The 72,089-nt window shown below is 36.9% G+C and overlaps 1 protein-coding gene across 2 annotated transcripts; it reads left to right on the top strand.

Moving 5' to 3' along the window:
* Positions 1-11,638: 11,638 nt before the first annotated feature.
* On the top strand, positions 11,639-67,127 carry cyth1a (cytohesin 1a). Of its 2 annotated transcripts, none has more exons than XM_073843381.1 (13): positions 11,639-11,941; positions 46,372-46,454; positions 47,746-47,810; positions 48,177-48,243; positions 48,342-48,460; positions 52,141-52,221; positions 52,641-52,753; positions 53,713-53,861; positions 54,868-54,979; positions 63,352-63,428; positions 63,806-63,874; positions 64,005-64,159; positions 65,495-67,127. In XM_073843381.1, the coding sequence occupies exons 1-13, from the start codon at positions 11,845-11,847 to the stop codon at positions 65,571-65,573; spliced, it is 1,266 nt and encodes a 421-aa protein (XP_073699482.1). In that variant the 5' UTR covers positions 11,639-11,844; the 3' UTR covers positions 65,574-67,127. The 2 variants fall into 2 exon arrangements, with proteins under 2 accessions (XP_073699482.1, XP_073699483.1); XM_073843382.1 differs by lacking the exon at positions 11,639-11,941 and adding an exon at positions 30,290-30,503 and having other exon boundaries at positions 54,868-54,980; positions 63,350-63,428.
* Positions 67,128-72,089: the final 4,962 nt, after the last annotated feature.

The following is a 72,089-nucleotide window of genomic DNA, read 5'->3' as shown; positions in this document are numbered from 1 at the left end:
CCAGAAGACAATCATTGACACCCTTCACAAGGAGGGTAAGCCACAAACATTCATTGCCAAAGAAGCTGGCTGTTCACAGAGTGCTGTATCCAAGCATGTTAACAGAAAGTTGAGTGGAAGGAAAAAGTGTGGAAGAAAATGATGCACAACCAACTGAGAGAACCACAGTCTTGAGAGGCTTGTCAAGCAAAATCGTTTCAAGAATTTCACTTCACAAGGAATGGACTGAGGCTGGGGTCAAGGCATCAAGAGCCACCACACACAGACGTGTCAAGGAATTTGGCTACAGTTGTCATATTCCTCTTGGTAAGCCACTCCTGGACCACAGACAACATCAGAGGCGTCTTACCTGGGCTAAGGAGAAGAAGAAATGGACTGTTGCCCAGTGGTCCAAAGTCTACTTTTCAGATGAGAGCAAGTTTTGTATTTCATTTGGAAACCAAGGTCCTAGAGTCTGGAGGAAGGGTGGAGAAGCTCATATCACAAAGTTGCTTGAAGTCCAGTGTTAAGTTTCCACATTCTGTGATGATTTGGGGTGCAATGTCGTCTGCTGGTGTTGGTCCACTGTGTTTTTTAAAAAACAAAGTCACTGCACCCCTTCACCAAGAAATTTTAGAGCACTTCATGCTTCCTTCTGCTGACCAGCTTTTCAAAGATGCTCATTTCATTTTCCAGCAGGATTTGGGACCTGCCCACACTGCCAAAAGCACCAAAAGTTGGTTAAATCACCATGGTGTTGGTGTGCTTGACTGGCCAGCAAACCCACCAGACCTGAACCCCATAAAGAATCTATGGGGTATTGTCAAGATGAAAATGAGAAACAAGAGACCAAAAAAATGCAGATGAGATGAAGGCCACTGTCAAAGAAACCTGGGCTTCCATACCACCTCAGCAGTGCCACAGACTGATCACCTCCATGCCACGTCGAATTGAGGCAGTAATTAAAGCAAAAGCAGCCCCTACCAAGTATTGAGTACATATACAGTAAATGAATATACTTTCCAGAAGGTCAACAATTCACTAAAAATGTTTTTTTTATTTATTGGTCTTATGAAGTATTCTAATTTGTTGATATGAATTGGTGGGTTTTTGTTAAATGTGGGCCAAAATCATCACAATTAAAAGAACCAAAGACTAAACTTTTCCTAATTTTCCTAAAGACTAAATAATTTTCTAAAGGTAACGGAATATCCCAGGTAAAAAAAAAGTGCACTAAAATGCACTTTATTTAAGTATACTTAGTACACTTTTCAGTAATGTACTAAAAGTACTCTATTTTCGCACACTAATTTTGTACTTAATGTACTAAAAGATAGTATTAAGTATATGTTAAGATAAACTTAATACCATCTAAGTGTACTCAACTGTGCTATTTTGAGACACCCTGAAATTGAACTAAAATGTGCTTTTAACATACTATATCTGTATTTTAAAAAATATATTTAGTTAAAACTAGAAATACACTTGAACCCTATTTTTAAACATTTATAAATATATTTAAGACTAATTTAAAGTATAATAGTAATATATTAAAAGAATATTCAAAATGTGAAAAAAGTGTGCTAAAATACACTTTAAGTATACTTAGTACACTTTTCAGTAATGTACTAAAAGTGCTCTATTTTCGCACACTAATTTTGTACTTATTGTACTAAAAAATAGTATTAAGTATATGTTAAGATAAACTTAATACCATCTAAGTGTACTCAACTGTGCTATTTTGAGACACCCTGAAATTGAACTAAAATGTGCTTTTAACATACTATATCTGTATTTAAAATATATATATTTAGTTACAACTAGAAATACACTTGAACCCTACTTTTGAACATTTATAAATATATTTATGACTAATTTAAAGTATAACAATAATATATTAAAAGAATATACAAAGTGTGAAAAAAGTGTGCTAAAATACAATTTAAGTACACTTGGTGCACTTCCCTAATGTACTTAAAGTGCTCTATTTTCGGGCACTGATTTTGTACTTAATATACTAAAAGTTATTCTTAAGTACTCCTTAAGATAAACTTAAGATCATCTAAGTGTACTCAACTGTGCTATTTTGAGACACCATGAAGATGAACTAAAACGTGCTTTTAACATACTATCTCAGCATTTCCAAAAATGTATTTTGTTACCACTTATAATACATTTGAAACATATTTCATAAACCTTTAAATATACTAATTATACATAAAAAATAAACTTACTGATTATTTAAAATACAATAATAATATATAACAAATGTATACAAGGCGTATTTATAATGTATTGCCCACATGTTTTTTATTAATAAAAAATACACTTATTAATTATTTAAAATACATGAATAATATATAAAAAATTTATACAAAGCGTATTTATAATGTATTGGCCACATATATTCATTAATAAAAAATACATTTGTTGATTATTTAAAATACATGAATAATATATGACAAATGTATACAAAGCGTATTTATAATGTATTGCCCAAATATTTTTATTAATAAAAAATACACTTGATGATTATTTAAAATACATGAATAATATATGACAAATGTATACAAAGCGTATTTATAATGTATTGCCCAAATATTTTTATTAATAAAAAATACACTTGATGATTATTTAAAATACATGAATAATATATAATAAATGTATACATAGCGTATTTATAATGTATTTTTTATTAATAAAAATATGTGGGCAAGACATTATAATTACGCTTTGAATAAATTTATTATATATAATTGATATATTTTAATTAATTAATAAGTGTATTATAATGAATAAAAATGTATGGGCAATACATTATAAATACGTTGTCACGAAACGTGTAGGAAAGCAAAAAATAACGTCTTCAATAAAAAGTCTTCAATAAATCCTCAGGCAGAGTAACAATAGACAGGAATGGCGGGAGAAGACGCGCACACAACGAAGGAACATAGGTGTAACGCTTGTAGCCGGACAAAGAAACAAGGAAATCAAACAAACTTATAAAGGGGAGATAATTACAACAACAGGTGGAGGGGATCACACTAATGAGCAGGAAGACCAAAAAAGGGCATGGGAGAAACCAAACAGACAGTCCAATGGGGGAAACACTGGGAAAAACCAAGACAAACAGTCCAAGGGCGTGACATACACTTTGTATACATTTATCATATATTATTCATGTATTTTAAATAATTAAGAAGTGTATTTTTTATTATTAAACATATGTGGGCAATACATTATAAATATGCTTTGTATACATTTATTATATATTATTCATGTATTTTAAATAATCAACAAGTGTATTTTTTTTGTAATAAAAATATGTGGGAAATACATTATAAATACGCCTTGCATACATTTGTTATATATTTATGTATTTTAAATAATCAACAAGTGTATTTTTTATTGATAAAAATATCTGGGCAATACATTATAAATACGCTTTGTATACATTTGTTATATATTATTCATGTATTTTAAATAATCAGTAAGTTTATTTTTTATGTATAATTAGTATATTTAAAGGTTTATGAAATATGTTTCAATCCTATTAGAAGTGGTAACAAAATACATTTTTTGGAAATGCTGAGATAGTATGTTAAAAGCACATTTTAGTTCATCTTCATGGTGTCTCAAAATAGCACAGTTGAGTACACTTAGATGATCTTAAGTTTATCTTAACATATACTTAAGAATAACTTTTAGTATATAGAGTACAAAATTAGTGGCCGAAAATAGAGCACTTTAAGTACATTAGGGAAGTGCACTAAGTGTACTTAAATTGTATTTTAGCACACTTTTTTCACACTTTGTATATTCTTTTAATATATTATTGCTATACTTTAAATTAGTCATAAATATATTTATAAATGTTCAAAAGTAGGGTTCAAGTGTATTTCTAGTTGTAACTAAATATATTTTTTTAAATACAGATATAGTATGTTAAAAGCACATTTTAGTTCAATTTCAGGGTGTCTCAAAATAGCACAGTTGAGTACACTTAGATGGTATTAAGTTTATCTTAACATATACTTAATACTATTTTTTAGTACAATAAGTACAATAAGTACAAAATTAGTGTGCGAAAATAGAGCACTTTTAGTACATTACTGAAAAGTGTACTAAGTATACTTAAATAAAGTGTATTTTAGTGCACTTTTTTTAACCTGGGAGAATTACCACACTCAAAATCAGTTTAAGTGTTAGTGCTAATAATGCATTCATATTAAGTGTACTTAAGTACAACTTTTGGGAAAATGTACTTCTACTACAGTACATTACTAATAGATTTTTAATAAAATAAATTTAATCTAAACTTAAATTACCACACTCAAAATCAATTTAAGTGTTAGTGATAATAATGCATTCATATTAAGTGTACTTAAGTACAACTTTTGGGAAAATGTACTTCTACTACAATACATTACTAATAGATTTTTAATAAAATCAATTTAATGTAAACTTAAAATTACCACACTCAAAATCAATTTAAGTGTTAGTGATAATAATGCATTCATATTAAGTGTACTTAAGTACAACTTTTGAGAAAATGTACTTCTACTACAATACATTACTAATAGATTTTTAATCAAATAAATTTAATGTAAACTTAAAATTACCACCCTCAAAATCAATTTAAGTGTTAGTGATAATAATGCATTCACATTAAGTGTACTTAAGTACAACTTTTGGGAAAATGTACTTCTACTACAGTACATTACTAATAGATTTTTAATAAAATCAATTTAATGTAAACTTAAAATTACCACACTCAAAATCAATTTAAGTGTTAGTGATAATAATGCATTCATATTAAGTGCACTTAAGTACAACTTTTGAGAAAATCTACTTCTACTACAATACATTACTAATAGATTTTTAATCAAATCAATTTAATGTAAACTTAAAATTACCACACTCAAAATCAATTTAAGTGTTAGTGATAATAATGCATTCATATTAAGTGTACTTAAGTACAACTTTTGGGAAAATGTACTTCTACTACAATACATTACTAATAGATTTTTTATATATTAACTTATTTTAAACTCAAGATTAGTATGTAAACAGTGTACTAAAAATCAACTAATGTTTAAAGCATTTAAAGCACACTTTTGAAAAACACACTAATAAAACTCTTTTGGATGTTTTTTCTGTAGTGTACTTTATTGTAGTACACTAAAAAATTATTTAAGTATTACTGGTATTTAGTATACTTTTGTCAAGTGTACTAAAGTCCTACTGAAGTATAAACATACTTTTAATTAGTAAATTTATAGTGTATAACCATCAAACTTTTATTTAACACAAAAAAAAACAATGTACTAAAAATGTATTTGCGGGTATTTAAGTGTATTTTAATTGCATTTAAGTATATTTTTTTTTCACCTGGGATGCTTCATTGTATTCTTCTGTAATTGTTCTTAAAATATCAAGAGAGTTTTTTTGCTGTTGCAGAAGTTAGAGATCCATCCATGCTGGATATAGCCTATAGGTCGTGGTTGCTATAGACCCAAATATGTAATAAAGACAGGCAAAACAGTCATGCATTTAAGAGTTTAAGGTCCCCATAAATGCAACAAAAACACTGTAATGTTGACTGAGAAAGTAGATTTGAATAGATTGTGTTTTCTAATTTATATGTATGATTAAAGGAAAAAAAAACGTCCTTTTCTGTTGAATCCAAAAAATGCGACTGATACCTCTTGGCTAACTGCCAGTCAGACTATTTCTAATAGTAAAAAGTAATTAATTTTTTAAAGTAATAGATTTAAAATGCATTTATTTTATGCTAAGTATAGTTCAAGTCCATTAACATATTTACTGACATATTGCTTGAGACTTACTTATATAAATATAATAATAAAAAAAGTTGTAATTAAACTTGTAATTGTAATTATTTGGAGTACTCCTTGTGCACAATATGCATTTTTTTATGTTAAGCCTAAAATATGTTTTAATGTCACTATTGATGAAAATTGTGTGAACCAGGTTCAAATGCAAAATATTTAAAGTGTACCTTACTTGCAATAGTTCTACTTTATCACAATCAAATAAACTTAAGTATATATTCAGTTGCACTTCAGCACTACTTCCACATATTAAGTACAAAATTAGTTGTTCTAATTTAGCAGACTTTAAGTATACCAGTTTAGTATACTAAAAGTACAATTGCAGGGTATTTTTATTAAGTGTATAATATGTAAATGCATTTGTAGTATACTTAGCATGAAATAAATGTATTTTAAATACATTTTAGTATTTATTTTTCAGGGTTAATATAGAGGCTAAGTTTATGCTACTGGCCCCTGATTTAAATAATGTTACTAAAAGAAAAGTTCTGCTGTATCAGAATTGCATCTCTAAGAAGAGGCTTCAACATGAAGGAGAAATGTTTTTGAAGAAAAAGAAAAAAGAAACATTCTTTAACAAGTTAATGATTCTTAGAAGCAGTTTTGATGTTATTTCCCTTGATGGCCTTTGAGGGGCGACATTGTAGCATAATTCATAATTCAAGTCTCCTGTTTTGCATTTCATCAGCATCAAATACTAAAAGGAAAGGGGAAAAACATTACTGCATAGATATTAATGTTGTGATTATTAATGTCATGACTTGATAGGATAGGATATGAATGTGCATTGTTTTTTTGTATTTTTCAGTGTGAATTATAAATGAAATAGTGATATTCACAGCTCTGCTATCTAACTCTATGCATACTCAAATATTGTACTGCATATAATATTCTAGTCTAAGAAGTAGTACCTTCTTTAAGAACCTAAAGGCATATTTGCACAGATTCACACAAAGGTTTCAATCATTCATGCTTATGGAAAATGTATATAAATAAAAAAGAATTGTAAAAATTCTTGGCTAATCATAATTGAATAGAAGCCTAAAAATTATGGAAAAGCTAGGCATTTCTAACTTATTTGTAGTTATGTAAAAGGAATTGTAAAAGGATTTTGCAAGTCTAAGTGCAAACAGCAGAAGTTCAGTATAGATATAATTGAATGATAGTCTGACCTTTGCTCATGTAAGTGACATAATTGTTTCAAATAAAAAACACCGGCTAAAAAAGAGAGAGGAGAGTGACAAAATAGCCTGCAATGTACTGTATGTCATTAAAATTCAAGGTAAAACAGCTAAATACTATTGTCATAGTGATAAAATAATAATCAGTGTTGGGGAAAGTTTTGTTTAAAAGTAAGGCATCACAATATTGCGTTACTCCCTAAAAAGAAACTAATTATGTTACTTAGTTACTTTTTATGTAAAGTACAGTGTTACGTTATACTTTTGCATTACTTTTTAAATCTGGGCAGGGCTTTCTTGTTTGTTTGTTTTTTATATACAAAAATAAAAATTTTTAGCAAATATAAAAGCCCTTTCACACCAAAAAGTGAAAAGAATAAGTATGGAAGCCTGTCTCCGCCAATGAATAATAATACAAAAAGGTTTATTGCGATTTATCTCACAATTCTGACTTTCACAGTTGTGAGTTATAAAGTCAAAAATCCAAGATATGAACTCACAATTCTGTGAACTTATCAGTCTTTTTTTTCCTCCTCAGAAGTGCACTTTATATCTCACAACTCTGAGGAAAATAAAGTCAGACTTGCGAGATACAAACTTGCAATTGCAAGAAAAAAAAAGAGAATTGTGAGTTTATATCTTACAATTCTGACTTTATCCCTTGCAGTTGTGAGTTTATATGATGCAATTCTGAGGAAAAAAAAGTCAGAATTGAAAGATGTAAACTCGCAATTTGCGAAAAAAAAAGTCAGAATAGTGAGATGGAAACAGGCTTCTATAAATAAGGAAATTCACCTCAGAGAAAAAGGTTCAACACTCTTCAGCATTAAATAAAAACAATTAAGCACACATGTTAGTTCATCTAAAGCTATTTTTGCTTATTATTAAGGATGAACTGGATCATCAAAGGTCAGCAGCAAAGACATTGGTTAATAAAATGGGATTAAATACATATGTGTTATTTAACACTTAATTATCGTGGGTATGCATCAAGTTCTGAGTTTGCATTTCACTGAATGTGTTTTTTGCAAGTTAGATGAATTAATGCATGTTCACATTTAGTCTAGAACTACAGTAACATCATGTAACAGTGCCTCTCTACTTCCTATTCCTCTTAACATGTGGACAGGAGACTTGTCAGTCAATAAATGGGAAAACAAAGTAACTGGCGTTACTTATTTGAAAAAGTAACTTAAAATTAAAATGTAATGTGTTACTTAGTTACTTGAAAAAAGTAATCATATTACGTAACTTGTGTTGTCATCAACACTGTTAATAATAATAAATGATGTGGAAATTCATTAATTCATTGATCAGATGTGGAAACCTTGTTTGACCTCTAAAGAGCTGCTTTAGACTTTCAGAAGGTGCTATTTATGAGCGTTCTTTTGCCTGAATGTTTGCATGTCTTCATAGCTGCAGAATAAATGGCAGCTCGAAGGGAAGTGAACGGTCAGATGTGAGGAGAGATGCTGAGTTGACAGAAAAAGCTGTGCTGTCCTATGATGAGTTTGACGTGCAGCTGCAGCATTTTCATTCCCTGACTTTGCAGCTCATGCATGAGACGTTTGTCCCCCAGCGTCTCTCTCATGTTCTCTGTACTCGTGATTTTCACTCTCTTGTTGACTTTGACGGACAGAAAGACAGTCGGCATGCTGAAGGGTAATTGGCAGAGACAAATAATGCATTAGATATGTGACGGATGATGTGCTTTGCAGCTAATGACAAGCACGGTTTGTCATTGGGTTTGTCAAGACTGACATTCAAGGATTGTCACATTTTGATGTATGTTTATACAGTATCTCATAAAAGTGATTACACCCCTTTCAGCAACCATTTTAGTATATCTTCTCAAGGGGCAATAATATAGAAATGAAACTCTTGGACAGGTTGTCTTCAGCAAACTGTTTGCGGGCTTTCTTGTGAGCCAGCTTCAGAAGAGACTTTCTTTTGGGAGGATGCCTATGCAAACCGACTTGTTGCAGTGTGCGGTGTATGGTCTGTTGCAGTTTCAGGGTGTTACTGAACTTCTAATAGCCTTGGCCATCTTTGTGGAGAGCAACAATTCTAATTCTCAAATCCTCAGAGAGTTCTTTGTCATGAGGTGCCATGTTGAACATCCAGTGGTCAGTATGAGATAATTGCACTTAAATCACCAAATTTTAACTGCTCGAATACAAGGTAAACAACTTTGTATGGTCCTGTCAAGCAGACAAAAACATAAACATGATGAATGGGACATGTGGCTTTGCACGGTTAAACAACATACTGCTGTTATCACTTAGGGTGTACTCACTTTTGTTGCCAGCTGTTTTGACAATAATGGCTGTATGTTGAGTTATTTTCAGGGACAGTAAATCTATACTGCTATACAAGCTGCACATTGACTACTCTAAAATATATCCAAATTTCATTTTTATAGTATTGTCCCTTGAGAAGACTAAAATGTTTGCTGAAATGTGAGGGGTGTACTTACTTTTGTGAGATACTGTATGTATTGCTTTAAAAAATGAAAAGGGGAAATAGTTCTGGCAGACAAATGTGCAAAAGCTGTTTCTGTATGTGTTTCCCAAAGTGATGTCTGATTATAAATATTAGATAAAACAAGAAACTAGCATCTTACTGATTAACACCCAGTACCACGGGATTTCTGCCACATGTTGCCAAGCAACAGTATGGCTGATAGTCTTCAGAGATTTAACCAGGCATAAAGTTGTTAAAATGTCTTTGGATGAATAAATTGGGGCTTTGGGTTAGTGAGTTGTTCTGGTCTTTTAATATAAGATCACAATGCCAACCTCAGACATGATACTGTATAGTTGGAACAGACAACAGAATGTACATAATGTTACACATTTAACAGAAAGCAATTGAACATATGTACTTGTTACATTAAGAAGATATTCTATCAGACCTGACCTTTCAAATTTGACTTTTATTGGTTTAGTCTGTTGTAGTTAGATTAATAATTAAAGTAACATTAAATAATATTTTCATAAAAAAAAAATAATAATAATTTTACTTTCATAATATGATGCTTTTCTAGGATATTTAATTTAATTTTATATTGATAAATGTTTGGATGGAAAAGAAATAGTCATTGCCAATCAGAATAGAGTCAGACCTGAATCAAGTTTGCTGAAGTAAATTATTATTTTTCTATTGGTTATGATTATCCAGTATTTCGTAATTTGGACAATAAAGTCATAATTATGAGAATAAAGTCAAAATGTTTCAAGAACATGTTTCAAGTTGAAATGTTTTGAGAATAAAGTCGAAATGTTTTGAGAATAAAGCTAACTGTTCTGAGAATAAAGTCAAAATATTTAGAGAATAAAGTAAACATTATGAGAATAAATTCAAAATGTTTTGAGAATAAAATCTAAATTACTTTAATTTGTAGCGATTAATTCGACTTTATTCTCGAAATTTTTCAACTTTATTCTCGGAATTTTGACTTTATTCTCAAAATATTTCGACTTGATTTTCATAATTTTGACTCTATTCGCTAAATATTTCGACTTCATTATCAAAATATAATGACTTTAAATTTATTAATTTTTTATATATGGCACTAAAATGCTGTTGTAACCTTTACAGACGTAACTGTTTTTTGTAATTAGTAATCTTGAATCTTGTAACATTTTGACTTTATTCTTGTAATTTTGATTTTACTCTCAAAACATTTAGACTTTATTCTTGTAATTTCGACTTCATTTTTGTAACTGCAAATTTATTCTCAAAATATTTTTACTTTATTCTCAATTTCACCTTTATTCTTGAAATATTTCAACTTTATTCTCAAAATATTTCGCCTTTAATCTTGTAATATTCATTTTTTTTAACATGGCACTAAAATGCTGTTGTAACCTTCACAAACATAACTGACCGTTTTTGTAATTTCCGATTTTTTACCGTAGCACTAAAACACTGTCATGCACTAAAACTCATGTGTTTTTAACATAATCTTGTGTGTATTTGACTGTTTAAATGCAAAACGACATGAAAGAGAACTTTAGTTTATTACTCACATTCTGTACACATGCTTTGTATGCATGTGCTCAGAAAACATATTTTCATAAGTTTAAACTAATATAGTTGAAAAAAAAATGATTTCAGCATGACAAACATGATAATAAAAACAAACAGAATTTTTTTGGCAGAGTATCTGAGGAACGAGCTGTAAAGGCACAGCTCTATTCTGAAAAGGGGGCAGGGAGCAGCAGCTCATTTGCATTTAAAGAGCCGTGCACCAAAACAACCTGTTTCTGCTTCCACTCAAAACAGGCATTTTCAAAATGATATAATATGTGGGGTATTTTGAGCTGAAACTTCAAAGACACATTCTGTGGAAACCTCAGACTTATTACATTTTGTAAAAAAGGGACATAATAGGTCTAATTTAAAAATGTACATATGTTAGAATAGCCAACACATTTTTACCGTGGTGTTTATCCTTTTACTTGTTTGTTTTCTTTTGTGTTTGTGTGTGCAGATTTTAGAGTATCTAAGAGTCAGTGTATGTGAGAGAAAGAGGCAAGATTAAGAGAGCAGAGAAGTGGAGCGAGACATTATTAGCAACGAGAGAGGAAGAGAGCGTTGCAGTTCTTACGGCAAGTTGAGAAAGAGGAAACAAACACGCAAATTGCATTGTGAAGTACTGAAAGTGTCACAGAGAAGTTGAGATCATCAAGCAAGGCACGAACGCACACACACAAACATGACGACCTAAAGAGGAAGAGGACGAGACCCGTGGACTACAGAGCAAACACTGTGAGATACTGAGACATGACAGGCAGGCTGGTTTGGGTGTGCGTAGCTTTACCTGCATGCTGAAATCGGAGCAGAAAATGGGGAGTGTTAGTGAATTGTGTGTGTCCAGTTTTCAAACTTTCCTATGTCCAACTATACCAAGGAGTCTTTCAGGTAAGAGCTGTCTAATCTTTTATAGCACTGTAATCAGAATCAATATGTTTTCTATCGATTCTCTGGTTAACAGAACCATTGCTATAATAATTATTACTGCTCAGAAATCAGATTTGACATTTTTTTGACTAGCGGATTATAAAACGAGCAAAAAATCCAGCTGTGTTGCACTGAAGGAGGGACATATGAGACAAGAATATCATACAGACTTGGAGGTGGGCTCTTTTTACCTGGGCCAATAAGCAGCCTTGTCAAGTCACAACTAATTTACATAACTTTGAGAATATACGATTTAGTATTCCTATGCATTAGAATCAACACGTGAAAGCAAACGGAAAGACTTCAGAGTTTGTTTTTTGCCTAATGAACCAGTATGGTCGGCTTAAAGGATCTTTAGTCTCGCAGGCAGGAGCTGAGGGAAGAGATCAGTTAATGTCATTAAGGACTATACGCTATAGATGTAATCCCTCAGACTCAATGGTGAAGAGATTTAATGAGCATCTTCACCAAAGTTAATCTTCTCTCCTGTCTGATTTGTTTGTTGGACAAAATGGCAGATTTGGCGTTATGATTGGTCAGATCGCCTGTCAATAAAACTCCCAGCGAATAGTCCATTAGTAGAAACCAATAGGTACTATTACAGTTTCCATTAAAACCAATACAATTCCCATCATAAACAATAAGCTATTACACATTCTGTGATGGTTTATATTGTTCTGCAGCAGAGTACACCATAAAAAAAAGCATAATTGCTTCATTTATGACCTCCGTGTTTACTTCTGTATGACGGCACACTGAGCAAGTGCTGCCAAGTCCACAGTTCTCCCAAGGAATTGGGCTACTTTTTCACTGTTTTCAACTACATGGGTTGAAGCAACCTCACTAAGGCTATATTTACCCCACAGAATGCCATTTTTGATAGTTTTGAGCTAGTTTTGAGAAGCAATTGGGCGGATTTTGTTGTGAAAACATCCTTTTTAAAAGCATGATTTGTTCAAACTGGAAATCTGATATTTGCTATACCAAAAAAAATCAGATCTTGTATGCTGTGCTCACACCAAACAAATTTATTTATTTGCGCAAGTAGATTACACACAAAGCCAATGCAAAGATGTGAATAGAGGTGAATTCACGCCGGGCGACACAAAATGCACAACGCATTTTCCGCGATTGCCCGATGTTCGCTTCAATTGCATCTTCCATGCAAGTTCAAAAATTGACAGGCCCGTTTGAATCTGAAAATGGAAAAGAGCATTGTTATCATAGACATATATAAATACTATGATATCCCTGATAGCACATGTACATCTCAGAGACATCCATTTGACGTCTGCAAGACATCTGCAAGACGTAGTTTGCTCACCTGCAATATGTCTATCAGACGTTTCCTATCAGATGTCAAATAGACGTCTATTAGATGTCTTTAAGATGTTTATAAATTAGAATGTATGCTTACAGATGTCTGCCAGACGTTTGTACAAAGCAGATGCTTTCCAGATCAAAAGATCTTTAACAGACATCTTTCAGATGTACGTGTGCTATCTGGTATGAAGATGCAAGTGTGTACTTATGAAGAATAGAAGATTGCTATTCAATCCACATGTAATGATGCAAACAAATCAGACTGGACTTTTGTGTCTCTCTAATCAGCAAATACTGGCTCTTCCGCTTTTCTGTAACATTAGTGATGCTACTTTGTGGTTCCCCTTTCTATGTCTCAAATTAGTTCAGGTGGAACTCACTTCAGGATTGTGGGTTGTTCTAGTACCTAAACAGTAATGTGGTAAGTACACAGGGACCCACACTGGTAAATGCAATTTTTTTTTGCATGCAATAGGTATTTGGTGGGCTGGCATTGCCCTAGGGGTTACTTTCAGTTAATGTCCATTAGGCTGCCAGATTAAGGAAGTGATTGTAGGATTTTGTCACTATGTTGAGTCAGCAGATAGATTGTCAAGGCAGAGGGTGATTATGGGACAGGAATTTCTGAACCTGAATATTCCAGTTTGGTTTGATGAAAATGTACAAAGGACCACAGGGGATTTGTTTCTGTTGGGAAATGGAGCTTTGTTCGGAAATGTCGTCATCTGGTGGTGTTACAGTTCATGTGAGTTCATGTTGCTAAACTCTGCAACTCCATCAGCTTTCATTACCCTCCCAACTTAAACAAATGATGGCAGTGAGTTTGAACCAATGTGTGAATGTCGTTGGAGAGTCTTGTGTGACTCATCTAATGGCTGGATCACAATTTCATACTCTTAGTCATAGCTAAATTGTTGATGTAACTGTTTAAAATAAAGTGCTTCCTGCTTATCACGGCTAAGCCTGAACATACTAGTCACCTAGACTATACTTCGTCTCTCATCCAGGCTAATGGTATTCAGTGAATGTTTCCTCCAAAAACATGGCAACCAGCTAATTAGCAGTGAGTGCAATAAAAATGTGAAATGAATCCCATGAGGGTGTTTTAATCTCTGTTGATGATAACTAGGTGATTGATATCACTCTAATTAAATCTCTGTGTATTTCAGTTCAGAGCAGGTGCTTTTAAATTATAGCTGCTGTCCACTGTGCGACATGGAAATTGTTCCCTACGTTTTGATTTTTGGTTGGAGACAGCTGGGGGCGGCTCTGAACATTGGGAACAGATCAGGACAAGGGCTTATTACTCTGACTGCTGGAAAACATGCACAGAGGGTTGTGGAAGACATGGGCATTCTAGATTCAAGATGCAAGTTTCAATACTTATTGTTGTATTTGTCATAGCTGCTTTAGATTTTGTCACACAGTGCTCACTAGGGTTCAGTATCACCGGTTAACACATGATAGACTGAGTCTCGTGCCAAGTCGAATGCACCTACTTTTTTGAATTCATCCTAGTTGGTTTGTCTTGTTTTCAGCAACATAGGCAGATAATTGTCAGACCATACTAGCAAAAAAAACATTTTCAAAAGGTTTTTAATAAACCCTACCATTCTCAAATACCATGTGAACGAATGCGACAAAGAGCACACTGTGAGAATGTGAGGCCATATCTCCTCAATGCTTTTACGTATTCGGGCCAAACTTGGTACATGTCATGATAAGCATCAGCTGAGGCTACATACAGGGTTTTGGCATAGTGCCACCTACTGAAAAACGTTTTTTTTTTTTTTTTTGCGTATTACTTCTGAACAGTTTACAAGCATGCCGGGTCGAATGGTACCCAGTTGTCTAATATTGGCCAATTTGGGCATTGGCCATTTTGAATTTTGACATAAAATGCTGTATTTCACAAACTTTTACTGTATCATTACGAAGTCATCAGGACTATACTCTTAAGGTACTCAAAAAGAATGGGAACAGTGCCATCTTCTGGTCAAAATTTACAATGAAATAAAAAAATGCTAATAGCTTTTGATTAATTTGGTCTATTTCAAAGAAACTGGTCTTGATAGATTTCCCGAATCATCCCAAGAACATAAACTATAATCGGTTGAACTTGCAATCCACCATTTTTTTTTTTTTTTTTTTTTTTGAAACCTACTTTTTTTTAACTCTTCCTATATGGTTGGTCTGATTTTCATCAAAATTGGCTCAGATCATCTTCAGACAATGCCGGCAAAATGTTATCAAAAGATTTTCAATAGACCAAACCACTCTTGGAAAATGCATCAATGAATTTGTTGGCAAGATGCCTAGCAGTTTTCTAATATTGGCCATTTTGAATTTTGACATAAAATGCTGTATGTGTCATCAGGACCATACTGTTAAGGTACTCAAAAAGAATAGGAACAGTGCCACCTTCTTGTCAAAATTTTGAATTAAATAAAAAAATGTGAATAGCTTTTGATTAATTTTGTCTATTTTAAAGAAACTGGTCTTGACAGATTTCTTGAATCATCCCAAGAACTTCAGCTATATTTGATTGAACTTGCAACCCACCATTTTTCATTTCTTTTGAAACCTACTTTTTTGAACTCCTCCTAAACCGTTGGTCTGATTTTCACCAAAATTGGCTCAGATCATCTTCAGACAATGCCGGCAAAATGTTATCAAAAGCTTTTCGATAGACCAATTCATTCTTGAATAGCACATCAATGAATTTGTTGGCATGATGCCTAGCTGATTTTAAGGCAGCAACTCTGAAACTCTTTGGCCTATTGACACCAAACTTTATGTTGTTCTCATCTCACACTTACCACACCATAATAGTTCATTAACAGTGCCACCTGTTGGTCAAAATTGATAAGGGAAGAGTATTAAATTGTATTACTAGTGCTTGCATTTGTGATTTTCTGCCATTTTGACTATAAAAACCTAAAAATATCTTTAACCACTCGTTGCAGTTGATCTGATACTTTCAGCCATGCTTAGCTATTCATTCTGCCTCTGTTTTGCTTGGGCTCATAATTGCTGTTGTATATTTAAAATATACAGCTTTTTATAATATACTTTCAAATGCTGAAGCACACTACAAGTACACATGCAATATAGTTTAGCTCACTTGTGTGATAAATATGCACTCTTCTAGTAATTTTTTAAAGTCATGAGCCTGGTCCCTTTAGAGTCCAGTGATAAACAGTGCTTGAAGATCAGCCATGTTGGCCGTCTGCCCTACTGAACACCTTTGGGATGAACTGGAACAGTGGGCCAAACCCCATCATCATTAATTAACATCAGAACCTGACCTCTTGTGTCTTGATGAACATTTAATTTAAAAAGTATGAGGGGTAAAAAGCAGCAATGCCTCCCTGCTGCTGTAAAACAGAACCAAACTCTCCTTGGAAAGTTTTCCACCGGATGCCAGAACATTCACCTCCATGTGTATGAAGACCAACAATTAAAAACAGAATCAAACCTTATCTCCTCAGGTCAGAAATGCAGGAAACTCTTTTGACAGTAGACGTGCAATATGTGTGGGGGTCTATGTCCGAAAGTGGGACATTGTGGTTCTTTGCTGTGGGGCCCTTGCCAGGAAATGCCCACTGCTTTAATCTCTCTAGCAAGGTCAGAAACTGAGAGGAACCAGCTGGAGAGCCAAATCCAGGACTTAGTGGATTACTAAGGCACTTATAGTCACAAAATAACCTTGATTCCAATTGATTTCCTATCAGCGTTAAACATGAGTTATGAAATTTACTGTATGCTAATGAAAAGTGGAATAAATATACCTGATCTCAAGACAAAAGCATACTTGTGGGAACTTTTTCACAAGACATGAAATACCAATAAGTACATATCACTGCATTTTCCAACAGAAATGAGCATTAGAGATGGTAAAACAGTGAGCTTCTTTTCATCTAATATCGTTGCAGATGTAACAAGCTTGCTTCCCTGCTGAAAAAACCAGCATATGCTGGTTTTTTCAGCAGGGTTGGTAGCTCAGTCGGCACAGAATTGCACTTGGGTATGAATCCCGTGAAAAACATGACTCACGAGAAATAGCTGGAAGATGGCATGCTTGCGATTGTGTTTTTACGTCACATTCACTTTTGTTCATACTATCAGGTAGGTTTACACCATGTCCTAACTACACGAAATGCCACAAGATTCCAGCCACAAGCAATTTGCCTGTCCACACCAGGTGCGATGGGACAACGCGATGAAACAGAATCACAGTCGTTCAGAGACACAGAAGTGCAATGCACTCCCAACGAAATAGAGAAGTTTATAATCTAATTCATAAATATTAAACCTTTTTTAGATTATTAAAACTACATGATATTAAAACTACTACTGAATGACTGATACCATCTTTGTCATAAAAACACTGGTTCGTATTGAGTTCGCAGTTTTTACGTATATTTGCTTATGTATTTTCAAGATCTGAGGTAAACTATCTATCGTTGCTTTCAGTATAGCTGTAAATGTCACACAATATGATATTCAAACTCACATTAGACACTTTTAACATTGAATAAAGCACATAATCAGTACCTGAGATACCTCAGTACACGTCGCGGATATAGAAACAATTTCTAAATTTATAAAATTTCGCGTGTCGCCGTCGCGTATAGGACAAAAACTTGCCATATGTACGTTCATATAGCCTACTTTAGCGCCACTCAGTGTTCATTTCTATTGGAAACTGCAGTGATATGTACTTATTGGTACGTATTTTCCGTCAAAAACCATCCCACAGGTAGGCTACGTTTTCGTCAAGGGACCAGGGTGAAATATAGTCCGATACATGTTCTCCTTGAATTTGTCTTTCTCTGTATACTTTTAAGTATTCCTTTGGATTATTTGCACAGATACTTCAATTATGTCCTAAAAATGTACAACATAAAATAAACTACAAAACAGTAGCAAAACAGTGCTAACAAATGTGAAATATTGCTAACAGTATTTCATGCCTTGACATGCAATACCTGTGTTTCGCTCTCTGTTGTTTAATGGCAAACGCCTCCTGAAAGCCTCTTTGAGGCTGGATCTGTCATTATGTGGTGTGTTGTACATTCCCATAAGATCCAGCAGAGGTCACTCAATGCATTTCTCTTCAAACTGATTTTGGCCTGTGATCATACTGCATTTAATGTCAAGAAAGATTCACTAAAGTGCTTGTCCTTTAAGTTTGACACATGGCTTCATTGTGGTATGTTCGTTATTTTTTGTAGTGTATTTCTTCTGACAGGCTTTTGCTCTTTTCTAGTGTAAGTCTATGGACAGTTTTTAAATGAAATTTTAAATCAAACATAAGTTCATTCATATCCAGCTAGTATCTAGCAAAAGCATTGAGTTACTCGCTTATGATATAATATAAAATCTAATATCATATGAGACTTGAATGGTTTTGTAGACAACATTACATTATAGTAGTACAGCAGAAAACAGATCACTTTATTGCAACACAAACTTTAAACACCTTAACTGAGGCCTTTCTTATCATTTACTTGCCCTCAAGTTGTTCCAAAACTATGTGAATTTCTTTCTTTTGTTGAGAACAAAAGAAGATATTTTGAAAAATGTTGGTAACCAAACAGGTGACTGAAAAAATACAATGGAAGTTAATGGCTACCATCAACTGTTCGGTAGTACGGCCTGTTTAATTGTGTGGCTTCTAATGGTTGTCTGTTGTATATTGGCAAATGCAGTAGTAGATGCTGGATTTGATTTGTGTGAGAGCGTTCATGACATAGCTGGTCTTCATTCCCACAGCCACATTCCAGTGTTCCCAACACTGCCTTGAGAAACAATACAAGGAAAAACAACATTCCGCGAATAGCTAAGCTTATGCCGCTATGATAACATGCCAAAAATCACATTTACAAAGCCGTTTGAAAGCATGGATTTGGTTGAGCAGAGGAATCCTGCAGCTTTCATAACATACAGACCTATTTATTTTTTAAAATAGTTTGCTAGCATTTGCACAAACCTTCATCCTAAGAATTAACTTGAGCCATAACTCATCCTACACGGCTTGAATGATCATCTGGCTTGTTCAGGAGAGGTGTGCTATTACTTTGCTAATAGTTTAGATATGCAGTATTCACTTTGTGAAAAGATAAAACAATCTCACAGATTTTAAAGGAGGAACCCGACTTGGGTTTCTTTTTTATTATTATTTATTAAACATTTTATATTTATTATAACGTTTTATATCTATATTAGAGCATCTGGCCATATACAGTTTAAGTCAAAAGTTTACATACACATTGTAGAATCTGCAAAATGTTAATTATTTTAAGAGTGATCATACAAAATGCGTGTTAATTTTTATTTAGTACTGAACTGAATAAGATACATATAGTCCACAAGAGGAAATCATTTTTGAATTTATAAAAATGTCCCTGTACAAAAGTTTACATCCTCTTGATTCTTAAAACTGTGTTGTTACCTGAATGATCCACAGCTGTTTTTTTTGTTTTGTTTTGTGTGTGTGTGTGTGTATGTGATATTGGTTGATCATATGTCCCTTGTTTGTCCTGAATAGTTAAACTGCTTGATGTTCTTCAGAAAAATCCTTGAAGTCCCACAAATTCTTTTTGAGATTTTGAGATCGATCTTTTCACACTGAGGACAACTGAGGGACTAATATGCAACGATTACAGAAGGTTCAAACGCTCACTGATGCTTCAGAAGGAAAAACAATGCATTAAGAGCCGGGGGTGAAAACTTTTGTACTTATGTGTACATTTTTAATTTTTAATTTAATTTTTTAAATTTTCTTATTTTGCCTAAATATCATGTTTTTGTCTTTCAGTACTGCCCTTCAGAGGCAACAAAATAAGTTAAATTTACCTCAATCTTCAAATTCAAAAGGTTTTCACCCCCCAGATCTTAATGCATGTTTTTCCTTCTGAAGCATCAGTGAGCGTTTGAACCTTCTGTTAATAGTTGCATATGAGTTCCTCAGTTGTCCTCAGTGTGAAAAGATGGATCTCAAAATCAATCATTGTTGGAAAGGGTTCAAATACACAAAAAGGCTGAAAAACCAAAGAATGTGTGGGACCTGAAGGACTTTTCTGAAGAACATTGAGCAGTTTACCTGTTCAGGACAAACAAGGGACTCATGAATCATTACTCATGAATGTATTTTATTCAGGTCAGTAGGCTACTAAATAAAAAATAACATGCATTTTGTATGATCCCTTTTAAAATAATTAACATTATGCAGATTCTACAATGTGTATGTTTTGACTTCAACTGTACATAAAATACAAAAAAGGAAAATATGTAACAATAGAGGGTTCCATTTCTTCAGAAAATGTAGGAATTTTACACCAGTATTTACAGCATATGCATTTTACACAATATCAACAGGCATGCAAACCTTAGCAACAAGTCATATGTCAACTGGACATTTACATAATATTTAAATAAATCAGATTACCAGTCCACACATCTAGACAGCTAATTTGCACATTGAATGGGCGGCATAATTCTTTATTGCATAATAATCTGGAAGTTGACTTATTGTAAAACTGACCTGACATCCGAAAACAAGGATTGCTTGTCTTGTGTAATTGATGTATGTAGGTCAGTTGACGCACTCGGACATTCTTCATATGCAGTACAGCACTGCTTAACAGAGGACGTATTGTTAGACTGGGACACAGCCTTGATATTTTGTTAAACTAGACAGGAATGCTCTGTAGCCCTTGTGTAAAAGAAGTGTGTTTGATTGTGTCACTTGTACTGTACTTATATTTCTGTCCACCTTATTCTTCAATGCAGAAGTAGGCCTATGGACAAGACTTCTGGTTTATTAGCCGCTATACTGTAGGGAAATAAAGAGAAGAATAACAACATGCAGTAAAATAACAACATGCAGTTAACGGTAAAACTGTTTGCACTACAAACAAGTGTGTTCATGAACATGGTAAGACACAATAATTTGCAATATCAAGCGGCACAACTAGCTGATTTGTACTGGATAAAGTACTAAAGTACTTCTTTATATATATATATATAGGTGTGTACTCACTAAAACAGAGGCTTTCCTCTTCCTTTAACTTTTTTTTTCTCTCAGTTTCTGTTCCTGAAAGCACTTAGGTTAAAGTGCTGCCCTCCATCATTGCCATGTCTTTATTTATCGTGAAACATAATACTTCTCTCATCTGAACATGCATGAATGCCTGTATACAAATCTACAAAGGCTTTAGATTTGATCTCAAATGGGTTGTGGCAACATGATTATATAGTGTACACTAATCTATGTACTCATCACAGTGGCTAGAATATGTAACTATTACAATAAACAAGAAAAAAATCACATGTTGCTAATTATATCTTATATAACATGGCAACCATACTTAAATGAATAACACAACAGGTGTGGTGTGTTTCTCCACATCATTAATTGTCTTAAATTTTACCTAATTAAAGAAACTGTTTTCACTAGTTGTATAGTGCAGACCCATGTTGAATCAAATTCATTTTATGCTAATAAAATGTCTGTTATGCTAATAAAACAGATACAAAAAGGGATCGTTCTGCACAGTGGACCCTTGTACGCTTGTTTTAATAGCCGATCAGGTGTTATCTCTCTGATGTTGCTCTCGGCTCAGGGCCACACACACACACACAAGCACATGTTCAGGGCTGTTCTCTGTCTGCGTTCGTCATTGACTCTCCCTGCCCCCACCTAGAAACACTCGCTCACAGCCAGCCTAGGGTGTGGAGGCGAAACTCAATACTGTGGCTTTGTCTCAAACCCTACTAAGCTGCCTATCTAGGCAGCATTTTAGGGCTTTGAATGCAGGCTCCCAGTTTAAACATCTTGAAGTATTGGTGTGCTTTTTGAAGTAAGAACTTGGTAATTACATACGCCGAAATCAGCCACAAGTGTAATTTAGTCTGTCATGAAGAGTTAATGAGGACTGCTGTTGGATATACAGTATACACTGCGAAACTTTGGGAGTGATAGAAACTAATCTCCTTAATTTTAGTTTTGGGTGTACTAATACAGGAGTCACTCCTGAATGCGATGATTTGGTTTTTGTAACAACAGCTGTAGTCCAACCAGCAAACAAATCTAATATACAAACAAATGAATCCAACCAGAAAACAAACAAACCTAACCAAATAAATAAATGTAACCTTTAAACAAACAAATAAATCTTAATGGCAAACAAACAAATCCAACCAACAAAAAAAAAAAAATCCAACCAGCAAACAAATAAATCTAACCTTCAAACTAACAAATAAATCCAAACCAGCAAACAAACAAATCCAATCAACAAAAAAACAAATCAAACCAGCAAACAAATAAATAAATAAATATAACCTTCAAATTAACAAATAAATCCAAACAAACAAATTAAGCAAACAAACAAGCAAATCTAAACATCAAACAGACAAATCTAATCATCAAACAAGCAAATCAAACCAACAAAAAAAAAAATCCAACCAGCAAACAAATAAATTGTCTAGGTTACGTATGTAACCCCTGTTCCCTGAGGACAGGGAACGAGACGCTGCGTCCTGGCGGACACTATGGGAACTGCCTTCAGCGTGATCGGTTCTGAAACAAGCTATAGAACAACGACAGTGAACTTGACACTGGCCGGCGCCAGCCCGTGACGTCATCAACAGGCGCCTGCGAGCACAACACCATCTTTTTGTCGGACGGAGGTCTGTGCAGGGCCCGAGGCATGGCCCCGAGACGCAGCGTCTCGTTCCCTGTCCTCAGGGAACAGGGGTTACATACGTAACCTAGACGTTCCCTTCCGGAGGGAACTCTACGCTGCGTCCTGGCGGACACTATGGGAACGTTTATACCAACGCTGCCATGCCGAGGGATAAGTGATCAAACTGACTGAACGAGGAGTCAAGAAGGAAAATCACCCCTGCTTCAGCGAGAGTCGCTGGGGCCCAGTGACCTGCCACGGCTAGCTCGGCTACCTGTGCACGTAACTCTCAAGCGTGGAGGCCTAGAGGAAGCCTACTACACTTAGCTCTCTAAGTGATGGAGCTCATAAACGCCCTGACATAATGGGCGGAGTTTTAGGGAATGGAGGTCTCAGCAGAGCGAATGTCTGCTCTAGGGACCTGACAACATTCAGTGCTAACAGGTACAGGTGCTATACTCGACACTGGGGGTATTCAGTGAGGCTGAATAGCCTGTGCAACAAAAACTACCCGAGTGGAGCTTCTGCTCAGAGGGAATCTACAGAGTGGAGGTCTCATGACCTAACTACACTTGACACTGACGATGGTCTGTGAGGCTGAATAGCCTGTGCAGCAGGCCTGTCTAAGTGGAGATTTTCTGAGGAGTGGAGGCTTCAACGAAAGGAAGCCTGGCAACACTCTGCGCCTTCCAGAGAACAACTCTAAGAATGGAGGTGCCGTGACACCTCTACACTCAAAACCTGGAGGTAGTCAGTGAGGCTGAGTAGCCTGTGCAGCAGAACTACCTACAAGGAGTTTCTGAGGAGTGACTGCTTCAAAGGAAGCCAAAAAAGCACTCTGTTTCTTGCAAAGGAAAACTCTAAGAGTGGGGGTCTCGTGACCCATCTACACTTCAACACTGAGGGTAGTCAGTGAGGCTGAATAGCCTGTACAGCAGAACTACCTGAGTGGAGTTTCTGCAAAGTGGCGGCTTTGGTAAGAAGAAGCCTGGTACCACTCTGCACCCAGCAGAGGACGACTCTAAGGATGGAGGTCTGTGACCTATCTACACCCAATACTAGAGGTAGTCTGCGAGGCTGAATAGCTTGTGCAGTCGGACTGCCTACTTCTAGTGAATCTCTGGAGGCAACGAAGGACTCTGAGTGAGTCTAGAGAGTGGAGGCTTCTGAGAAGAAGCCTAACAACACTTCATAGAAGGAAGACTCTAAGAGTGGAGGTCTGATGACCTAACTACACTTCAACACTGATGGCAATCAGCGAGGCTGAGTAGCCTATGCGACAGTACCTAAGTGGAGTCTGGTGGCAATGTTCTGCGAGCAGAAAAAGGACTCTAAGAGTGGAGGTCCCATGACCTACTACACTTCAACACTACAGGTGTTCATCGAGGCTGAATAGCCTATGCGACAGTACTACCTGAGTGGAGTCTGGAGAGTGGAGGCTTTCAAGAGAGGAAGCCTGACACACTTCCGTGCTTAGCAAAGAAGAACTCTGAGAGTGGAGGTCTCATGACCTATCTACACTCTAACCCTGAAGTTAATCCGCGAGGCTGAATAGCCTGTACGACAGAATTACCTTCGTGGAGCTCTTCTGGAGAGTGGAGGCCGGAAGAGGCGTCAACACTCAATCCTGCTAGCAGTGCTATCTGGATTGGAGTTGGAAAAACTAAAAGGTTTTGTACGAAACCGACTCAAGAAATGGGAACGGAGGTTTACCTGCGTGGCCCACACCGTAAAGGATTTAGAAAAGGACCCGCCAGTCGGGGGAGACCTTTACCACCAATGTGGATTTGAGAAAAATGCGTAAACGCATTTACCACTCATGTGGATTTTAAGGAGTGCTCAAGGACTTGCGTGAGTAAACACCACAAATGTGGTTTTAAGTAGGTGCCCAGAGCATAGCGAGAGGATCACCAGACTGCAGTCTCTAGGCGATAGCAAAGCCTGAAAGCGGAGCTTCTGGAGAGGGGAGGCTTCAGCAGAAAGACTCTCTAAAGCGAGAGGAGGCCTACGACGCTCTCCTTAGGGAAACTCTTCAGAGTGGAGGCCTCAAAGTGAAACGCTCTAAGCGAGGGGAGGCCTGACTACACTCGACGCTCAAAGAAATGGCAAATACTCACAGTAGAGCAAATAATGAAAAATAGCATTTATCACCTAGCTCTGTGTAGTGGAGGCTCCGAGACTGCATCTCTAGAGAGAGAAGCCTGCAACACTAGTTTTTTGGTGAGTGGAAGACAGCACTCCCCCAAAAAAATAGTCAGCGAGGCACCCATGGGCCTGCTAGCTGCTATAACTGTGAGAGTGAAGGTCTCAGTACTGTGGCTGTGACAGAGAGGAGACCTATTACACTGTGCTTATCAAAGGAGTTGAAAAAACTTAAGGGTTTTGGAACCAACTCGAAAATGGGCACGGAGGATTTCCCTGCGTGGTCCAACCGTAAAGGATTTCAGAAAGGACCCTGCCTTTATGGGAGGGAACCTTACCATAAGTATGGATTTTAGTGAAGTGCCTAAGTAGTGCACTTACCACTCACGTGGATTTTAGGGAATGCTCAAAACAACTTACGTGAGTAATCACCACTAACGTGGATTTGAGGAGGTGCTCTAAGCGTAGCGAGGAAGACACCTATATTATTCCCGGGCGATAGCAGAACCCGGAAGCGGAGCTTTCACGAGGGAGGCTTTAATGGTTACAGGCTCTCTCGAGCGCAACAAAGCCTGACGACGCTCAGCTGAGGAAGCTCTATCGAGTGGAGGCCTTGGTATGCACACCCTCTCGAGGAAGGGAGGCCTAACTACACTCAACGCTTGTAGTGACAGGTCCATGAAAAGGGCTCATATACAGAAAAGTAGAGCTGCAATATTGTGTTTCGGCCTGTATTTCTGGAGAGTGGAGGCTTAACAGAAATACCTCACACAGAGGGAGCCTGGCGACACTCAAACCAATAAAAGCTCTCATGAATGGAGGTCTAAGAATGACCTGGCTACATTCAACGCTAAGAAGTATTATCTTTATATGTCTCTCTTTACAGATGACTTCACAGAGAGGAGGCTTTTTAGGAAAAGGCCTGCTACACTCAATTCTGGCAGATTGGGTTTTAGTCACAATACCAGAAAATAATTTAGCGAGGCCCAGAATGGGGCCTAACAGCCAAATATATAAGATTTCTACTTAAAAGCGGGGCTTTTTAAAGAGAGCGGAGGCTTCAGTAAAACATCTCTCTCTCAGAGAGGGAGCCTTGACGACGCTCTGTTCACCCTAACACAAACTCCTAGGAGTGGAGGTCTCACATGTGTGTATATGAATATACACAGGGAAGGTACCTGACTACACTCATGCAAAAAGAGTATTACTCTTAGCAGGGTTTGAGCGAGCGGAGGCTTCAGCAGAGCGATTTTTTTTTTCCGCTTGAAGCAGCTTAACAACGCTCAAGAGGGTTTTTATTACATATTCTCATATGTATATGTATGTTGGATCATGTCTATACCAAGCTTACTCTAGCGGAGGTTTCAAACCTGACAACGCTTAACCCAAGAGGGGATTTTCTACGAGTGGAGGTCTCTACACACTGTTTTCTTTTATAAAACGAGGGGAGACCTGGCTACACTCGGCACTTGGTGGCAGTAGAACTCAAGAGGAGCTCGAAAACTGCAATAACAATCACCCAAGCGGAGCTGGTAGACAAAAGAAAACATACACATACATATTTGAATATTTTATTAAAGTGTCTTTACTGTTCACATACCGGGCCATCAGATTGAGTATCAATCTCATCATCGGCCCAGCCCCAGAGTCTTTGGCGAGGGGGAAAAAGAAGGGGCAGGTAGCCAAACGGACGTGAGGGGAACCGGAGAGGAGACTCTAGGTACCCGATCCAGTCCTGCCGCCACGCCGGCGCTGGATCGTCTCCCTTAGATCCCCTCTCCTATGCCGCGCATCACGCCTAGGGCCCCGAGTGGCCACACTGGCGACCTGGCCTCGTCTCTGGCCCTTGGACCAGGACGGGCCTGGTTTTCCCCGGTGTTCAGGTGGGGGCGTGGACCGGCGAGGAATACATGACTTGAAAGCCGCCGAGCGCGCCTTCGCCTCTCTGAATCTCTCGACCACCGCCTCGACGGATGTGCCGAACAACTCAGATGGCGAAACCGGCGCATCGAGGAGCGTTTCTCTTTCTCCCCGATGTCCGCCAGGTTCACCCACAGATGTCTCTCCGTGGCCACCATAGCCGACATGGACCTGCCCACCGCGGTCGCTGTCTGCTTGGTGGCCCTCAGAGAGAGGTCTGTGGTGCGGCACAGCTCAGCCACCTCCTCCGGGGAAAGCCCCAGACCACGGTCCAGATCTTTTAGCAGATCAGCCTGGTACACCTGCAACACTGCCACCATGTGCAGAGCAGCACCAGCCTGACCCGCTGCCGCATATGCCCTGCCGTTCAGCCGAGATGTTTCTTTCAACGGCTTGGAAGGCAGGGTCGGAGCCTTCAGGGTCGAAGGCTCGCAAACGTCTGCTCAATGGGGGGCATCGAAGCATATCCACGCTCCAGCATTCCCTCGACATCAGCATAGTTCACATGCTGATGCCTGTGAATGCGGGCTGAATATGGCCTGTCCCATGCCCTCTCGATCTCTTTATGCAGATCAGGAAGGAATGGGAGGCTCACGGGAGTTGGTTTGTCATAGCCGGGAAGAAACCCGCTCGTCCAGTCTACCCAGGGCGGCCTCTTCCCTAGCGGGCTTCCACTGAAGGTCTAAACGGGTAGCCGCGCGGTCCATGACAGACATCAACTCCTCATATGCGGGGCAGGGAGGCTGTATGGACTCAGAGAGCTCATCTTGTTCCATCTCAGCCTCCTGCTCGCCCTGGCTTGAAGCCAAAAGAGCACTCGCTGCAGGATCGGAAGATGTGAGAGACAACACATCTTCCGCTAGCAGCGCGTCCTCGTCTCTGGGTGACGGGCGCGAGAGACTAACCCCTCTCTCAAACTCGTCAGCCAGCTCCTCCTGTGATCCCCACGATCTCAGCCGCCGGGCAGCCTCAGCTGCCGCGGGACCGGAGCCGCGTGGGGCGGATGGATGTCCCAATTCCCTCGAGAAAAGGGACAAACAAGAACGGAGTTTCTTCATGGTGAAACTCTCACAGTGGACGCACTCCGTTCCTTCTAGAACGGAGCGCGCGTGCTCTTCACCTAAACACATCACACAGAGGTCGTGTGCGTCATCAGGTGTCAGATTTCTCTGACACGGATCCGCACACTTCCTAAACAGTTTTCCTCTAGGCATCGCTATACTCACTCAATAGAACGGAGGACTCTGAAGACAAAAAGATGGTGTTGTGCTCGCAGGCGCCTGTTGATGACGTCACGGGCTGGCGCCGGCCAGTGTCAAGTTCACTGTCGTTGTTCTATAGCTTGTTTCAGAACCGGTCATGCTGAAAGCAGTTCCCATAGTGTCCGCCAGGATGCAGCGTAGAGTTCCCTCCGGAAGGGAACTAACCTTCAAACTAACAAATAAATCCAAACCAGCAAACAAATATATAAATCTAACCTTCAAACTAACAAATTAATCCAACCAGCAAACAAACAAATCTAACCAGCAAAGAAACAAATAAAATAAAATAAATAAATAAATAAAAATCAAACCAGCAAACAAATAAATATATCTAACCTTCAAACTAACACATAAATCCAAACAAACAAATTAAGCAAAAAAACAAGCAAATCTAACCAGCAAACAGACAAATCTAATCAGCAAACAAGCAAATAAAAAAAAAAAAAAAAAAAAATCCAACCAGCAAACAAATAAATAAATCTAACCTTCAAACAAACAAATTCAACCAACAAAAAACAAATCCAGCCAGCAAACAAATAAATAAATCTAACCTTCAAACAAACAAGTAAATCTAAACAGCAAACAGACAAATCTAACTAGTAAACAAAGAAATCAAACCAACAAAAAACAAATTCAGCCAGCAAACAAATAAATAAATCTAACCTTCAAACTAACAAATAAATCCAAACAAACAAACAAATTCAACCAACAACAACAACAAAATCCAACCAGCAAATAAATAAATCTAACCTTCAAACTAACAAATAAATCCAAACAAACAAATTAATCCAACCAGCAAACAAACAAGCAAATCTAACCAGTAAACAGACAAATCTAATCAGCAAACAAACAAATCAAACCAACAAAAACAAACAAAAAACATATCCAACCAGCAAACAAATAAATAAATCTAACCTTCAAACAAACAAGTAAATCTAAACAGCAAAAAAATAAAATAAAATAATAATAATAATAATAATAATAATCCAACTAGCAAACAAACAAATCTAACCAGCAAACAAACAAATCAAACCAACAAAAGCAAAAAAAAAAAAAACATATCCAACCAGCACAAAAAAAATCTACCTTCAAACAAACAAATAAATCTAAACAGCAAACAAATTAATCCAACCAGCAAACAAACAAATCCAACCAACAAACAGACAAATCTAACAGCAAACAAACAAATCAAACCAAAAAACAAAATAAAATTAACCAGTAAACAAAAAATAAATCTAACCTACAAACAAATAAATCTTAACAGCAAACAAACAAATCCAACCCCCCCCCCCCCCAAAAAAAAAACAGAAACACTTTTAGTCATTTTAACTATTGTTAATGAAAAAGTGATGAAAGTAAAGGTGTATTAACTTTCAGCAATTGTTAATAAACCAACAGAGGCATTGTTTGGTGTTTGCTCTGGAGACTGATGATTTTAAGAAGCCATACAAGAGAGTTTTAATAGAAATTATAGAAGTTAAAAATTATCGGACATCGATTCTTCTTTTGCATGTTAACATGAGAACTAACATGAGAAATAGTTCACAGTTTGTGATTTAACATTTTATTATGAGTTTATTTCTTATATAGCCTAACTTAATTCGTTTTAAATTATTTAAGTTCTCTTGATGCCCTCTTGAAAGTTTCACATGCTCACACATGAGGAAAGGTGGCTAATTTGTGAATTATTCAATTCATACAGTTTTGTTTCTAGGATTTTCTCAAGGACCACACAAGCTGTTGGTGTACAAGTGAGCGGAATTACTGTCACATTTAATTGTTTAAAATTACCCAAATGCTCCATGCTCAGACTTTTTACGCGCTTTATTTTACACTCGACAGCCAATAGTAGGCAATGAGCGAGTGAGAGTGTTGGGCTTTGAGACACGGCCCGTGTCGGAAGCGGTGTAGACAGAAGCGTTTGTCCTCTCGGTCTCGGGTACGCGCTCGGGATTGGCCGGTTACGGTAAAAGACACTCCCCTGTTCACGGATGAACACCCTTCCTCAACCGCAATCCTTCCGGTCTCGACTATTATGTAAAATACCCGATTCTCTTCTCGAAAGTTGACGTTAAAGTTGAGCTGTAGTTGTAAATCGAGATATTTTTAACTTTCTGTTGATTTATTTACGGTGCCAAGTGATTAAAGACCGCGCGATGGTGCTGAAATCTGAAGACGGTGTCGGTGAGTGACGATCGGCAGCTGTTACTTTTGCCAAACTTATTCTTCATAAAAACAAGCGCTTTAAATATTGTGCCTGATAGGCTAAATATTGTGTTTAGCCAACTACATTTAGCGCTTTGACTCCTTTAGAAGTTGATATTATTTATCTTTTTTTTCCTATAACAACTCTTGTAATCCGTCATGTTTTATTTTGATCTAGTTAGAAACAAACTAGCTTCAAACAAATACATGACTAAACATTATTGTCTTGTTTCACGGTTCTCACGCACCCTTTTTTGACAAAGTTTAGCAAACAGATTTAACTTAACATCCTCCTAACTAAACACCAAAAAAGTACATTTTTTTACAATGAGGATGGTCAAAAGCCTATTTGAGTGTAGTAATGCTGTCAGATTGTTACACAGGGTCTGTATTGACAACAATACTCCCTCATGTGAACTGTCCATCATCTTTTCTATGCAGTTATGTTATGAATTATTCATTGTGAATGAAAGGCCTCACTGGTTTTAAGCCGAATGAATGTGTTTTATTGTTCCATGATCCTCTTATTTAAAGTATGCGCAAACGTCTTGGTTAATAAGCTTTTTGTTTTTGTAGAAATCCCTCATGAGTGTTTTTGACATGTTTTGTCTTCACTTTTTTTGAGCAAATTCTGACACTTCTTCCTTTTCTCCACATTTACACTCTTGAAAATAAAGGTTCCAAAATGGTGTTTTTCACAGTGATGCCATAGAACAACCAATTTGGTTCAGCAAAGAATCTTTGAGTGAACAAAGAAAAATCTAAAGAACCTTTTCTGCATTTGTGAAGTTCCATGTATGTTCAAGGTTCTTCATGGAACCATCGATGCTAGTAAAGAACCTTTATTTTTGGGTAGTCTACCTGTAATGTTTAATTTGTCTGTCTTCCTGGTGTGACTCAAACAAGCTGCAACTTGTTCAGACTCCTCAACTGCCGCTGAATACATGAACAGCATTTTTCTTTGAATTCCAATTCCCTGCTTTGCAAGCAGTATGTCTCCTGAACAGTGTATTGTACCATGCTGTTGTCATGTGTGTTTGTAACACTTGTTGTCTGCTGGTGAGGAATGTGGCTCAGCTGTCTGGGTTTGTGAGGGGGATGGGATGTTTTCTAGGAGAATGCTGATATTTCAATCTCGCATAGCCAGACTTCTGAGTATCGAGTATCGACGTAAAATATTCTTCACTTTGCACGTCTTATGGCGTAGAACCATCCACAAAGGAAGAAACCAGTTAAACAGAATGCCTCAGCACAAAACACAACATACAGTTCTGCTTGAGCTTTGCTTGGGGTCTTGTTTATGTGCTACAGAGTATCTTTTATAAAAACTGTAAAAGCTTTATATACTGAATATACACTCTTAAAAATAAATGTGCTTTAGAAAGTTCTTCAGAGCGATGCCATAGAAGGCTCCACAAAGAACCATTCAGTCAAAGGTTCTTTAAAGAACCATCTCTTTCTTACCTTTTTATAATCTGAAGAACCTTCTTTCACCACAAAGAACCTTTTGTGAAACAGAAAGGTTCTTCAGATGTTAAAAGTTTTTTTTTTAATAGAACCATTTAAACAAAAGGTTCTTCTCTGGCATCGTGAAGCACCTTTATTTTTAAGAGTGTATTTCAAAATTTTCAACTTTTTCATATTCATTTGCAAGAACTTCTTCAGAATCATTCATATTGGTGTAAAAATGTAAACATGGAAGTTTTCAGTTTTCTAAACTTTTTTTAGTAACTCTTTTAGTAATACGTAATTAGAGTTATTATATTACTAATATGCATTTATAGTTACTGCTAAATTAATGTAAATGTCAGGACTGATTGTATTTTATGCCATTTATTACAAAACATAAAATATAAATTGGTGTTGATGTTAGTTTGTTTGAAATATAATGGTTAACAGAACATGAGTACATATCTGTTCAGATTTTTTCAGATTCTAAATTTGAATAACATTTACGTCAATTTTTGTATTTGAATACTAACATATTGTAACTTCAAACATGCGTCTGGTTAGAGCTCTTTCTCATAGTAAGGGTGTGGGCTGTCTAAACTGCCGCTTGAGAAAGAGACTTGACAGGAAGTGTCACCTTAAACTAAACCCTGGCAGGGAAGAAGCATTCATCTCACTGCTTTTTAAAACTTAGTGCAGCTAAGGATAGTGGGAAATGCAGTGCTGATTAATATTATTAGAGTTTGACTTGAGTTAGTTAAGCTGTAGTGTAAAATGGGGTGGTATTGATTTTATTTTTTTTTCTCAGCTCAGCTCTGCTCAGTTTCCTGTCTGTGCGCTGTTGATTATCAATGTGACCGCTGTGGTCATGTGACTTCCTGTCATGTGTGCTTCAGTCGCTGTGTTTACCAGGTGAAGGGCATGCGGGATGTTGACTGTGTGTCTGTGTTATTACCATCAATTGATATACAGGACATAGCCTAGATGTTTCTAGTGGTACATTTAGGCTGCGTTAAACAAATTCAACCATTCACGTGTTAACACGCCTCGCATTTACATGCCTGTTTTTTTGTGATTCACATCAAATGGCACTTACTTTATTATGACTGTGGTCACTACGCTTATGAGCTTAATCGCATTGATCTTGTTGTAATGTGAAGTATTTTAAGTATTGTGTTCACATGGGGTAAAGTTTAATCGCAGTGGTAGCACTTTATTTTACAGTGTTGTTGAGTTGTACATACTATGTACTTATTATAGTAATAACTAGCTACAAACCTTGAACCTACCTTTAAACCTAACCCTGTTGGTCTGTTATTACCAGAACTCGGTAGGTACATTGTAAGTACACGCACTGTAAAATAAAGTGCAATCATTTCTGGAATCTCATTATAATTGCATTATGAAGGTGACTTTAATATCTAGATTGCTTTAACAAAACTGCAAGCTTTACATTTCTCCTTGTAAAGCCTTCTGAATTTCTGAATTGTTTGCTTGTTTTTATAAGCTTGACAGCATTGACGGGTAGCTTTACACAGAGCTTAACTGTGAAACTCAGAATGTCAGTTTAAGCATTACCTTTTATATTCTCACATGCCAATACCCTTGTTCCAAAGACTGTTAGGTTGAATAGCAAGGCTATTTTTTAAATGTCAAGTAATGTTCATTTGGCCTCATTCATGAAACACAAGCAGAATAAATTCTTGTGTAAATTGTTTGTAGAGCCGTTCTGACGTCAACTTTTGAATTCGTCAAATTCATGCGATTTTCAATGCGCGAAATGTTCTGTGTTGTTTCTGCCAAACCGATGACACTTAATTTTGGTGCACTGCGATAATATTTCGCAAGTTCGTTTGAAGTTTGACGGAAATGGCAGTAGAGCTTTGATTTTAAAGGAAAACTCCAGCTTCAGTGAAAACAGGCTTACAAATAAATGGAGTAAAAAGCTTTAATCATCTGTCGCGAAAATAAAGCATAACTTGTGGCTGCTACATTCCCAAACGCGAGCTAAACTCACAACACAAGCAATAATGAGTTCACTGCATTCATTTACTGTAAACGGAGACGTTTTGAGGCACGGAAAACATCGGATCATGAGCTGATCGCCTGAACGAAGTGCGTGCTTCGCTTTAAAATGTGTAGCGAAAACAGACTTGATAAAGGGATTAAGCAATTTCGGTTTTAGTTCGTTTGACAGATACTGTGTCAAAGCATAATAGCCCAAAACACAACTTTTTAACCTTTTATGTTAGAATAAGAAGTAAATATATTTTAAAAACTACACTTTTTGCCTGGAAGGCTTTTGGTTTCATATCATCATGTCTCGATATTATCATGGTCACAGGTTTGCTATCGCGATATCACGATATTGATAATATCGTTACATCCCTATTAGCAACCAAAGTGTCTCCACTCAATCCTGGAGATGTAAATTACGCAGTTGTACTTCCATAGGCGGGGACCATGCTAATTGCAAATGAGCGTGCATCCGCAACCTATTTACAAAAAATTTGAATTCATTAACACACGTGTTTTTAATTTACGAAGCGTTTGTGAATCCAGAGGGGAGGTCTGTTTACTCTGAATTTACTAATAATTAATATCACCTATTTGGGTTTTTTAGGATGCGTTCACACTTGTAGTTTAGTTCACTTGGTTCGTTTGGTCCGGACCAAAAAAGAAAACGATACATTTGGTCCTGGTCCGCTAAGTGTTCACACTGACATTTTTGAAAGCGAACCTGAAGATACCGTACCTAAAGGCATAATGATATGTTTATATTTGGTCCGTGCTGTGTTCATATTTCATCCTAACTGCACCAGAGTTTGTTTGGGAGTGGACTGAGACCCATTTTTCTCAATCCGCTTGTTTGGTTGGTCGCTTGTCACCAGGGTTTAGATGGCAGCGTTCACACTTACTCAAATAAACCGCACTAACAGAGCAATTGCACCAGAGTTTGTTTTAATCTAACCAAAGATGGTGCGTGAACACACCTGTAGATTTAAGCTGCCATTGTATGAGGTTGTGTTCACACTTGTCATGTTTGGTTTTGTTAACCCTTATGCGGTCTTCGTTTTGGAATCACACTCATGGTCTTTGGGGTCTCTAGAGACAACAAAACTTTAATTTTGTAACAAAATAATATTTTTAAAAAATATATAATATTTTTTTTCCTGTTTATTAATGTTTTTGCTCCACATTTGTGCAGTTTGTGCAGTTTTCGTAGGATTTATGCTATTTTTTAAATATATATAAATTATTAAATAAATATTTATTTTTAATAGTTTTATATGCAAAAACAGATTTTTATGTAAAATTCACTTTACAAAATACCCACATTTTAAACTTTCATTCATGGGGATAACATGGATAATTTGATATGGTTTAGTGTAACATTTTCGCCCATTTTTTCGAAAATGCAGTTTTAAAAGTAAAAAAAATAACTTTTACCACTAGATGGCTGCAGAGCACTACTATTAACTAATTGCTATTTGACCAACAACAACATCCTTTTTTCTTTTTTTTTGACAAATTATAAGAGAGCAGTTTTTATGGTCTCCAAATGTAGTCCTGTGTGTTTCATGATATGTAGATATGAACTCAACTGAAAAAAACTTGTGAAAAGATATCTTTCAGGTGGTTAAATAGCAAAAAGCATATAGTGGAGCTCTGCAGCCACCTACTGGTAAAAGTATTTTTTTTTACGTTTAAAACTGGATTTTCCAAAAGATGGGCAAAAATCTTACACTAAACCATGTGAAATTATCCATTTTATCCCCATGAATGAAATTTAGACATGTGGGTTTTTTATGAAAGGGAATTTTACAAAAAAAGCTGTTTTTGTATAAAAACCTATAAAAAATATTAATTTATTAATTTATATATATTAAAAAAATATCCTAAATCCTCCAAAAACTGCACACTTGAGGAGTAAAAACATTAATAAACAGGAAAATAACTTTTGTTTTGTTTTTTTAACTATTATTTTATAACAAAAATTGCAAAGACCACGAACGTGAGTATTTTTTTTCACACTAACATAAAATCAAGCTATCATTCCAATTTAATTTTTTATTTGTAGATCAAGATAGTGTTGACTGGTTTACAAAGTCTCATACCATTTGGACAAAGGGAACATTTTTTTAAATTTTAGCGAACGCCATTCGGGGTCCAGAAATCCCCCGAAGACCGCATAAGGGTTAAAACAAACTCTGGTGCGATTGCTCTGTTAGTGCGGTTCATTTGCTCTATTAGTGCAGTTCAAGTGTAAACGCTGCCATCCGAACCCTGGTGTGTACCAAACAAAGATACAAAGTCAAAGAAGGGTCAAAGATGGGTCGTTGTGAAATTATACGTTATTCAACCCGACCAATCATATTGTGAACGTATCACTATGCCTTTAGGTTTGGTATCTTTAGGTTTGCTATTAAAAATGGCAGTGCGAACGCTAAGCGGACCAGGACCAAATGTATTATTTTTCTTTTTGGTACAAATGAACTAAACAAACCGAACTACAAGTGTGAACACAATCCCTGAGATTATGATGCATGCTATAGAGGTACTGTAGCCATCCAAAATTTTAAGATCATGGTTTTTGTTAAACAGGTTAGTTCAGGTACAGAATTAAATTTTTACTTTTATCAGACCTGAACCCCGCTGAACACCTTTGGGTTCAAATGCTCTTGGGCCCAAGTGTTTGCTGTTTTGGATAAGGAGAACTATCCCTTTAAACTTAAATAAAATTATTTAATGTTACTTAATGTTATTTAATGAAACATTAAACTTTACACATGATTCGTCAGAACTGCTGTCGCATGCAGAGTCTATAGTCATATGTGGTATTTACTCATCAGATTTCTCCTGCACGCTTTCATTTGTTCACATAAACGGCAGGATGTTTACTCTGCAGAGCTTCAGGATGTTTGCTCAGCACAGCGGCCCGTCTGCTCCAGGCTCCCCCTCATAGATCTCAAATCAGATCTGCAGCAAAATCCTCCGGTGCCTCGTAATTGTTTAGCTAGGCCCATGATAAAAATAAATTAGCCTGCATCCTGCATATACAGCTTGAAACAGTCTGTTATTGTTGTTCATGTTATTTTTGGCTTAGGCCTGCTGCATTGATTCCCTGGCTTTCACTCGCTCATGTGAGTCGTGTGATATGACACAGAGCTGTGTCATCTCTTTGGAGCTCTGCCCTCCACTGATTTAAGACCCTCACAGGACACACTGAAGCTGACGGATTCCAGGAAAACGCATTTAAAGATGATCTCAGGCCTTGATGAGCTGTCATGTTGATCATGCCGTTATTAAGGTTATCGGCGTAGATGAGATGCATACAGCGGGCCACTGTAGAGATGTAAAGAGATAACTTTAGGGTGTGTTCACACTTGTAGTTCGGTTCGTTTGGTTAATTTGGTCCGGACCAAAAAGGAAAATGATACATTTGGTTCCGGTCCACTTAGCGTTCACACTGGCATTTTTGACAGCGAACCTAAAGATGCCGAACTTAAAGGCATAGTGACACGGCATAGGCATAGTGGTCTGCTTGTTTGGTGTGCACCAGGGTTCAGATGGCAGCGTTCACACTTACTCAAATAAACCGCATTAACAGAGCAATCGCACCAGAATTCGTTTTAATCAAACCAAACATGAACACACCCTAAGAAATGAACAAATGAAACTGAAAACATAAGTACATTTTACGAGTACTATAAAAATATATATTTGAAGTTATAAAGTAAAAAAATCACAGCAGCTGTAGTTAAACAAACTTAATAGCCTATGGTAAAAAATATGGTAACAACTAGGGCTGGGCGGTATGACCAAAATTTTATTTCACGGTATGAGAAATTTTATTTCAATGTAACGATATCTTTCACGATATAGTTTTTCATATAGGTAGTTATTCTAGAAATTGTACAAAAGGGCTTTATATAATAAATAAGCTTGAATATTTAAGAAAAGAAAAGGACTCGTTTCTCCTTTTCCATGTTTTTACAACCTCCCAGCTTTCCTTCAGTCTTGCATTCAACGGTTTGACCAGTCTCAGCCTCGCGTGCTGCACGTGAGTTGGCCATGCCCACTTATTTACATTTCGCGGTATACACAGAATAAAAAAATATTTTACGGTGCACATTTCATTCCGCGGTAACGATATATACTGTCATACCGCCCAGCCCTAGTAACAACTTAAACTACCTTAAACTACCTTAAAAACACAGAAGGTAAGGAACAATCTACATGCAAACTCTAATACAGTCAAACCAAAAAAATTTCAGACACCAGATATAATTTTTTATATTTTTCTAATAGTGGGTTCAGGAAACTATAGTTAATTTATGTAAGTGAGGATAGCCAAATAAAGCAAACTGTGACATATTATAACTTAAACCTTAATTTAACAACACAAGATATGACATAAGTTGTGTTTAACTATAAGAAAAACGAATTAGAACAAAAACTGTAAATGTACTGGTATTTTACTGTAAATTACATGGAATGTTCTGTTTGATCTACTAATCAATTAACATTTTACTAGAATTGTTATTAAAATTATGATTCAAAACACATTTATAGGGCCTTGCATAGAAATTAAACCCATGACCTTTACATTGATAGGCCATGCTTTGTTTGAACTACGTCAACATTTGTGCTACAAGTAGGCCATGTGAATAAAGTAGTGACGTGAATGTGACTCATTGGCCTGAGTGAGACCAATGACATTTCCTCCCCTACTTGCCCTCGTCACATTCATACACCAATACTGTATTAGTATTCAACAGTATTCAAGAGACTTTAATAGTGAGTACTATATATGAGATACACCTAAATCAAGCAAACTGTGATTGGCCAGTTTGTATTTGTGTTGAAAACGTTGGCTCCTGTGGACAGTCTATTTGCTTGATCTAGAAAAAAATTAGGAGTGAACGTCTGCAAGAAAGAGCCACTAGATGGGGCTTCCCTGTTTGCGATGGCATAATGTGTGAGAGAGGAGGGAGGAGAGAGAGATAGACAGAGTGTGGGATGGAGAGGAGTGTCAACACATGGACTTCAGCAGTATGTGAAATGTGTCTTCCTGTTCCTCGGTTCGCTGTAGCCAATGTCAATGAACACTCGACTGCCGCTTCTTACCTGGATATGTAGTCTGGTTTGAATTAATCTGTGGTTGTGCTGCTAATTTGGAAAATGAAGAAGGAGAGAGTTTTGATGAGTGAACAGAAGTGGACGGATATCAGAACGACAGATTGATTTCACTAAAAATCAGAGAATCAGGTCAGTTGGCTTTAAAATTTAAATGGCTGGGTTAGGACTTTTGTGTTGTTTCAAGTATGCAGTGTTACATTTTCTTTGTTGAAGAACGAATGCCAGTGTCTGTTACATGTGCTGTTGTATATTGAGTGGTTTGATTGTATTTGTGTACTCGAGTAAACTCTCAACAGTGATTAGTGTGTGAGCAAGTGAGGTTAGTGGTACATGGCTTCTCGTCGCAGTCATCTGTTCCATTCCTGCTGCGTCTAGCAGGAGTGGAACAACCATCAGCTTCATTTCATCCATCCACAAGAGTTATTGTATGTCTGTCAGGAGTCGTATGAGCACTATACACTATGTTCATGTTCAGATGAAGAATGTAAGGACAGAAAATTGGTGGTCGCTATGGGAATGATTATTATTGGAGGTTTTCTTAAACAATCCTCAGCAGGCCAAACTCAGGCAGAAGAGTAAGGTATTGTCTCATTTCTCCAAAGGATAGTTGCAGTGGTGGCTTTATGGAGTTCAGTGATCAATGATCTGCCCACTGCTTCTGTATTCGACTGCCAAGAAGTCCCACACGGCCCTTGGAAATGCTGGGCTCTGTATTTTTCAGCAGGTCAGAACCGGTCCCCGCTTCATTAAAGTGAGTCCAGTGTCTTGAACAATGACCCTTTATATCTAGTTTCTCAGTACTTCAATCTTAGGGTCACCCTACCAGAGATCAGGTATGTGTCAGTACCTTTGCAAGCGTCGTTCTATGTGTTATGTTTTGGAAGTCAAACCAAAGAGATAAAAACAAGAGTAAACTGATAATTTGACACATTAAATTCCTGAGTTGTTACCTTCCTAACATGGTAAACAGCTGCCACTAGTATTAACACAGGTATTCACATTGATGCTGCAAATGTTTCACAGTTTGGACTCATCAAGTTCGACCTGCTGTCCTCAACGGAGGCTCGAACTTGAGGCTTGACTTGAGCTCCTAGTTCCACCTTCCCATTGCGGTACTACCTAGAGCAGTGGTCTCAAACTTTATTCCTGGAGGGCCACAGCTCTGCAGAGTTGATCTCCAACCAGCTCCAACTCACACCTGCTTAATAGTTTCTAGTAATCTTGAAGACCTTGATTATTTGGATCAGGTGTGTTTGATTAGGCTTGGAGCAAAACTGTGCAGAGCTATGGCCCTCCAGGAATTGAGTTTGAGGCCAATGACCTTGAGGGAGAAGAACAGAAATAGAGGTGGAGATGAGGAGGTGGAGGGATGCTGGAAGAATTGACTCTGGGATGGTGCAATCAGTGCTGCTTATATAGGCTTGTAATGATAAATGACAGGACTGAATGATTGGGCTCCTCTCAAACCTACGCTTGGAACTTCATAAAGTACAGTTTTAAAGGGACCTAGATTGGGAAGGGTGTGAAACTCTTATTCAGACCAAGCAAATAAACCAGATTTGAAAATAAACACATGGAAACAGAGACGTGTCTTTGGGTGGTGAACAGGTTTTTTGAGTAAATGTTTAATGTTTACAGGCTGGTAAGACAGTGGCCTCTTTACAGAGACTTAAAATCAAAGCAGATTTTAGGCAGATTCTACTAAAGACACTATGCAATTGATTCAGCTGCATTTAAGAGATATTAGAAGGACATAATGGTGAATAAATGCAGTTTTCCGGTCCTCACAAGGAGTCATGAGCCATCATTTCAGTATTCCACTTAGCCAACAAGTAGACATTTACCGCATTCCATTCATTCGTTTTCAAACCACTTGTACTATATAGGGTTGCAGGGATGCTCTCTGGCCGCAGGCAGGGAAGCATCCTGGGGCCAGTTACATAAACATAGTCACTATTTTAAGACTGTGTCTTAAGAAATAGTTTGAGCAACCAGCAGTTAGCCTAGAGGTAATCAGTCTTTTCAGACTCAGATTGGCTTTATAAAGTTATTATCAGTCTTTAAAGAGCAGTTCAAAAGGGTTTTTGAAAAATATATTTTTTGCAGTAAAGTAGCTATCCTTCAAACAGTCTGTCAGTAAACAAAGTTGTCTGCAAAGTTGTTAATCAAAAATGCACATTATACATAAAGATATTGTCTCGCAGAAGAAAGAGTCGACTCAGAATTGTCTTAATGAGTCGTCATGTTTTCGAGTCTTCTCCCTGTTACGATCTACGTCACCAGGTAAACATTAGCATAATCCTTACCTGCCTGCAAAATATGAACACTCTGACCTGCCCACAAACACTTCTGCTAGTTAGTTTGTTTACATCATGTCGAGAAGACAATATGTCCTGCGCTGTGAATGCAAGTTTGTTTAGTTTTCATTGCCGAAAGATGATGATTGGGGGTTAAAAATCTTTTTCTTTTTTTTTTCACGATGCCACGGCAATACAATTCAAACCTTTTGTTGTGTGCTTAACATTTTACAGAGGACTGCTTCTTTAATCTTGGCTTCTGTATATTCTGAGAAAATTACAATGTTTTCTTATCTTAAATGCATTTAAACCTGTTGTAAGGGACTCCAACACAATATTAGGACAAAAACATATGATCTTCTCTTTAAGAAAACAAGTTAGATGACTAACTTTTGAAGACTAGTTTAAGCAGTTTATGCAACTGGCCCCGGGAAGCATGCCCAGTCCACCACTGTGTTGAAATGTCTTTGGATTATAGGGGGAAACCTGAGCACCTAGGGAAAACCCATGCAGACCTTCTTGCTGTGATGTTATAATTCTCCCCACTGAGCCACAATGCTGCCATTCACCATATTCTTTCAAACGTGTTTTACTGCTCACTTGTAGGGATAGTCTCCCTTGTGCTGCCAAGAGTTAAAGAAATAGTTCACCCAAAAATGAAAATTCTGTCATTAATTACTCACCCTCATGTCATTACAAGCCCTTAAAACACTGGTCTCAAACTCAATTCCTGGAGGGCCACAGCTCTGCACAGTTTAGCTCCAACCCTAATCAGACACCTGATCCAGCTAATCAAGGTCTTCAGGATTACTAGAAACTTCCAAGCAGGTGTGAGTTGGAGCTGGTTGGAGCTAAATTCTGCAGAGCTGCGGATCTCCAGGAATTGAGTTGAGACCTCTGCCTTCAGACCTTCATTCATCTTCGGAACACAAGATCAAATATTTTTGATGTAATCTGAGATCTTTTAGACTGCATCAACAGCAACACAACTGAAACGTTCAAGGCCCAGAAAGCTACAAGAATACTTTTTTGCGCGAATAACGACTCTTCCGTGTCAGCCTTCGACAAGCGTTTCACAACAGTACCACAACGGATTCTCATAACTTCATAAAATTAAGGTTGAACCACTGATGTCACATGGACTATTTTAACAGTGTCCTTACTACCTTTCTGGGCCTTGAATGTGGTAGTTCCGTTGCTGTCTATGCAGGGTCAGAAAGCTCTCAGATTTCATCAAAAATATCTTAATTTGTGTTCCGAAGATGAACGAAGGACTTAAGGGTTTGGAACAACATGAGTGTGAGTAATTAATGACAGAATTAAAATTTTTGGTTGAACTATCCCGTTAAGTTCTGAGGCACCAACAGCTTGTGTCCTGTTCTTTGGAGAAGAACCTTCTGGGACCTTCTACTTTCTGGCCCTGGTCTTGCTCCAATCCCTGTCTGTCAGCATGTACTTTCATCGTCCATTTGTCGGTAGCTTTCTGTTGGCTTAGCAATACAATTCTGTTACCGTTACTGCAGGTCATATGTTCCTACAATGATCAGGAATAAAATCAGGATCACTTGGAGAGGATGTATATCTCTGCAATTTCTTTGCAGCTCATTCATATTACATTCATAGCACTTAAGCTTATGTATGGGCATTTTTTACTGTAGAGCTTTGGGCTCCCATAGGCACTGGGTTAGATCCAAGAGAGGAGATCCTTGAGTATTAATTTCCTGACTTTGAGAGGAGTGGTTTTGGATGGAAAGTAAGTGTGTGCCAATTCTGACAAGATGGAAATCGGGCTTGGTCTTCAAGGGCTTGTTTATGTCAAGAGGCTCTCGGTAATTGTGGTTTTTCTTTTGCTGGGTTATGGTGCCTCTGCCCATTAGGAAGGGCTCCACCCTTCCATTCACTCTGAACAACTGTAGAGCTGCTTTTGCGACTAATAAGAGTGAAATCTCTTCACTGTTCGTGGTTTAAATAAGGACCACACAAACAGGTCAATAAAAACCCCTGCTGCTGTCAGTCAGGAGCAGAACCCAGAGTAGAGATTCGAGTATGCACACTAAATATGTCAGCAAAAGCCCATGATAAACCAGGTCAATGAATAAGCAGAAGAGCATGTTCTGGATAATACCCTGATCAAACCAGCTGAGCTGTGTTTTACAAATCCAAAACATGGGCGTGTGAGACGCGGTTGAGAGATGCTGGTTTTGGCACTTCGAATCTTCAGTTTCTGTTATTAGTTGGAAACAGTTTGGTTTTGTTAGAAAATGTTTTATATGTTTTATATTTATACTGGGTTGCTATTTAGAGCACAAATGAGAATATACAGTGGGCTTCTTTTCTGACACAACTGTTGCCTTATTTATCATTTCTTTTTCATCATATTTTCCTAAAACAGACCAATTTATCTGCCATTTAAAAAACGAAGCAGTAAATTATATAGTTATATATAAAACACTGGCTACAAAAATGCAATATGATTTAACTTTTGAACAGAATGGTGATTTTGCCTAAATATCATACGTGTATGCAAACTTTGGACTTCAACTGTATTTAAATTTGGTAAATATAATCAGTATTAACAATTCCTCTGCTAGATAATATAGATGCTGATTACATATTGTGAATATTGTTTTTTACAGTTAAAATGCAATCAGTTTCAAATCAATTCAGAAATTGTCCCAGACTTTTGAGCACTACTTGAAATAAATTAGTTAAGATAGTAGAATTACCCTTTATTAGTCTTCAACATTGGAAAATACATAGTCAAGAAAATCGTAGTCAATGCTGTTGAACAATAAAGACACACAGCAGCAGTTTGTAACTTGTTTCTATCTCTACAAAACAGTCTGCATACTGGTATTTACATTATATTTACATTATATTTGATTAATGATCATAATGATAAACACCTTTAACTGTATGCCAATCATTTTAACATTTACTGTGGTTATTCTACTTATTTACCTATACTGGCTAACCATTTGAATGTATTGCACATTCACAGAAAATGGGTTACTGTTGCATTGCAAAATCAGGTGGAGAGTACAGAAAAGTGTGAGATGACTTTGTTTGTGACTCTCCTGACACTTTAGCTGTGTGTGTGGGTTCGTATGTGGGATGTTGTAGCATGTGTGGGTGATTCTGATTAACAGCCTGACTGTTCCAGTGAAATTACTCCATTTGAGACCTGATCTAATCCCGCAGCCCTAAAATTTGATTTGGGATTGACTCATTTATCAGTTTTGAGCAGCGGCAGATATGCTACATTGGTCTTAATTAATGTCAAGTCGTTTGTATCTATATAGTGCTTTATACAATCCATATTTTCAAAGACATCATTACGAGGAACTGCCGGCGGCTGTGCCAAGGAAAAAACTCCAGAAGATGTTTAGGCAGTGAAGGGAAAGAACCTGCGTGGGGAACCCGTCCTCCTGTGGCATTACACTGAATTCATGCTTCTCATGTGGGTTTTTTGAGCAGAGCAGACACTGAGCTCTCTCTTCACCTCATTTCATTGTTCACTGCTGAAGAAAGCAGAACTTTGACGTCTCTGTGTTTGTAACTTGTACGATTTTGAGGGGTTTTCCATCAGACTGCGTCAGTACAGGAGACAGAATAGAGCAGCGTGTATGTGAAGTGGTTCACCATGTCTTTCCCTCAAACTCTGAGAACTTAGAAGGGTTTTTACATGGTTAGTTTCTTTTCAAATCAGCTTTTATTCATGTTGTGTAGTATTTGTGTCACATGTTACTTAACTGGTAATTTTAGGGTCATCATTTCAATGTTTTAGAGGTTTTTTAGAATGTGTCGACCCAGTATGAGCAGATATTTTATATATTTATTTTTTAATACATGCAAATAAGTAGTTACTATGAATCTTTATGTTTAGTCTCTGTTTCAGTCATTTGAATTAATGCTGAAAATCTATGAATGAATGTAGTAATCTAGCTAACGATTGTGATGTATAACCGAAAACGTACCTGTGGAAACTTTTTCGCAAGATGCGAAATACGTACCAATAAGTACATATCACTACAGTTTTCAACAGATGATTATGATTACAGCTCCATATGTTTAATTTTTCAGTAACATTAGAGTTAAAGTGCCACTCAATGGACATCAAATATGTCATAAAGCATACATAGTGGTACGTTTTAGACACCTTGAGAAAACGTTCCCACAGATACGTTTTCGTCATGAAATGAGGTAGCATTTATCACTATGATAGAAATATTTTGCACTTCTACTTGTTTTACTAAACGATTTTGATGGACTTTGATGAAAGATTTAAGTAGGACAATTCAATTTCACTGTGTGATCCCTTTGTAACTGAATATTTCAGAGTGGATATCTGCTGTGAGATGAGCTGTGAGATGGTTTTGCCCACTGAGTTTTCGACACCCTCACAGATGGGGTTCGAAACAGTGATGGGTTGCCATGGCTATAGGAGGATGCTGTGAGTGAGATCTAGCAGTCACATGGAATAAAGTTTGTGAGGACTGTGGTGTCTGGCTAGAAAGCAGTAAGCCCGTTTCTGTGATGCTGAAGGCATAATTTAGGCAAGTTTGCTGGTCTGCTGTTTCTCACGAGGGTTTTTATTGATTTGTGAATTGCCATTTGGATTACTTTGTGCGTCTTGTGGCCATCTGCAGGAATTTGTGGATATTTCTATTAGAGCACCTTTCTCTTCAACAAATTACAATTTCATGATGCATCACAATGTTCAACCTTGACAAGGTAACCAGGCCTGGTTGTTGTTGTTGTGTCTTTACAGTAATATGTTGATTGATGTGTGTATGTTTCTGCAAGGTGATACTGTGTTGATTTTGTCCACGGCTCTTTCTCTCACCTAATCTTTGTACCTAACAATGTTAGTATCTATTATCGGCACTACAGCCTTATCAGAACATTTCAAGGTGTTTGACTGAAAAAAAAAATCATGTTTTATTTCTTGTCCTCAGTGCCGGACGACCTCACACCTGAGGAGCAGAAAGAACTGGAAAACATCCGCCGGCGAAAGCAGGAGCTGCTGGATGACATTCAGGTAATGAAGAACTGGAGTGAATCATTCATTAAAGTCCAGCTCTGATATGAGCTAAATGTTTTGGCTGCATGTGTAGTAGAGGCTCTTTGTTTTGAAAGTAATGTTTTAGTCCATGATACAATATTTATTTATTATTCATTAATATTATTTATTTTAAGTTGCTTAAATAAAACCATTAGTTGTATTAGTTTTTATCTTATCTCATAGCTGCCATTAAACAACTTCAGGAATCAAAATTTATATATGTGGTATAAGTGGTAAAAAAAATGCAGAATCTGACCACTAATTCACTAACTATGAACACAATTTGTCCAATAGGAAATGACTCAAGCTGACAGGAATAGGGTGGAATTGTTTAGGAAAGGACACTCATACATGAGCTAAATACTGATCACTTTGAGCTGTACAGTGACACAGTCAAATAGATTTAATATCTCATGGCCCTGACCTCTAGTATGCTACATACTTAAAGTTCATTCGGTTTTTATGGGAATGTATGATTTCTTATAGCATTCTGTTTACTTTAAGTTAACAACTGTAAGAAAACTTTCCTGCCCTCTCCAAACCAAATTTCTACATGACAGAAGTGGTTCGTTCTATCCTTGAGGCAGTTTTCCTTTGGGAAGACAAACGTCTGGGAAAACTAAAACAGCCTTTTCTTTTCTAGTGAATGTTTTAGACATATAAACAGACAAGAACAAACACTTGAGTAAGTTTCACCACCATACAGTTGGTGGTTAAACAGGAAAAATGAATACGAGGAGGGAAAACTCCTCAGTCTGGCTCCAGACCGTCACTAAACTCTTGGCAGAAGAGACGGGCTTGTATCCTAACTCCATTAATCTCTACAAAGACATGCTAAAATAATCCAATTTTGATGTCTTCAGTCTCTACTCTGGGGCCATTCTCCAATTGTCTTCCTTTAATGACATTTATATCAAACAGAGCAATCTAGAGCAAACCATTCATTCATTGGAATTAGATTTAATGTCAGGCCTCGTTGAGGTGGGACAGGACACATGTGACATGAGACTGCCACAGTACCTTTAACACATTGTCCTAATTATGCACAATGTGCTCCAGATAAGTGTGTGTTTAAACAATAAGGTGGAAGAAGCCAACCTTGATAGGTTGATTTTGTTGTTTCATGCTGAATTTTTTTTGCTGACAATTTCATCACGCCTTCACTCACAGCAAACCTAATTTCTCATCTTTATCAAGCAATGTAGTGCAGAGTTATTATCTCTGAAGCTTCGTCTGATTTTAACCATCTTATGTCTTCTCACCACAGCGTCTGAAAGATGAGATAGCCGAAGTGACCAGTGAGATTGAGAACCTGGGTTCCACAGAGGAGAGGTGAGTGAGAGTCCCCTGACAGACTACTCATACGCACTTCACTTCCACTGATGTCATGCGCGAGGTCAATTCAGACTAGCATCTGAGCTAGAGAATTATTTAGAAAACTGTCAGCGTATTTTAGAAGTGTTCTGTGCAGAGAATCCAACTGAGAATCAAAAAAATTAGTATCAAATTCCCAATCCCATTCATCCCCGTTTCATTTTACAAGACCTCTCCATTCTCTGAAGGAGCGGTTTCACCTGTGTATCCATTAGTCAGTGATTATGTTGGTTGTCAGTATGGCTGTAAATTAAATAAACCTTATGAAATATTTTGTAATAGGCCATAAAGAAACATTAACATCAGGAATTTATGTCCCTGTAGGAAAAATATGCAGAGGAACAAACAAGTGGCAATGGGCCGCAAGAAATTCAACATGGATCCCAAAAAGGTGATTACGCCATCTATCAAAGCACATTCACTGAATTAATTCTGCATAATTTGTCTTATTTTAGAGCCTAAACACCTTGAATATATGATTGTTTGTAGGGGATCCAGTTCCTCATTGAAAATGACCTTCTGAAGAACACCAGTGAAGACATTGCACGCTTCCTCTACAAGGGTGAAGGTCTTAACAAGACTGCAATAGGAGACTACCTGGGAGAGAGGTGAATGTGTGGTTTTTAGTGAACATCCATTGTGTCAGATAAAGGACAATTCACTCGAATATGTTAATTCTTATATTAGAGCAGGGGTGCCCAATCCTGTTCCCGGATATCTACTTACCTGCAGACTTTATTTCCAGCCCTGCTCCAACACAGCTGTCTATAATTATCAAGTGCTATTAGTTAGCTGGTTCAGGTGTGTTTGATCAGGGTTGAAGCTGAACTTTGCAGGATTGTAGATCTCTGATAGGATTGGGCACCCCTGTATTACAGCAATGACAGTATGTTCTCCAAATAGTGGATTTGGTAGCACCAGTTGCAGAGATGGTGTTCTGAGGCTTTCAAAACACTAAACAAAAGAACAGAAACTAGTAGTAATAGTGATATCGTTATTATTTTGCAATTTTGAATAATGTCGCATATTTTGTTTATGTAATGCATGTTGGACTAATGCAAGTTGTATTAAACTTCTAAGAGGTACAAGTAGCTACAGTAGCTTCAGTCTGTCCACCTTTGTTTCTTTAAGATGCTGAAATTAGCTCAATTTCAGTTGCTACTGTAAAAGGTCCATTGTGTCCATTGTCAGTAGTGTGGTGATGCACACAAAACACCACTCCCACAGAAGTCAGCTTCATCCCAAACAGCATTCTGTTGGTCAGTGCAGTGAATTCATGGTGAAAAATCTGTGTGGGGAAATGTTTTCTTCCTACACAATATTATTGATCACGCAGATTCCTCTTGAAAAATGCAATGCAAAATTTCACCATTCAGTTGTAAATTCGACTACAAAGTGTCTCAAAAGTAGGGCTGCCCTCAACTAAAGATTTTTCTGGTCTGGTCAACTAGTAGTCTAGAGTATTAGTCGCATGTTTATTAATAAACCATATAAATCCTAATAATGAGCCATTAATTACTTACATAGTCTAATAAGCGCTGAAGCGTATGCGAAAAAAGCTTTCCACAGTGCACCGGCAGATATAATAATTATGAATGTGTCTGAGAAAAACAGCAAGGCGACTGCATTAACGTTTTAATAATTTATTGATAAACTAGCATTTTCTTTGTTTTCGGCTTAAGCGATAAGGTCAGCAACTCGTCATTTCAGCACTAATGGATGTTCCTGTATGCATGTTTCATATGGATTACGTGATCTGATAATATTTGTTTTATAATTGAATTGGTTCATTTGAAAGTAGACATTTTACTCTCTACAAATATATTTTTCATGTCTGAAAGGCAAGTATACACAGAGTTTCGAAGTTGCATGCTCAAGTTCACAGAGACCGAGACGGCAGAAAGTGCATTCTGTTTGCTTTCATTATTTTACAAAAGCGCAATATTTCGTTGTTACGTGACTTTTTTTTCCTGCGACTAAGCAGCTAATAACATTTTGATCAACCAAGCCTCTTCTGGTCTGGTTTGGTTTGGTGTAGTTAAATATAATTTGATTCAATAAAATGTAGCTTACCTAATGTGTTAGAATCACCAAAATGCATATCGCAGAATAATTTTGACTTTAAAACTCATAAGCAGCATTAGATTACTTCTATACCTTTAAATCCACTATTTGTAAAAACATTAGTTTAATTTAATATCTGTCAACTGGTCTTTGTGCTAAATTCTTGGAAACCAGTGTCATCTTCTTACTGTCATTTGTACAGAGATACCGGATAATGTGGCTTGCTCTGTAAATCTCATCTGCGCCTGTTTTTGATTAGCCTTTTATCCTGACTCTAAGCTCATTAGACTCTTCATATTAAAGGAATGTTGACTCAAAGAGGACTAAAATTCTATAATTCAAAGAGGCATGTTATTCTAGTTCACTGGGCAACACCTAGTGACTTGGTTGCATCTGCGCAAGAGTTGCTTTTTTGGCTTCTTTGTCTCATCTTGGATTTCATTCCCTCTACTTCCTTGTTTTCTTCTCTGCTTCAGTCTGGGTGTGGCTGCTGAAAAAGTCAGGAAATGGAGAGCAGGGCACTAAGACAGCAGATCAGATTGTATCTCTGAGCACTTCAGCTCTTCTGGTAGGGAGGGGTTCTGCAGTGCTTTGTTCATTGAGTGCACTGTCACCAGATCACCGGGAAAGGGTGTAGGGAGGACAAGATCGCCGTCATCCCCATGAGGGATATCACATCCTCCGCTTGTAGAGGTTAAATAGCAAGGTTTTGAAAAATGGTGCAGTGCTAAATGATCTCACGTCCACTTTGTGTTGAATAAGACTTGTACAAGAGGCTGAGCTATGAATTTGTATCCACACATATGCATTATCTATTACATTGTCTAAATGCATGATATGAAAAATAGTGAGCACTTATTTAGAGTAAACACTTAGAGGTTGTGAGCTGTTATGAGATGCAGTTTTAGAAATTAGCCTGATTCGAAAAAGAATCAAAAGGCAGAATCCTGACTGGACGAGAGGAGGAGCTGGGGATGGAGGAGGGTAATTGGCTATTAAGCAACGTGAAAGCTTCTGCTAATACTCATTCCAGAGCATAAGATTAATTTATTTATCCACATTAAATGTAAATGAGCAGCCAGTACATTTTTCAATCGAAAACCGTTCCTTTTGTGTTCCATGAAATAAAGAAAATCCCACAGGTTTGGAACAACATGATTGTTAATAAAATTGGCAGGATATTTATCCGTGGGAAAACTATTCTTTGAAAGGATATTTCATCCAAAATTGAAAATTCTGTCATTTACTCATCCTCATGTAATTCCAAACCCAAATGATTTTTAAAAATAAGGATATTTGTAACAAAACCTGGGCCATTTCTGTCCCTTCATTGATAAGTTCATAAAGACATCATAAAAGTAATCCATATATGACCCTGGACCACAAAACCAGCCTTAAGTAGCACAATATATTCGTAGTCAAATAGTGAAAAATACATTGTATGGGTCAAAATGATTGTTTTTTACCTTTACGCCAAAAATCATTAGGATATTATATATATATATATATATATATATATATATATATATATACTCTACACTCTACTCTACACTGCATTTCTGTTCTCTTAAAAATGGTCTGTTGACTTCCTGGTTCCTCCCTCAGAAATTCGCAATGGGTTCAGATTGGCTAGCTTGCCGAGTGTGTTGTGATTCGCTAACCGCCTAGTGCACGTTTTCTTACCCTAAGCTTCTTATCTTAGTTGCATGTTCCTGGGAGCAGGGATTATGTTTGTGATGTCACTAACCCAGGAAGAAGCTTGTTGTAGTCCCTTCACTCTTAAAAATAAAGGTGCTTCACGATGCCATAGAAGAAGAAGAAACTGAAGAAACTTTCTCAAAAGGTTCTTTGTGGTGAAAGAAGGTTCTTCAGATTATAAAAAGTTAAGAAAGAGGTGGTTCTTTAAAGAACCTTTGACTGAATGGTTCTTTGAGGAACCAAAAATGGTTCTTCTATGACATCCGATGAAGAACCTTTTAAAGCACCTTTATTTTTAAGAGTACCAGTCGTTTGTTTTTCTCCCTGTGCATTAAACTTTGAACTTCGTAACTTTGTAGATGTTGTTAATGCTCAAACAGCCATATTACACCCTAACTAAAGTTATAAAAGGTGAAATCATAATCTATGACCCCTTTAAACTTTGGTTAGTCCAACAAGTTTCTTGAAACAAAGTGTCTGCTAAATGTTACTTACAACTTGCTCTCATTTTCTCTTTGTTTAACAGGGATGACTTCAATATCCAAGTCCTTCATGCTTTTGTGGAGCTGCATGAGTTCACAGATTTGAACCTGGTTCAGGCTCTCAGGTAAAACTGACTGTAGAATCCAGTGTTGTGCTCCCTGGCCTCACTTAGGGTGTGTTTTACACTTGTCATGTTTGGTTCGATTAAAACAAACTCTGGTGCAATTGCTTTGTTCATTTGAGTAAGTGTGGACGCACCTTTTCTTTTTGTTTGGAGATTTCTGTGACGAAATATATGTCATTCAACCTGACCAATCATGTTGAGAATGTATCACTATGCCTTTAGGTTTGGTATCTTTAGGTTCGTTGTCAAAAATGTCAGTTGAAACGCTAAGCAGACCAGGACCAAATGTATCATTTTCCTTTTAGGTCCAGACCAAATGAACCAAACGAACTGAACTACAAGTGTGAACACACCCTTAGTCTCACTGACCTGTTGTAGGATGTGTTTTAATTATCATTATCATGTTTGTCTCCACACAGACAGTTTCTCTGGAGTTTCAGACTTCCTGGTGAGGCACAGAAGATCGATAGAATGATGGAAGCGTTTGCCCAGCGCTACTGTCAGTGCAACCCTGGAGTCTTTCAGTCCACAGGTGGGTCTGCTTTACATTTTAGTTCATGTTCAGTGTTTAAAAATGCATTTCAGCATTTCTAGGAAACATGAGCTCTGCTTTTCCAATACTGCTTTCCCAATAATGCTTACAAATTGAGAGTATTGAATTGGACAGATGCATTCTTCTCTAAATAAATTACATTTATCAACAGCCTACATTTCCAACACAGATGGCAAATGGCAACAAAAATTTAATTTTGTGTAAATGCTAGCAAGATGTGAAATGCCCTCACACATATTTATGTCTTGCTAACCTAAACAAGCTTTAGGTTTTTTCTTTGGTCTCTTTGCTGTGGATGTATTAGACATTCTTCCTTCCCGAATGTTCATGTCATGATAGCCCTCAGGAACTTCACTATAATACTACTACTAATTAGCATTTATTTGACTTATAGAGTAGTACTGCATCCTTCATATCTCCAAAAAGTCTTTAGTTTTATTATGTTTATAAAAGAAAGAGACAGGTTTACTTGCACTTGCACATTGATTGCTAACAAAAAATTTGATGCAGTTTTACTTACCGCCTGCAGTTCCTAATCATGACTGGGATCTTTCAATATCAAACGATGTGCAAATCCAGTGTCACACTGGGCCTTGTTCATAAAACGTTTGTAACAGAAATGACGGAAACTATTAGATACACTTGCAAAACTCCGATGCTGCCCCGGAAAAACAAACTGCATCCACTGTTCATGTAACGCTAAGTTCTTTAAGAGGTTAGCTTTCTTTCACAACAAAAACTAAATTTTTTTGGAGACATTCGGAAAGAGTGTATTTGCCACAGAAACACAGACATGCGTTCTAATCGTTTTTTGGAACTCTTTTATTCAAGCCAGTGTGCCTCTGAAAATGTCATTGCTGAACAATACTGTGATCAGATGCTGAATGTCATTGAGAATGATTCTGACAACAGTGTGTATTTTTATTTTTTTTTTGCAGACACATGCTACATTTTGTCCTTCGCCATCATCATGTTAAACACCAGCCTCCACAACCCAAACGTTAAGGACAAGCCCACAGTAGAGCGTTTCATCTCCATGAACAGAGGCATTAATGATGGAGGAGACCTGCCAGAAGAACTGCTCAGGGTTGGTCTCCTCTCACTTCTTGTAATGTCTAGACTGTAGACATATTTATATTGTTGTGTTTATGTATTTGTTTTAGTCTTTGTCCAAGTGGTGTACATTTCATGTGTCCCCAATGTACTATGCATCCTTACCTTAGACCAGGATTCCTAATTTCTGGTCCTAGAGAGCCAATTTCTTGCAGAGTATAGTTTCAGCTCATGCTCCAGAATCACCATAAGACAAATGCACCAGAATCAACTAAACAAGGTGTGTCTAAGCACAGCTGGAACTAAACTCTGCAGATATGTGGCTCTTTAGGACCAGGAATGGGGAACCCAGCCCTAGATATAGGATTATAGCATTTAATATTTTTATAACATAATGTTTATGCACTGTATATCTGTGCATGTCTTTAAGATAATGGCTATTGTATGCCAAGCACACATTTTGCAGAAAGGAGGAGAGGTGCCATTTTTTCAAATGGTGTACAAACCATAACAGTCTGATGTTCAAAGAGTTATTGTCCTACATTTTCTAATTTATCCTTCTCTCATCTCCCTTTATTCACCCATCTGCTGTCATCGGGGATGTAAATCAAAATGAGCGATATGATTAAACCACTAAAACGCAGAGTAATGACGAGCAAAACAGAATAGCAGAAAAGAAAAAAGCATGTCTTAGTTTGTTTAAAATAGAGCTTTAGTTATCATGTTTACAGGAATACTGCAATAGTTATTGTGTAGATTGTAAATGTCTCTTTGGAAGACAATTGAAAAGTTATATATCAAATCACTGATTATGTTGACGAATAAAAATTTAAATGTGTAAATTAAAGTTAGAAATAAAAAGTAGGCCATGTTTGCACCCACTTTCTAAAAGGACTTCGCCTAACCATTCTGAGTGCATAACTTCATGCACTTTTTATTACATTATGCCCCACCATATAATGATATTTGTGGCAGTTATGTGGGTGGAGTGCATATGCTTGTCTTTAGAATTTCATGGTCTTTTGCTTTGACTCATGCAGAATCTATATGAGAGCATCAAGAACGAGCCCTTCAAAATCCCTGAGGATGATGGCAATGACTTGACGCACACTTTCTTCAACCCAGACAGAGAGGGCTGGCTGCTTAAACTGGGTGAGTGGGACTACATAAGTAAAATATGCATTCATTTTTGTGATGATTGTGCATCTCCACCCTCACAAACACTTATCTGTGAATAAGAGATGTCCTGATCAAACACATGGACTGAGTGTGAGATTTAAGGCTTACACACAAAAGCACATTTACACATGTCCTGAAAGGCCGTTTTATGATCTTCACAACACTTCCACACATCAGATTATAATAGCACATCTTTCACCCTACTCTCTTGATGGATCAGTATCTGCTCTCACATCATATGAAGGTAATCACACTTCATGATCACAATGAATCAACTGCTTGAGGTTGAAAACATCCTTTTATAAGTATACATACAGTTGAGGTCATAAGTTTACACCCCTTTTCAGAATCTGCTAAATGATAATCATTACATTATGTTATTGTTTATTCAGTACTGACCTGAATAGGATATTTCACATAAAAGGCATTTACATATAGTCCACAAGAGAAAATAATAGTTGAATTTATTAAAATTACCCCTTTAAAAAGTTTACATTCCCTTGATTCTTAATACTGTTGTTACTTGTTACCTGAATGATCCACAGCTGTGTGTTTGTTTAGTGATAGTTGTTCATGAGTCCCTTGTTTGTCCTGAACAGTTAAACTGCCTGCTGTTCATCCCTAGTTGATGTAACCTTCTGTAATAGTTTCATTTGAGTCCCTCAGTTGTCTTCAGTGTGAAAAGATGCATCTCAAAATCATACAGTCATTGTTTGAAAGGGTTCAAATACACAAAAATGCTGAAAAACCACATAATTAGTGGGACCTAAAGGATTTTTGTAAAGAACAGCAGGCAGTTTAACTGTTTTGATCACTAAACAAACTAAAAAAAACACAGCTGTGGATCATTCTGGTAACAACACAGTATTGAGAATCAAGTGTATGTAAACTTTTGAACAGGGTCATTTTTCTAAATTCAACTATTATTTTCTCTTGTGGACTATATGTGACTATATGAACCCTCTTATTTTGCTAAAATTATTAACATTTTGCAGATTCTGAAAGGGCAATGTGACCTCAACTGTAATTCAGTTGGATGTTAGGAATGAGCGGTACAAGAGAAACTGCGCCTTCTGACAGCCTGTATATGTAATGCTTTATAAATCTATTCATAACCTAATAACTTAATCTAGTCATAATCATAATACCCTAGTTAGCCTTTTGTAATTTGCTGTCTTTTCATAAACATTTTTCGGTTATAACAAATGACAGCTGGTTGTTATTTTAATGAATTATGGTCATTAAAGGCATATCCGTGATTACTGTAAAGTGCTGATAAACACACCTAGGAGTGCACTTTCTGTATTTTTTCATAACTAGAAAATGTGTATTCATAAACAATCCCAAGGAGTTGGATTTTATTATTTTATGTTACTTTTCCAGAACTAGAAATCACACTTTTATAATTGTACAAATCCACATGGTTGTGAACAACAGCTTTACAGCATTATAGAGACTTCATGTAAAGCTTAAATTCATATCATACAGCTGGCTCTTTATTGAGGATTTCAGTGTCCCTCCCATATTATAATTACATAAAATAGCATATAATTTACACAAATGCGATTCATACATATACGTCAGTGCTGATTATTTTAATAGTTTGCAGTATAAGTAGGTTTAAAATGGTCTGAAAAGGTTTGAAAACACCTGCACCCCGAGACATTTTCCCTCTTCATTGACATGGACAGGAAAGCTGTGTTAAATTTTATGAATTGAATGCTTTCCAGTGTATTTTTGTACTTGTATCCCCTGTTTTATTTTGGAATGGTCCTCCGTAATTCCCAGCGACAGGAAATGCACAAGTACTTCCTTTGATCAGAGAGGCAGCGTGTGGGGAGTATGATTTCCTATTTAATTTAATTTTTTTTTGTTTCCTTTTCTTCCTCGTTTGTTTGTTTGTTCCCATGATTTTGGCTGTTGTCTTTCCCTCAGGAGGTATGTAAACCTGTTCTTCCCAAACAATCGCTCATCTCTCGCTCTCAGGTGCTTTTGGTGATCAGCCTTGCTTCCTGTCCCCTCTTTCTGTTATTAGCCACTATAGGTTCATTTTTTTTTCTCCATGGGGTTCGTCTTTCCATGAGTTTACTCTAGTTTTATATGTTCCTTCATTTGTTTGTCTGATCGCTCGTTTTATTCATTGAATCAGCGATTTTTGTCTACGTGCCGCCCTGTTTCTGTGTGGTGGCGGGTGCTTGGTTTTTGATTTTGTGACCAGTGTATTGAAGAGCACCACTGTTTGTTTGCTGTGGTGTTCAAAATGTTCTCTCTGTGTCATTTCCACTTTGGGAGCTGCAGTATTTTCTGCTTCCTCTCAGTCTGAACGGAGGCCAACAAACACCAATGAAAACGGCAACAAAAAGAGATTAAACGGATCAGCGCATAAGATTAAAGGCATAGTTCACCCAAAAAATGAAAATTCTGTCATCATTTACTCACCCTCATGTTGTCCCAAACTCATATGAGCACAGCATCGGTCCCAATTTAGATTCATGTTATGTAGGAGTAAGTGATACTCTGCAATAAACTGGTATAAATTTGTCAACTGTTACAGAATTTGTATTATTGTCTCCTTGTGGTTAAGCCATACCAGTTACGAAAAAAAGAAAAAGTAATTTTAAACCACTGACAAAGAAATGATCAGTCTATAATTTTAATGGTAGGTTTATGAACAGTGAGAGACACATTTTAAAAAAGTTATAAATTGATTTGCATTTTAATGAGTAAAATAAGTATTCAATCCCCTTTCAATCAGCAAGATTTCTGGCTCCCAGGTGTCTACAGGTAACAAGCTGAGATTAGGAGCACTCTCTAGGGAGTCAATCATTCAATCTGATTTCAAACTCTCCACCATGGCCAAGACCAAAGAGCTGTCCAAGGATGTCAGGGACAAGATTGTAGACCTACACAAGGCTGGAATGGGCTACAAGACCATCGCCAAGCAACTTGGTGAGAAGATGACAACAGTTTGTGTGATTATTCGCAAATGGAAGAAACTGTCAATGTCCCTCGGTCTGGAGCTCCCATGCAAGATCTCACCTCGTGGAGTTTCAATGATCATGAAAACGGTGTGGAATCAGCCCAGAACTACACAGGAGGATCTTGTCAATGATCTCAAGGCAGCCTTAGACCATAGTCACCAAGAAAACAATTGGTAACACACTACGCCATGAAGGACTGAAATCCTGCAGTACCCGCAAGGTCCCCCTGCTCAAGAAAGCACGTGTACAGGCCCCTCTGAAGTTTGCCAATGAACATCTGAATGATTCAGAGGAGAACTGGGTGAAAGTGTTGTGGTCAGATGAGACCAAAATCAAACTCTTTGGCATCAACTCAACTCGCCATGCCTGTGACCCCAAGAACACCATCCCCACCGTCAGACATTGAGGTGGAAACATTATGCTTTGGGGGTGTTTTTCTGCTAAGGGAGACAGGACAACTGCACTGCATCAAAGCGATGATGGTAAGGGCCATGCACCATCAAATCTTGGGTGAGAACTTCCTTCCCTCAGCCAGGGCATTGAAAAAGGGTCGTGGATGGGTATTCCAGCATGACAATGACCCAAAACACACAGGCAAGGCAACAAAGGAGTGACTCAAGAAGAAGCACATTGAGGTCCTAGAGTGGCCTAGCCAGTCTCCAGACCTTAAAATCATAGGAAATCTGTGGAGGGAGCTGAAGATTCGAGTTGCTAAATGTCAGCCTCAAAACCTTCATGACTTGGAGAGGATCTGCAAAGAGGAGTGGGACAAAATCCCTCTTGAGATGTGTGCAAACCTGGTGGCCAACTAGAAGAAACATCTGACCTCTGTGATTGCCAAAAAGGGCTTTGTCACCAAGTACCAAGTCATGTTTTGTGAAGGGGTCAAATACTTATTTCAATTTATATTGCACAATAATTATCTTTCATCGATTTAACGCCCAGCCCTACGGTGAAGTTTCGAGAGTTGTGAAATTCTCAAAATGTTAACCATTTTTAATTTTAGACAAAAAGAATTCATTTTTTATCATGAAATACAATTGTTCATATTTTGATATAAGAATTTGGTCATATCGCACACTCCTATTTATATGGAAAAGAGCAGCTTGTGTACTATTGAAGAAGAAACTCATATGGGTTTGGAACAAAATGATGACAGAATTGTTCTTTCTCTGTGAACTGTTCCTTTTAAATTGATATTCAGTCATTGATGGTTGAATGTCTGGAGCGTACAGAATGTGGTGTTTGATCTGATTGGACTCAGGAAAGTCAGAAAACTGCATCTGGACCAAAGACTGCTGTTCTTCATGCTGTATGTAAAGTATAGGTGTATGTTTGTGTGTACAGTATGTGTGTGATGCTGGACTGCAGCACTGAGGAAAGAGAGAGTGAGAGAGAGAGAGAGAGTGTGTGTGTGTGTGTGTGTGTGTGTGTGTGTGTGTGTGTGTGTGTGTGTGTGTGTGTGTGTGTGTGTGTGTGTGTGTATTTGCTCAGATCGGACTCACCATTAGGATGCTGGGTGAGGGTGGGTTTCATCAGACGTCATTGAAACCAAAACAAAACTGTATCTGAAGTGTTCTGATTCACGTAGTCATGAATATGAGATAAGCACATATTATACACATTAGCATGTGTATAATACATTTCCAAAATAAATTCAAAAATCGAGTCTTGAGAACTTGAGTCTTGAACTCGAGAACTTGACTAGGAACGCCCATCCATCACCCAGCCCTGTATCAGTGTCTGTCAAATCAGTCAATCAGTCTGCTTCCTCTGCAGCCCAGCACGGCCTCTTCACATCCCCCTCCACAAATCTCCTCGCTCTCAGAGGCATTTCTGGACGGGGTTTCTGCTGTACGACCGCAACTGGAGTGATCATTAATCACAGCCGATAACTCAATCTGCCAATCAGCTTGCTCAGAAACTTCTCACCTGCTGTAGCGCTCTGATTCGTGTTTGTTTTGTTTGTCGCTCATGCCAGTGTTAGAATACAATGGCAGTCTGTAGTGCAGGAGGATCATTTCCTGTTTAGCAGAAATGCTTGAAATGCTTTCGGGTGGTTGACAATGCCCTGCTTGTGTGCAGTGCTGTGTTACATAGAAAACTAATTCAAACTAAATTAGGCCTGTCATGAATTTTGTGCTGATGATTTTTTTTTTTAAATATATTTTACAGGAAGACGTGTAATTATAGGTCCATATGATTTTCTGCTGTCAAAATAATATTTTAAAAGTTGATTTCTTCATTTTGTGCATCTTTAATCTTGGTCTAATTTACATTCACACTGGAGCTCAGCAGACCTGAGTAATGCAATACAATATAATATCATATAATATCATATAAAATGTGACCCTGGACCACAAAATTAGTCACAAGGGTCAGTTTTTTGCAATTGAAATTTATACATCATCTGAAAGCTGAATAAATAAGCTAACTATTTGAAAATCTGGAATCTGAGGGTGCAAGAAAAATCTAAATATTGAGCAAATTGCCTTTAAAGTTGTCCAAAAGAAGTTCCTAGCAATGCATATAACTAATCAAAAAAAGTTTTGATATATTTACGGTAGGCAATTTAAACAATATCTTCATGTAACATGATCTTCACTTAATATCCTAATGACTTTTGGCATAAAAGAAAAATCATAATATCATTTTGACCCATACATGTATTGTTGGTTATTGCTACAAATATACCCATGCTACTTAAGACTGGTTTTGTGGTCCAGGGTCAAGTATTATATAATATAATATCAAAACACAGTAAAAGATCTCAAAAAATAACAGTAAAACTAGAGCATTTTGACCATTATGCACATTAATCCTTAATTATATCATAACTTTTGCACAAACATTTACATTATTTACAGTATTTAAATGGCTAAATACCATTATCATAATAGCATTATCTCAAATAATTGTGATTAGATAAAATAACCATGACCAGGTGATTAATCTGTAATTGCGACAGGCCTTAACAGTGTTTTGCTTATTATTTTATAACCATTATGCATGTAGATTTTATGAGTTCATATTCATATAATTTACTCATCCCCATGTCATCCAAGATGTTCAAAGATGTCTGTCTTTCTTCAGTCGCAAAGAAATTAAGGTTTTTGAGGAAAACATTCCAAGATTTTTCTCCATATAGTGGACTTCAGTGGTGGCCAATGGGTTGAAGGTCCAAATTGCAGTTTCAGCACAGCTTCAAAGGCCTCTACTCGATCCTAGGCAAGGAATAAGGGTCTTATCTAGTGAAACAATTGTCATTTTCTATAAAAATAAAAGATGTTATACATTTTAACCACAAATGCTTATTTTGCACTAGCTCTACGATACTAATTGTGTAATCACTTTGGAAAGGTCACGCACGGTTAGTTATTCGTTTGTGTACTTCATTTCAAAAAGGTAGTGTAGGGCAAAAAAAAAATTGTCATTGTTGTTTTACCTTTCAAAGAAGTCAAAGAAAAAAAAATGAAAGAAGCAGAAGCCATAGAAGAAGAAAAAGTAGAAGTTGAAGAAAAAGTCGAAGAAGCAGAAGCCATAGCAGAAAATGAAAAGTCGAAGAAGTAGAAATCAAAGAAAAAAAATAGAAGCAGAATCCATAGAAGTAGAAGTAGAAAAAGCAGAAACAATAGAAGAAGTCAAGTAGAAATCGAAGAAGCAGAAGCCATAGAAGAAGTCGAAGAAGTAGAAGCCATAAAAGAAGTAGAAGAAGAAAAAGTCGAAGCCATAGAAGAAGTCGAAGTAGAAGCAATTTGGACTTTCAACTCGCTGTTTTCCTCAAAAACTTTTATTTCTTTTGGACTGAAGAAAGAAAGAAATGAACATCTTGGATGAGACACAGGAGTAAAATACCTGGACATTTTGATTCTGGAAGTGAACTAATCCTTTTAAAAGTTTTCATTGATTTAATAAAGTATTTAAACATATACACTTATAAACAGTTAAATGTTTTGGGTTGCACTATGCTGTTTATTCGGTTTGATGGCATCTCCTTTGCCACTGTGATCAGGTTTCCCTGCAGAGGAAACGAGGGTGGCACAGGTCAGAGGTCATTCTCGGATCACTGAGCGCTGTGTTTACCTTTTAGTCCCTATAGAGAGGGACGTGGGAAACTGTCACAAGAATGTATGCTTAACCATTGCTGCACTGACCTGCTGTTAGTTTGTCACAGCAGATTACTAACATATTCTGCTAGTTAATTGGAGGTTAACATCACAGAATAGAAGGCTGCAGTGTTGACGTATTTTGGTAGGCCAATTCAGTAGTTTGCATTGTTTTTCATTAGCTTTTAGATTGTTGAAGAAATGAACAAATTAACAAAATTTAAAAGCTTACAGAAGTTCACTTCAAGAAGAAAATGTACAGATAATTTACTCACTCTCTTGTCATCCAAGATGTTCATGTTTTTCTTTCTTCAGTCGTAAAGAAATTGTTTTTTGAGGAAATCATTTCAATATTTCTGTCTTTATAGTGTACTTCTATGGTGCCCCCAAGTTTGAACTTCCAAAACGCAGTTTAAATATAGCTTCATAGGGCTCTTAAAGAAATTAATTTCTTTTTTAAGAAAATGACAGATCCTTTTATTAGATAAGACTCTTCTTCCTCGACTGGGATCATTTAGAGGCCTTAAAGCTGCATTTAAACTGCATTTTGGAAGTTCAAACTCGTGGGCACCATAGAAGTCCACAATATGGCGAGAAATCCTGGAATGTTTTCCTCAAAAAACATAATTTCCTTATGACTGAAGAAAGACAGACATGAACATCTTGGATGACAAAGGGGTGAGTATATTATCTGTAAATTTTTGTTCTGAAAGTGAACTAATCCTTTAAATACAATTGACAGCTAAAAGTAAGTTAGCTTTAGCTTTCAGAATGAAAGCCTGTTTGGCTTTTTCAAGACTAGTAAAAAAACACTGATGTATTTTATGTGTGTTATGTAATAAAATGTAAATATATCTTGAGCTTGTGTTAAGCCAAAAACCTGTTTAAAAAACCCATTGACAAATTGGAAAAAATATTGCTGTTTAAACACATTTTAACTTTTGGCTGGTCTTTTAAGAGGTAAACAGAGTTTTTCAGTGGGGTTAAGAGGAATGGCAACTATCAGGTGATGTCTGATAGTTGCGTAGGTTGACTCATGGAGTGTATTGGACGGCGGCTGGTTTGAGCATGGTGTGGTGCTGGTAAGGAATGCTGTGCTTGGGCCTTATTGGATATGGAGTCGCTGTAGAAGAGCTCTCATTGTTTGTTCATCTGTCTGTCTGCTCTTCTGCCGCTCAACTCTTCAGCTGCACGGATCTGTGACATTTGACGTATTTTTCATCACATGGAAAAATAACACTCATCTTTTGTTCCTCAGGGGGACGCGTCAAAACCTGGAAAAGACGGTGGTTTATTCTCACAGATAACTGCCTTTACTACTTTGAGTACACTACTGTAAGTACTGAAAAAGCATATCATGCTAGATGGAGAGATTTATGACTTTTTTGTGTTTTATATTTTCTTCTTCTTTCAGACAGGAATTTATTTTAGATATAATTCACACTTCCTAAGCCTTTACACTCTTAAAAAGCAGTGATGCCATAGAAGAGCCATTTTTGGTTCCTCAAAGAACCTTTCAGTGAACAGTTTCTAAACAAACCGTTTTGAAGAACATTAAAAAAACCTAAAGAACCTTTTCTGCCTTTTAAAGGTTCAATGGATGTTGAAGGTTCTTCAAGGAACCATCAATGCCAATAAAGAACCTGTATTTTTAAGACTATTTTTAAGGTGAATTGTGATAAATAAAAACTAATGTGTCTCTTTTCATATAGGATAAAGAACCAAGAGGCATCATCCCCCTGGAAAACCTCAGCATCCGTGAAGTGGAGGACAAGAAGCCGGTAAAACATCCTTCTCAGCTATTTTTAAACTGCAGAGATGGGATCTTTTCCTGATGATCTAGAAACAGTTTACACTGTGTCTCCCTCTAGTGGTCAGATGTGTGATCTCCTCCATGTGTTTGCTTCTCAGAACTGCTTTGAGCTCTTTATCCCTGACAATAAGGACCAGGTGATCAAGGCATGTAAGACAGAGGCAGACGGACGAGTTGTTGAAGGAAACCACACCTTCTACCGCATCTCTGCTCCCACCACCGAGGAGAAAGACGAATGGATGAACAGCATTAAGTGAGTGTTACTCATCTGAATACAGATGTGGATTTGATTAAATTGATATTCTGGATTTAAAATCAACTCATTTATGGACACTTACACTTTTATCATCCAAGATGTTTATGTCTTTCTTTCTTCAGTCGAAGAGAAAGTAAGGTTTTTGAGGAAAACGTCTCAGGCTTTTTCTCCATATAGTGGACTTCAATGGTGGACAATGGGTTGAAGGTCCAGTTTCAGTGCAGCTTCGAATGGCTCTACACGATCCCAGCCAACGATCTTATCTAGCGAAACGATCTGCCATTTTATGATGCTTCTTGTCTTCTGCATCACAGAGACAAGACGAGCATTTGAGGTTAAAATGTCAATTTGTTTAACAAATTACCGATCGTTTCGCTAGATAAGACTCTTCTTCCTCGTCTGGGATCATTTAGAGCCCTTTGAAGCTGAACTTAAACTGCATTTTGGAAGCTCAAACTTGGGGGCACCATTGAAGTCCACTATTTGGAGATAATTCCTGAAATGTTTTCTTCAAGAAACATAATTTCTTTACGACTGAAGAAAGAAAGAAATCCATGAACATCTTTGATGACAATGGGGTGAGTCAATTATCTGTACATTTTTGTTCTGGAAGTACTACTCCTGTGATTTCCTACATAGCTGAGTCTCTGAAATGAAAGAATTTAAGATGTGATATTTATGTTTCAGTGTCTATTTACACTATGTACAAATAGCCCACCTTGTTGGCAGAGGCTATTTACATTAAACTTGCCCACCGATGTGTGGTTGGGGCATCTGTTTTTTTAACAGATGTCTCTTGTAATGTTGTCTATCAACATTACAAGAGACATTTGTTAAAAAACAGTAGCAGTGGTGTAGAACACAAGGCCCATGTTGGTGACTTCTGACACGTCTGGTTTTGTGGTCCAGGGTCACGTATTCAAGACAACACACTCTTAAAAATAAAGGTGTTTCAAAAGGTTCTTCAAGCGATGCCATAGAAGAACCCTTTTTAGATCCACGAAGAACCATTCAGTCAAAGGTTCTTTAAAGAACCATTTCTTTCTTTCCTTTTTATAATCTGAAGAAACAAAGAACCACAAATAACCTTTTGTGAAACAGAAAGGTTCTTCAGATGTTAAAGGTTCTTTATGAAACCATTTAGACAAAAAGGTTCTTCTATGGCATCGTGAAGCACCTTTATTTTTAAGAGTGTAGTGTCATTATTTAACTTAATTCAGATCAAGTTTTGTTCAGTGTCAGTGCATGTTATTTAACCCCAAACTGATCAAGCTTCAGCTCTAACATTAGAAGAGTTGCAGGTCTCATAATTTTCTTCCTCTTTATCCCCAGGGCGGCCATCAGTAGAGATCCTTTCTACGAGATGCTGGCAGCGAGGAAGAAGAAGGTCTCCTCTATGAAGAGACACTAGAGCTGCTCAGGACGCTGGTGTTACAGATTCAGGGCTACTGGAACTTCTCCCCCTCATGGAGACAACTGAGCTGTGCAGAGAGAAAAAACAACCCCAACTTCAGAAAGAAACTAGACTGGATCAGCGAGGCGAACCTTGCTAGACTCTGCACTTCTTTTTAAACATCTTCTTGCTCAGCTCAAGCGCATGTGTGTGTGTGTGTGTGTGTGTGTGTGTGTGTGAGTGAGTGTGTATGTGTGTTGGAAGGAAGTCAGTGGGCTTTTTACTTGCTGCCGCTTCCTCGAAACCCCCCAAAGAGAACGTTTTTCCTCATGCTTAACCAAAATAGGCTCTTTCTGTTTCTCTCTCTCTTGTCCTCTTCTATACCTCTCGTCTCTTGCACACTCTCGCATTATCTGAAATCAGCAGGTCTGACAGAATGTGGAAAACCAAACGAAAGTTCCTACGCGCATCGGAAAAGGGAAGATTTCCTTTGTGCTGATGATATGTACAGGCAATAAGTGTATTTTTACATTTTTTTTAAATCGTGCACAAGCGGCTTAGTCCTCAGAGGTTTATTTGTGTATTTAATTATAAAAAAACTTTTTCCAAGAGACTTCTATCATTTGCAAAGGAAATACAACTTTGTAGGGAGGATGGGAAATCACCCTTAGATATGTTGGCCGATTGATTTGCCCTTAACGGTAAACGGATGCATGGGCATTTTTTTTTTTCTCGCGTCTTGAGATGCGACGTGCATATTTAGCATGTCATGAGAAGCTGCTGCAGTGCTTTCCCTGATAGCACACACACAACTCAGAGACATCTATTTGACGTCGGCATTTACATCTGCAAGACGTATTTTGCACATCTGCAATACGTCTATTGGATGTTTCCTATCAGATAGACGTCTCTTTGATGTCTTTGAGATGTTTATGAATTAGAATGTATGTAAAACTGACATCTTACAGACGTTTGTCAGATGTTTGTACACAGCAGATGCTTTCCAGATCAAGAGATCTCTAACAGACATCTTGCAGACGTACGTGTGCTATCTGAGGAAAGACTGGATGGGATGAATATCATGCATTGGTACTACCTCTCAGACAGGCAGGACGGTAATTAGGGTATGGTAACGTTTTTTTTTTTAACACGTGAGGTCATTTAACCCAAAGCGTTTGGACCTTCGCATAAAATGCTTTTAATACGATGAATAAATGTGCCTAATAACAATTAAAGTTCAATGTCAGTTCAATCAGAAGTCCTCCGGATGCTCCAGTGCCTGCTTGCGTTTTTTCCGGTCACCCTTTTTAATACCTTCCTTTCTTGGGTTTCCATCGGTCTAGCAGTTATTCTTCAAGCAAAATAGTAAATCTAAGCAGTATTGGTTTAATTTATCAAAGATGTACATACTTTAGTGTATAGAGAATATTGGTTTCCATTTTATAAATGTGTGTACTGTATGTAGCAGTATTGTACTAGTCGAGTGTCATTTTTCTTTCTTTTTTTATGTTCTGGAGGTCGATACCATTGTAGTGGTAGCCAGATAATGCTGAAATAAAGGTATTATAGCAACTGGGGTTGTGTTTTGCTTTTTGACTTGTAAACGCTTATCTGATTTAGTCACAAAACTTCTGAGACACAATATTTGAGATACCAGTAGGTGGCAGCATAATGACATTTTTGCTAGTTTTTCTGCTGATTATTCAGAGGTAATGGTGTAGAATTTTCAGTGAGGACCTGTGTGAACTAAAACTTCCGGTTTCATTTGTATTTATCTGCAAAAAACAAGAAAATCTGATTTAGAAGTGGAAATTAGTCATTTGATGCAGGATAGAGCAAAATGTGCTAACTGTATTAATTATTATTTAATCATTTATTGTAGTAATTTGTTTAATGTTAAAATGAGATTTACACTATCAGCCTTTAATGATCTTTATGGTGTATTTTATTATAATTAACAAGTGTGTTGTTAATTGGGGCAAAGTTACTTTTAAAAGTAATGCTACTCCATTAAATGGATAGTTCACCCAAAAATGAAAATTCTGTCAGTAATTACTCACCCTCATGTTTTTCCAAAAACATAAGACCTTTGTTCATCTTCAAAACACAAATCAAGATATTTTTGAGGAAATCCGAGAGCTTTCTGACCCTGCATCGGCAGGAACGATACAACCACGTTTAAGGCCCAGAAAGGTAGTAAGGACATTGATAAAATAGTCCATGTGACATCAGTGGTTCAACTGTAATTTTATGAAGCCGCTAGAATACTTTGTGTGCACAAAGAAAACCAAAGTAATGACTTTATTTAACGCATGTTCATATGAGTACTGCACGTTCTGATGTAGAACCCAGATGTACAACCAGAAGACCTTACGATGTACATAAAACACTCTTTGTAAAGAGTGCACTTGCACTTTTTTGAACCAGGTTTTTTTTTTTGTAGTAACCATGATTTAACTGTTTTTTTGTAGTAAAACCATAGTAACTACAAAATAAACCATGGTTTTACTCCAGTAGCCAAAATAAACCATGGTTTTTGTGGTACAACCATAGTAACTACAAAAGAACCATGGTTTATCTATGGTTTTTGGTTTAAAACCATAGTAACCGCAGAGTTAATCATGTTTTTTACTGTAGGATTTGGTGTAAAACCATGGTTACTACAAAATAACCATGCTTTTACTACAAGAAGCATGGTTTAACTTATGATATCATATGATAAATCAGCATGAATTTGTAAAGAGGTGAATGAAATAAAGGGTAACACTTTATAATAACGTTCAGTTGTAAGTCTTTTATAAGTGATTAGTTAATGATGAAATAATCATTTACAAATGATAATTAAGTGATATGCTAACAATTTGTGTATGTTTTGTTAATTAATTTACAAGTCATTTACAAATTAATTTACAAGTAATTAGTTGAATTGATGAACTAATTATTTACAAAACATGACTATGTGTTTATAAATTATGAATAAGTGATATGTTCATTTTATTGTAAGTACTATGCTAACGATTTACCCATCTGTCGTAAATTATCTGAAAAATGGCATATCATGAAATAATCAAACAGATCCTTAGTAAATGGTTAAAAATTACTAGTTAACCCCTTAACTGTCACCCCCATTTTTTAAGTTTATCCAAACTTAAATTGTAATTCATGAACACTTTGGATCTAAGGTAGGTCTCTTTTTAAAGAAAACAATCAGCAGATTAGGGTGTTATAAAACCTCTTTACCCTCACCAGTCAGCACTTACATTGCAGTATTCACACTACAAAGTATTCAAAAGCTGTTGATGAATAAATAATGAATAAATCATTTACAAATCTTTCTGCATCCCCTAATCTAAAGTGTAAACTACTCATCAGTTGTCAATGTTTTACAAACCGCCGGTTCCAGGTTGTGTGGGCGTCGGGTGGGTATACACACTGGGGGAAAGACCTTTGAAAAATGAGTAAAACATTTACAACTGATGAATTGTTTACACTTTAGATTAGGGGATGCAGAAAGATTTGTAAATGATTTATTCATGATGCGATCTTCAGTGAAGGATAAACATTTAAATGATTGATATTTAAATTATTTTTAAGTGACAAATAATATATTAACTAGCAACGTATTAACCACTTACTAAGGATCTGTTTGATTATTTCATATGCTATTTTTTCAAGATTTACTACAGATTTTTAAGAATTACTACAGATTTGTAAATTGTCAGCCTATTACTTAATAATCATTTGTGAACGTATAATCAGTTTTGCAAATTATAAGTTCGTCATTATCTAATCACTTGTAAATGATTTATAACTTAATCTACAAAACATATATAAAAATACTAACACATCACTTATTAATCACTTATGAATGCATAGTCAAGTTTTGTAAATGATTAGTTCATCATTAACTAATAACTTGTAAATAACTTGTAAATGAATTAGCAAAACATACACAAATTGTTAGCATATCACTTATTAAACATTTATGAATGTTTTGCAAATCATTATTTTATCATTAACTAACCACTTATAAATGACTTACAACTGAACGTTATTATAAAGTGTTTCCGGTCCAGGTTACACATACTAACAACGCCCAGGCAAGATTTTTCAACCCATAGTGATCATGCAATTTTTGCGTGATGCACAAGGATACCAGAAAAGGATGTGTACAGAAGTGTTTTGGAAAACTCCACCCGTAATTATTATGTCTATGACACATAACTAAAACGTTATAGACATTTCAGCACTTAAAGGAACCACTTAATATCTCAAACATCACATTTGTATGGATAAGCACATCTAGTAATATTGTAATACTGTTTGTTGTAGATGATAAATTATTTACATTGGTAATGCATGTCACAGATGTGTTTACAGAGAATACCGATACACAGCTGCATGAGGAATAACAGCAAATGCTGGTTAGTGATACATTAACCAAAAAGTTGAAAAGGAAAAACTACATTATAATTGGATAAAATCCAAACTTAGACATTTATTGGAAAGGTGTTTGGGAAGGGCATCTCTGACACATTTCTTTGTCCTCTATTACTTCCTTGCCGCATCAGTCTCAAAACAATTGCAACACGCTTTACAGAAAACTATGTCATATATATTTGAAGACTTTTTTGAACAACTTATCAATACTCCCAGAGCTGACATTTCCTCATGACACCCTCTTATTGTAAGTCTGCACACTCTCGTCAGCTCTCCTGAGGAACAGAGGGGCGTTTGATGTGCTTTGTGGAAATTTGACATTTTCCAGAAACCGAAAGAATACAGAGCAACTCTGTGGGAGAGAGAGAAAGTACAGCATGTCAAATGAAACTAGAAAGAATGCTGGTTTGTTTTGGTAATTTTACACTTAGTTTGGGGAAGTGTGAACTCATGCAAACACAGCACAGTGTGCCTTCAGTAAAGGGCCTTTTAACAAACCCAACAATCGAACAACTGATGTGCTAGAACAGTCAATCATTTCTCTTTTGTTGTGTAACTGTATCTTCCGTTCAGTATTTGATGTCTTCTCCGATATATATTGTGAGGAAGCATCTGTGCAACATACTGTCCTCTAGATTATTAAAGATATAAGAACTCAGAAACAATCCATTGTCACACGATGTTCAGAAGATCGTGATTCTTCTGCAGTACAGATGCAACGATTACTATAAAGGAAATGTGTAGCAGGTGTTCCCTCTGAGAACGCAAGGCTGTGCCGTCTTAAAAAAAAATACAAAAAGTAAACTAATCATATTAAATATGAGTTCAAATAAAGTGTAAATGTACTGTTATTGGCTGATCACTATGTCAGGGGTATAATGGCCATATATGATGATAGTATGATTAAAAGAGTAAAAATAGACAACTGACTCACTCTGACATAATCATTTATGGTCACTTCCATTGAAACATGGAATGTTCCCTGCTTACTGTTCTTCCGAAAAATCCTTCAGGTCCCACAAATTCTTTGGTTTTTCTGTATTTGAAACCTTTCCAACAATGACTGCATGATTTTGAGATCCATCTTTTCACACTGAGGACAACTGAGGGACTCATATGCAACTATTTCAGAAGGTTGGTATCACAGGTTTAAAAAATTATATATTAAGCAGCACAATTGTTTCCAACATTGATAATAAATTATCATACTAGAATGATTTCTGTAGTATCATGTGACACTGAAGACTGGCGTAATGATAATTAAAATGCTATTTATTCCTGTGAATTTTCAAGTATATTAAAACAGAAAACAGTTCTTTTAAATTGTAAAAATATTTTGCAATATTACAGTTTTTACTGTATTTTTTCAAATACATGCAGCCTTGATGAGGAGACTTCTTCAAACAACACTGAAAATCGTACTAATCCCAAACTTTTGAACAGCATTGTAAGTTCATTGCAAGTTTATGTTAGCTAATGAATTAACTACCCAACGGACACCTTACTATCAATTTGACATTAAATTTTAGTCGAGGCTTGATGAAGATGCTGTAACATCATGGACAATGGACAATACTATAGAAATAAAACTTGGATATATTTTAGAGTAGTCAATGTGCAGCTTGTATAGCAGTATAGATTTACTGTCCTCTGAAAATAACTCAACATACAGCCATTATTGTCAAAATAGCTGGCAACAAAAGTGAGTACACCCTTAGTGATAACAGCAGTATGTTGTTTAACCAGGCAAAGCCACATGTTCTATTCATCATGTTTATGTTTTTGTCTGCTTGACAGGGCCATGCAAAGTTGTGTATCTTGTGTTACAGCAGTTAAAATTAGGTGCTTTAAGTACAGTTATCTCATACTGACCACTGGATGTTCAACATGGCACCTCATGGCAAAGAACTCTCTGAGGATTTGAGAATTAGAATTGTTGCTTTCCACAAAGATGGCCAAGGCTATTAGAGGTTCAGTAACACCCTGAAACTGAGTTAAACTACAGTGGTCAGGGTCATACAGAGGTTTTCCAAGACGGGTTCCATTCAGAACAGGCCTTGCAAGGGTCGATCAACGAAGTTGAGCATTCGGTCT

Source organism: Garra rufa, chromosome 1 (assembly GCF_049309525.1).
Source record: "Garra rufa chromosome 1, GarRuf1.0, whole genome shotgun sequence".
NCBI lineage: Eukaryota > Metazoa > Chordata > Actinopteri > Cypriniformes > Cyprinidae > Garra > Garra rufa.
Note: the sequence above shows the minus strand (reverse complement) of the source record. Positions and strands in the feature narration are given on the sequence as shown.

Bases quoted from the DNA above. Each gene is read 5' to 3' on its own strand.
- cyth1a (XM_073843381.1), top strand. From the start codon at position 11,845: ATGCTGAAATCGGAGCAGAAAATGGGGAGTGTTAGTGAATTGTGTGTG. The intron at 47,811-48,176 runs GTGAGTGAGAGT...ATGTCCCTGTAG, and splicing joins CTGGGTTCCACAGAGGAGAG to GAAAAATATGCAGAGGAACA. The intron at 52,222-52,640 runs GTAAAACTGACT...GTCTCCACACAG, and splicing joins AACCTGGTTCAGGCTCTCAG to ACAGTTTCTCTGGAGTTTCA.